Here is a 70939-nt window from a genome sequence, read left to right as displayed (position 1 = left end):
CCAAGAATTTCACACTTCCTTGTGAAGGACTAACATGATATGTACATCCAGAATCACAAAGTCAATCATTTGAAGTAAAGGGGCAGATAGGAGAAGCATTTATATACATTAAATCATGCACCATATAAACAGATTCATTATTAGCATCATATTTGGCCACATTGACAAGATTTTCAAGCTGAGTGTTATTATTGAGGGGTTTATTCTTTTTAAGCTTGGTGTAATCTTTCTTATAGTGCCCAACTTCCCCACAATTAAAACACTTTCTGTAAGATTTGAGATCCTTAAACACTTTCTGTAAGATTTGAGATCCTTACTTTTGGACCTAGACCTATACTTTTTCCTTGAATTTGAGCTTGAACCAGAACCCCATTAGATTCATTTCCCCCTCTAGACTTAGATCTACCTCTGACATTCAAGACCTTATTAAAAGCACTCTTGTCTGCAACCATTTCCCTTAATTCAAGTTCTTTAGATTTCAGGGAGCTTATGATTAAGTCCAGAGGAGCAAAGTCTCTACCATACTTAATGGCAGCTTTCACATCACTGCAAGAATTAGGTATGACATTCATTAGAGCAATACTGGTATACTCATCTATTGTTTTGTCACCAGATCTTTTTATATCTTGCACAAGCTTCTGAAACCTATCCACATTATCATCAATGTCTTTGGCAAGGTCAAGCTTAAATTTAAACAACTTTTCAAGCAGGTACATCCTAGAGGACATTGAAGTCTCAGTGAACAAAGTATCAAGTTGTTCCCACATTTCAAAAGCAAATTCAATATGATCAACTTTCTTAATCACAGAATCAGACAAATTTAACACAATAGTTGCACTAGCCAACTCATTCATCTCATCATTTTTTTTCTTGAGCAGTATCAGCAGGTAAAGAACCATCCACAACCTTAAACACTTTTTGCTGAATTAAAACACACTTCATTTTCTGTTTCCAAATAACAAAATCATTTTTGCCATTGAAAGGAATCAAACCAACAGGTTGGGCCATTTTTGCAATCAACTTAGCAAGAACACATGAAGCAAGACAGAAACAAAGAACCTTGCAAAACCCAAAGCACAGAGACATACACCGGAGACATGACACACTTTCACACAGCTTTCACACAAGTCAGACTTCAAAATTCATGACTGTCACGAGCACCCTGGCTAAGGATATCCCAGTTCGTAATCACTTACTTCTGGAGGGCGCAGGGGGTCACTTAGTAGCAATGCTTGGTAGTCAGGTAATCAGAAGCCAGAAACATAAAGAACCAAGTAGCAGCAGAAGCAAACAACAGAGAAAGCAAGAAAAAACCTAAGTCTTTGCCTAAGACTGTCTACCATTAGATAACAGCCCAAGCCAATAGGTAGCGCTAAAAAACAGAAAAAAGAAAACAGGGATACAGCCAATTTACCAGTGTAAATCCCCATTCGAATGAGGATTCCACTTGCCCACCTCCTTAAGCGACTTAGCGTGCCGAACTAGTCCCTCCGTGGCTCTGATACCACAGTAGGGATCAGACCAGTTCGGATTCACTATTTACTAAGACCTCTTTGTTCTTCATACAAGAGAGCTCAGCCAAACTCTCAACCATGCGGCTGATTTTAATTAAGATTACAAGAAATAGCTAATCAACTATTACAATTATAGTTAATAACACTAGCTAGCTCTTGATTAACCGTTGTCACTTCTTGAAGGTTCCTGCACACACACACTGAACCAGTTAGTAACAACAAACAAGATCCTCTCGGAACTAAAGCAATTACACAAGAAGATCACAAGTCAAGAAGAACACTATAATAGATCAAGGCGATGGCTCAACCACCCGCCTATAGAACAAATCTATTCTCCAGAAACCAGACCCAAGGGAGCACCGTTGAATCCACTAGTGATTAACCTCACACCGTAGATATCAACACCACACAACTCCTTCACACAGGATCTAGAACCACATAATACAACCTCGCACCAGATCTCTCTCACACAAAACCCTAGATCTCACAAACCCACCGGCAACTGAAGCAGTTGCCTTCACCAGCAAAACCACCGGTCAATCACTCAAAGAAACCGTGATAACCGAAGGGAAACCACCGGAAAATCCATCGGAGAAGTAGATAGAAGAGAAAGAATTCACTGAATTGAGTGAGTAGAGAGAGAGAATAGAGAATGGTGAATGGAAGTGGAAGGGATATCTCACACATAACAAACACACCATTCAATCTAACGGTCCCAAAGCACAATCCGGGTGAGAGGACAAGTGGCAACAATCAGACGGTAGAGGGAGAGACTCTGGCTCAGCCCAATTAATTCTGCATGGGCAAAAAATAATAGACAGCACAAATAAGACCCATCACAAATACTCAACAATTATCATACTTTGTTTTGCTTATTATAAGGCCATATTTATAAGTGACCTGGTAGATCCCATTAACAAGCAACCACTCTTTTAACTATCTTCCACGTCTTCAATATTTTACTAATCCACCCACACCTTTTTTTTAGTACAGTATAATTTAGTGATGCCACTCATGATCCAACCACACCCGTATATATATTTTATACTTATTTTTTTATATTAAAATAATTATTTGTATTAAATAGTACTACCTCCGTCTCTGAAAGTTTGTCCCATTTTTCCATTTCCGTCCGTCTCACAAAATTTATCTCATTTCACTTTTTACCATTTTTGGTAGTGGATCTCATATTCCACTAACTCATTTCTACTTACATTTTATTATAAAACTAATATATAAAAGTAGGACTTACATTCCATTAACTTTTTCAACTCACTTTTCATTATATTTCTTAAAACTCGTGTCGGGTCAAAGTAAGACAATATTTGGAGGACGGGGGTAATATTTCTTACTATAGCAAGTACTAGGAAATAAGAGATTATGCAAGAAAATAAACTAAAAACACATGTGGAGAGTATCTTGTAATAAGAGATTATGCAAAAAGAAAGATAGATTATATGTGGAGAAAAGTTGTGATTTTTGTTTGTAAGTGAAATATAGGAAACTGGATCTTTATTTATAAAAAATAAAAAAATTATGAGTTTTTATATAAATTTTATATGTTTGGTAGATTATACTATTAATGAATATTAAATAAAAATATTTAAGCACCAATAAAATTGTACCAAATGATAATAATTTTATTGTTGCATGCATGGAAGATAGAGGAAGACCAAGTGGTCTCTTTTCAACATTTGGTGACCATAGATCTTTCATCTTGAAGTGAGAGGGAGACCATCTTGTATTTTATAATTTTTTAAAGAAATTTATATTGATAACAGATAGACCAGGTCATTTATAATGGTGGCCTAATTTATTTATAACTAGGGTAATTACACTGATTATTAAGACATAATTGTCTCGAATGTAATAAAGTTAAATTAGTAATTTTATATTTTCTATTAATATTTCCAAGTTTTACACGCACAGATTTTATATATAACTTTCTTATTTTGTTTGCGTCCCATTATCGATTGCCCTTTTTTTGGTACATAAAGCTTGATTTTACAATTACTATGATTTTAATTAATCCAATAAAAGCATAGATATTTAAAATTTTAATCATGGTTAATTAGTATAGTAGGATTTATTTTTCTATAATCCTATGATATACTAGTAGTTTAAGCTTCATTTTTAATTACAAATAGTAATTTAGGCTAATAATAATAATAATTGGAAAAATATGAGATGTGAAAAAGGACATAGAATTTGAATCGGTTAAATTAGGAATTTATTGATTTCGATAATTTAGAAATTTATTGTTGTTATCAATTTATTTATCTATATCCAAAAATAGTTCTAGGCGCATTAATTAAAACATGAAATATAATTCTATAAAATAAATAAGTACTAGGCGCATTAATTAAAACATGTCACAAAAATACTACTCCCTCCGTCCCCGAATAAGAGTCGCTAATTTCCATTTTGGGTCGTCCCCCATTAAGAGTCACTCTTCATTTTTACCATAAATGGTAGTAGGCCCCACATTCCACTAACTCACTACACTCACATTTTATTATAAAACCAATATAAAAATGTGGGTCCCACATTCCACTAACTTTTTCAACCAACTTTTCACTACATTTCTTAAAACTCGTGCCCGGTCAAAGAACGACTCCTATTAGGGGACGGAGGGAGTAGTATTTTCCTATAACTAATACCTATAGGCTATAACCTACTCATAGAACATAGATTTCATCTTTTATTTGTTGAAGCGGAAGCTATAAGCTTGCTACATGTAAAATATCATAGTACTATCGTTTTTGCAAATAATTTTAGTTTAAAATTTATCAATTAATTGATTATTGTTAAAATAATAATAATAATTATTATTATTATTATTATTATAAAGTGCTTTGGACCCAACCCAATCCAATCCAATCCAATCCAGATTCTCGACCTCGAAATAAGTGAAAGACAACCAAAGCAATCAACTTTGCTACTTTATAGAGAGATTTCAAAATTTCCTATACAATAAATATTCCATATAGATATTTGTGTCTCCCCACTCCAAATTCATTTCTCCTTGAAAAATGAAATAAAATTAACACACTCCCCCAACCAACTCTAAACCCTCCATTAACAAGTTTAGCACAAATGTTAAATCTATCTTCTTAAACACAAAATCGACACTCTTAATAATGCAAAATAGCAAAAGTAATTAAATTTTAATCTTATAACGACATGTCTGATTGGAAACCATACGTGTGGCGAGGCGAATATCCAGATCGCACCCCGTGTACGACACCACGCGGAAATCGAAAACCACCCGCACTTTCCCCGCCATCCTGATAAACGTCTCCAACCGCACCTTGCCGGAGAACGCCTCCGCGTAGAAATCGGAGTCAAAAATCAGCCGATCCGTCATCAGCACCAGCGTCAGGTCCAGATTCCTCGTGTCGCGCGCGCCGATCTCGCCGGCGGGGATCGGAACCTCGCCGACGTCGCCGCCGCGGAAGCGGAGGACCGCGCGGCTGTCGGCGTACCGGAATCCGACGCGGTTAGGGTTCCGGACGGTGACGTTGGTGTCGAGGCTGAGGTTGAAGCGGACGCCGAGCCTCGCGACGTCGAACGAGAAATTGAGGTCGGAGACGGCGATTGAGTTGACGGTGATGACCGGATGCCTGGCCTTAAAGACGGTGAGGGCGAGGATGAGGATGAGCAGCGCTACGGCTAGGGCGGCGGCAATTACCGCCGTCAGCCATTTCAGTAGTCTTCTTCTCTTGTGGGGAAAAGCCATTTCCCCCTTCGGGTTTAAGTAGGGAACGTAAACACTTATATATGGCAGAAAACCGCCTGCGTTTAATTAATTTAATTGTTTGATTACTTGCTAATGATAGCGCTCTAGAATGAATTCCGGATATTGCATTTATTCGTAACTATTTATCTCCCTCTATATAGATTTGATGTTATGTGGTACTCCCTCCGTCCAGCATTAAAAGTCTCATTTCTCCATGGCACGGGTTTTAAGAAAGTTGTTAGAGTGTGTAATAAATGGTGTGTGATAGTGGAATTTGGGACCCACTTCAAGTTTGTTAATTTTTTGGCTCTCAAAATTTCGAAAATTGCTGCCTTCATATATGCATTAAATATGCTTCTTCAATTCAATTCATTTGCATTACTTATGCTTCCAAAATTCGATTTTTGCTCCCAAAGTCACAATTTAAAACTGAATTTAAATCAACGTAATAAAAAAACCCTTCAAACTGAATTTAAAATTTACACTCAACATAATAAAAAAACCCTTCAAATCATAATTCATCAAATTAGCTTGAAATATGTTCACCATACACAATTCAGTCACTGCTATTGATTCAAAGTACAAAGAGGGAAAGCTAAAAATCAAATTTCCCTCTACAAAAAAAATGAGGGAAATTTGAACTCCTAAAAGTACAACTTCAAAACTGCTATTAATACCTCACCTACACTCATTTACTCCACTTCTAACCACCTCAATCTGAAAAACTCCCAAAAAAAGCTCCCAACAGTTTTGTTGATGTAAATCCCTCAGAAAAAATTCATCATAGGGATGGATATTGGGCAGCGGCGTCCCTCACTGAAATCCTTAGGTGCAGGGGTGGAAATGGCTACAAAGTTCCACATATCAACAAAGATAGGCTACAAAGAACAGTGGGACTGCCCAATCAGCTTGAGGTGGAGGAGGAAGTTGTGAGAGAGGTGCTACAATGGCTACAAATGCCAGAGAACAATTATGGGTCAGTGTATGATATAGGCCACCTGTCAAGTGCAAGAGAATCAAGAGGATCTCCTTGAACCACTCCTTTTCCTCAACATGCCGCCGTAGCCTCTTCACCCGCGGTGTTTCAGGCACCACGGTGGAGTCATCAACACCATAACCCTGCGTATCAGGGACGATGAGCTCCGAATCGAGCCAAGCATCGGGCGTATCAGGGACGTATAGCTCCGAATCGAGCATGGTCTCCGGCGTATCAGTGACGACTAGCTCCGAATCGAGCTTACATTCCAGATCTGGGGTTTCAACGGACATAGATGGCTTAGAGTCGGTCGAATCGACCTTCGATTCCACCATCGGAGTTTCATCAACCACAGTGGACATCGAATCGAACGAATCCAACCCATTGATGGGGGATAGGGTTTCAGAGGGTACATAGTCCATTTAAGCTAGAGTGAAGAGGAGGAGGAGGCAGCGAGTGTGAGGAGGAGGAGGCGGCGAGTAGATCTAGGGTTTTGGAATAGAGAGAGGGTGAGAGACCGAGCGAGCGAGCGAGAGAGAGAGAGAGATAAAATGAGGTTGAATGAGAGTGAGAGTGAGAGTGAGAGTGAGGGAAAAGATTAGATTTTGGGTGGGTGTGTTAATTAATGGCATATAGTGTAATTTGTTGAGAAGGGTGAGAGTAATTAAATTGTCCAAATATGGTAAGTAAAACCGGGACTCCTATTGTCGGACGGACAAAAACGGAAAAACGGGACTTCTATTCGCGGACGGAGGGAGTAATTACTTAACATTTGTGATTAGCAATATCATTATTTTGTCTTTTAATAATATTGATCGTTTTTTATATGAATATTAGTGGTAATTGTTAGAAAGGAAAATATGTAAGTAAGGAAAATAGGTAAGCAAGGAAAAAAAATTAATTAGGGAATGAGTATTATGGCAAATCTTGCCAATTTTATGTAACCCTTGGCCTATTTAAAGGAGGCGTACCTATTGTAATTCTCTGAACAAGTTGAATGAATGATACTCATATCTTTCAACATGGTACCAGAGCAAAGGCTCATAACAAAATCAGCATAGCCTAATACCTTTCCCGACCAAGAAGGCGGTTATTTTCAACCTGCAACATTTCAGACTATGAAGAGAAACCAAATATGGAGGAGACACGATTAAAGATGAGTAAGAATGTTACTCTAGCCGTTAAACTCAAAGGGATGAATTATCCCCTATGAAAACGGCTGATGAGAGTAGCCATCGTGGGAAGACGAGCAAACAGGTATATCACCGGTACACCGCAGCCGCCGGAACCTGGAATGAAGGGGTACACAGAATGGGAGGAAGCCGATATGACAGTGTTCTCATGGATAATTGACAACGTCGAAACAGAAATTGTTGTCGACTTTGCACATCACCAAACTGCGCAAGCTCTGTGGGAGAGCCTACAAACTACATTCGAAAGTACTGCAGATCCATATCTGTTGTACGATCTAGAGGAAAAGGTAGGCCGAATCGTGCAAGGGGAACATGGGCTAGAAACATATTGGCGACATCTCCACGGAATCTGGGTCGAAATTGACCGATGCCAACATCAACCTGTGGATTGCTGCGACAAGGGGATTAGCCAACTTCGAACGTATGTAGCAACAAGACGGCTGTTCAAATTCCTAACAGGCTTGAATGCAAGATATGACGGGATCCGAAGGGATATTCTCAAGGAAACCCCGTTGCCCTCAGCCGAGACCGCATACGGTCTGGTAAAACGAGAAGCTACGCGGTTGAAAATCATGCCGGCAGCAGACATCGATCTCCAGACCGGCGCAATCAACGATGGATCATCATCGGGCCAAATCGGACACGGGTTCGCCGTCAGAAACCAGCCACCACCGCGACCAAAACAGCCACCACCACGAACCGCCGCGCAACAGCCCAATCGCCAAGGCGGTTTCAAACCCGACAAATCAAAATTTTCGTGCTCTCATTGCGGAAAACAAAGACATACTCGAGATACATGTTTCCTCCTCGTTGGATTTCCAGAATGGTGGGATGAAAATCAAAAGGCTAAAGCTCGATTAGCCATCGGAGTCGAAGATGGAGGCGGATTATTTCTGCAAGTAGCAGGGAATAGGGAGATGACTAACACCCGTGGGAGAGCAGGAGATACCGGTCCTCAACCGGGTGGAGGCGGCAGGCCCGGCGAGGCAGCCTTCGCGGAGAAGAAAAGAGGCGGGTCATATGGAGGTAACGGATTGGGGTTGAGAAACCCCAATCCCCAATTTGATTTTCAGAATAAACCCCAAAGCATGAGTAATTTAATTTCTGGTCCTTATAGTTCAGAATATATGCAATATGACCCGGGAAAATTACAGTTAGGACCCCAGAAAAACTATATTCCACGTTTGACCCCAAAACTGTCTGAAAGTTCCGTCTTAAGCCCAAATCGTTTTGCACCCTTGGAAAATATACCTATTGCATGCATTGCCCAAAGTAAAATTGACCCTAAGGAGAGTGAGTGGATTTTTCATTGTGGGGCAACTGATACTATGACCTACGATCTGAAAGATTTTTGTGAATTTAATGGGGCAACTAAAAGCCAAATTCAAACTGCCGATGGAGAGTTGACCGCTGTGGGTGGGAGTGGAACCATTGAAATATCCCCAACCCTGAAGCTTACAAATTGCCTCTATGTGCCCAAATTATCTCATAAACTTATGTCTATCAGCCACGTGACGAAAGAATTAAACTGTACGTTACTAATGCATCCAAATTTCTGTGTATTACAGGATATCAGGACGAGGAGGTTAATTGGGCGTGGCACTGAGCGTCAAGGTCTTTATTATGTGGATGAGATTACTCAACAAGGTGGCACCGCGATGCTTGCTCACGGATCTGCAAATCGGGAAGCTTGGTTGTGGCACCGCAGATTGGGGCATCCATCCTCGGGTTATTTAAAATTGTTTTTTCCAAAGTTTTCCCATTTTAAGGATATTACTTGCGAATCTTGTGTTTTGGCAAAAAACCACAGACAATCCTTTAGATCAAGTGATACTCGTGTTAAGACTATTTTTTCTCTAGTGCATGCCGATGTTTGGGGTCCAGCTCCTATTGTTGGTGATCATGGTTTTAAATATTTTCTCATTTTTGTGGATGACTGCACTAGATTGACTTGGGTATATTTTTTGAAGCATAAATCTTACGTTTTTGAAAAATTTACCCGTTTCTTTACAATGATCCAGACACAATTCCAAACCACGATCAAAATTCTTAGATCCGATAATGGTAGGGAATTTGTTAACAAAGACATGACTGATTTTTTTAAAGAAAATGGGTTAGTTCATCAAACTACTTGTCCTTACACTCCTGAACAAAATGGTGTAGCTGAACGAAAGAATAGGATAATCCTAGAGGTCACGAGAGCCCTATTTTTTGACTCAAATGTTCCTAAATTTTTATGGCCCGAAGCTGTTGCCACTGCTGTCTACCTGATTAATCGTTTGCCTACAAAAATTTTGGGTATGAAAACTCCTTTGCAGACTCTCGCATCCCTTACTGATATTCCCCCACCTCTCATACTTCCGCTCAAAATCTTTGGTTGTTCCGTTTATGTGCATGTACCGAAACACGAAAGAGGAAAATTTTCTGCATGTGCAATAAAATGTGTTTTTTTGGGGTATGGGGTAAATCAGAAGGGCTATCGATGCTATCACCCGGGGTCTAGGAAGGTTATAACAACCATGAATTGTAATTTTCTAGAAAGTGAATACTTCTATCACACCCAACCTCGGGGTCAGGGGGGAGTGCTGTTCAGGGGGAGTGTGATAAAATTGGACCCCTCAGTTTTCCGATGCCACATCCAAGTATCTCGAACGTGGAACCAACAGAACAAGCTAGTGTCACTGCCGAGTCAGTCACATCTGTTGTAGAGCCTCCTCAACCGCCTACGCCTGAATCGAGTCCTCCTCCAGTGATATCCGAGGTAATTTCTGAAACTAGCTCAGATAATACAGTTATTACTCCTGACACTTTTGGTGTAGACGAGAATGAGAATGCAGCAATTGATGGTGATGCCGGCCGCTATATACTCCCCAACAGAACTACTCGTGGGGTCCCGGCTAAGAGATACAGTCCTGAGAGGATTAGTAGAAGCCGATATTCTATGGCGAATCTGGCTAAAGCAAATCTAACAGAGATGGCTAGGGCGTTTGAAGCAGCACTTTACTAAGAAGAAGAAATCCCATATACGGCCGAGGAGGCTATGAAAATTGCTCACTGGCGAGAAGCAATGCTAGTAGAAATGCGGGCTCTGGTGAAGAACAATACATGGGAAGTATGTCTTAAACCTGATGGAGTTTGAACTGTGGGATGCAGATGGGTCTTCACTATCAAACGGAGGCCAGATGGGTCGATTGAAAGGTATAAGGCGAGACTTGTGGCCAAAGGATACACTCAGACTTATGGAGTTGATTATGCTGAAACATTCTCACCGGTAGCAAAAATGAGTATTATTCGAGTGCTCTTCTCAATAGCGGCAGTCAGGGAATGGCCACTACATCAGTTCGACGTGACAAACGCATTCTTACATGGGGAACTGAAGAAGCCCATTTACATGGAGCCACCACCTGGATTTGTTGGAGATTTCGAAGGAGGAAAGATTTGCAAACTAAAACGAACATTATATGGGCTAAAGCAGTCACCTAGAGCTTGGTTTGGGAGATTCTCTGAGGCAATGAAGAAGTATGGGTATGAACAAAACAACTCTGATCATACATTATTCTTGAAGAAAAGAGAAGGAAAGATTACATGCCTCATCATCTATGTAGATGACATGATTCTCACGGGAGATGATGAGGAGGAAATAAGCAAGCTAAGGAAGAATTTGTTTGCAGAGTTTGAAATGAAGGACTTGGGATTACTAAAGTACTTTCTGGGTATAGAAGTGCTAAGGTCAAAGAAGGGGATCTTCATCAGTCAGAGGAAATATGTACTTGACTTGTTAACCGAGACAGGACTACTGGACTGTAAGCCAGCAGATACTCCTATGGTTCAGAATCATGGTCTGCGGATAGTTGAAGGAGCTGAAGCCACTCACCGCACGAGATATCAACGTTTAGTTGGGAAATTGATATACCTATCCCACACTAGACCCGACATAGCTTATGCAGTTGGAGTAGTTAGTCAGTTTATGCATGCACCTCAAGTAGCTCACTGGGAAGCAACACTGAGGATTGTTCGATATCTGAAAGGGACAGCGAACCATGGGATTCTATTCGAGAATCATGGACATTTAGAGATTCATGGATTCACGGATGCTGATTGGGCAAGGAACCCAAATGACAGAAAATCAACTGTTGGATATTTTACCTTTGTGGGAGGGAATCTTGTCACGTGGAGAAGCAAAAAACATAAAGTGGTAGCCTTGTCAAGTGCAGAAGCTGAATTTCGAGGGATTAAGAGTGGGTTGACTGAGATTCTGTGGCTGAGGAAATTGATGACTGAGTTGAACTTAAACTCACAGAAGTCATGTAAGTTGTTCTGTGATAATAAGGCGGCAATCAGTATATCTGAAAATCCAGTTCAGCATGATCGGACAAAACATGTCGAGGTGGATCGACATTTCATCAAGGACAATATAGAGGCCAAGACGGTAGAACTTCCTTTTGTGAGATCTGAAGATCAGTTGGCGGATATACTCACGAAAGCTGTCGATGCAAGAAGCTTCCATGAGGTATTGGGCAAGTTAAGTATCGGTAATCCCATTACTTAACTTGAGGGGAAGTGTTAGAAAGGAAAATATGTAAGTAAGGAAAATAGGTAAGCAAGGAAAAAAAATTAATTAGGGAATGAGTATTATGGAAAATCTTGCTAATTTTATGTAACCCTTGGCCTATTTAAAGGAGGCGTACCTATTGTAATTCTCTGAACAAGTTGAATGAATAATATTCATATCTTTCAACAGTAATAAATATTTAATGAGCGTGTAGTTCGTATTATTATAAGGGTATTGTGTTTCATTGAAAATGTTATACTATAATTTACTTAATATTTAGTTGAATGTGGTCAAATTGAAAATCTCCTTATGATTTAACAAAACTTCAATAAAAATATCGTTTTTTATACAATTTTATCCGGAACTTGTCGAATAAATGTATCACCAACAAATATATATGTCGTCATAAATTATTCTTCTTTTCTTGCTTCACTATCAAACAACAAGAGAGATGGGATAATGATGATGTACTTCAAAAGGACAAATATTCGGAGACGATGATGAAAAAGAGATTACGATGGCAGCAAATGGTATGGGAGAAGGAACAATATTTCATTGTAATGATATGCTTATATGGTTAGAATAACCTTAAAATTAATGGAAGATTCAGGATATAATCTCGGAGGGGTGAACCAATAGTGAAAGTGAATAAACGATGAATATTTTGTCTATTGATTAACGTGTTTCATAAAATCTACATGGGTTTTGTAAAACTCCGAATTGAGGTTAAGAATATACTTCTAAGATTTACTTGCCATTACCTAATAAAAATTGAAGTTAACAACTAATCTTATGATTACTATTTTTTCGAAAGTTCTCAAACTTATAAGTAGTACAGTTTTGATTGAGTGTACTGGAGTATTTCATATCACTGAATTATATTCGAGGAGTAATAAGTACTATGACTTCATTTTCAATATTTGGTCAAATTAATTTACTAATGATGTACTAACAATAACGTTAGTGAAATGCATAAATAGATTTTAATAGTATTACAAACATACTCCTATTTAATAATAAGATATTTTAGCATACATAAAATATGGAGTCCGGTATAAAATATCAACAAATTTTATTTATTTAATAAATAAAAACATAAAGACTATATAAATAAAATAGTACTCCTACTCATCAAATATTTTAAATATTCATTTTGGTAGGGGTGCATTACATTGTTATCTCCCCCTTAAATTGCTAACTACAACATAAATCTCATAATATATCAATATAATACACTATATTGACAATTTGATTCAAAACTCTAATTTTGGTAATTTTCTTATTTTTAAAAATTTAAATAAAAATAAAATGAAATTACACATGGCAATATATACTATTAGATCTCTAAAAATCTTATGGTCTTAAATTAGTTGTAGTTAATAATTAAAGATAGAGTTAGCAATTGATTATACGTCCATTTTGGTATGCATAAATAATACTCCCTCCGTCCCATAATAATTGTCACTCTTATTGTGGGCGAGTTTTAAGAAATATAAAGAAAAGTTTGATTGAAAAAGTTAGTAGAATGTGAGACTCACTTTTTTATATTGGTTTTATAATAAAATGTGATTGAAGTTAGTTATTACAATGTGAAACCTCCTTACCATTTATGATAAAAATGAAGTGTGATAATTATTGTAGGACATAACGAAATGGAAAATAATGACAATTATTGTGGGACGGAGGGAGTTACCAAATTGATCATTGTATATAATTGCAATTACATACTATGCTTTATTTTGTTTCACAATGTTTTACTTTGAAGCTTAGAGCATCGTGGTCATCATATATAGGAAACTCTGTTACATATACATGTCCTAAACCAACCCATGAATTTTGTAACACGTGACAGTTGGATACTTGGATTCACCATTCCATTCCTATGAAAATCAGAAAAGCTGTGCAAAATAATGCATCCAACACCGTTATGCACAAAAGTAATGAATAAGTGTAGTACACACAAACATGCTCGAAACAATTTCCCATTAAGTTTGTCAGGGAAGTTACCCATTTTTTCCTGCTTCTGAGAATGGCCACGTCTGTATACAATGATCATCTGAAATACAACACCTCTATTCTAACAGCAAACAATTTAGAAAATACAACAGAATCTAGCACTAAGTAAGGTTGTGAGCAACCATTGCCTGCAAATTTACAACTCACCTAATATTGTTGCCATAATCTCCAATAAATTAGCACTTCACTCCTACAAGAAGTAATCGGGAGGTGGCTTTTTCGCAGGCGCTCCTCTTGATTCCTGAAATATCAGGAGGTTATAATCATGGCTACTCAATAATATATCATACTACTACAATAGAAAATATTTCCTGTAGATGCAACACCTATCAGTGCACATGTACAATCGAACGGTCAATCATATCTAAGTTGTACCTGTGGTGCAGCTTCAAAAACACGGAATTCACTTTCGAGATTTTCATTCAGCTCCAGGATTGCAGCCACATTTCCACATCTGTAGCGCAGGCACAATCCATAGATGGTTCAAGGAAAATCAGAAGACAAGGCCGAAATGAATTGCAGTTTACCTGTAACAGTAATTTGGGGCTGACCAGACCGTGACTATCTGGCTGTTAAACATCCATTTATAACCTTCCATTACCAACTGATGAGCACGGCATATGTAGTCAATATTATTGGTGTGATTGAACGAACTGACGACACTTCCACCAAATAGGAAACCTGCTCCACGAGGGCTCAAACCCCAACCATCAACAATATCTTCTGGATCTGACCATAAAAGATCACACATGGCCCCATCATGAGGAACTTCTTGCTTGCGGTCTATTACACGTATCTAAAATATCAATGATGTCAATGCCTATAAACGTTGTACAACAAATAGTGAAATTTTGGATTCAAAATAAAACTTAGACCTGGTCTAATGTGGAAATGGCAGGTGAAAGACCCCCATGAACACTAAATATTTTGTTCTCGATGAGTGCTGAAAGGCTGCAAAAGTTGGGCATGGAGGAAAAGATATCATATTATTGAAGCAGCCTTTCCAATTATAAACTATGCCAAGGACAACCGGAATGTTAAGATATGCTCATGAATACATAAGTGGAGGTTATATTACGCATGTCTATTTATGACCGTGTATCACTATCTAACTGAATTATTAATCCATCCAGCCTTCATTTCTATTTCTTTTGTTATATTTTAACAGCCCGTAAATATGCAATTCAAGAGTGCACCATTTTTTCACTTTCATTTCACAAAGACCTGATGAAACATCTAAAACCCTCAACCTTAGGTAATCAAAAATATCAGTGCAATATCTCCAAACATTGACAGAACCATATTTCCGTAGGCACTCATCATAGAAACCGTACACCTGGAAGAAGAGAGCAGTCATAAATATTTATGCGACACCATAGCTTAAACTTCACACAGAACAGAGACTAAACCTGTGTTATCTGCCGGCTCTCATGGTTCCCCCTTATAAGAGTTATCCTATCAGGATATCTTACCTGTCCATTGCCCATATACACTATCTTTTAGCAAACGTGAAGCATTGTACCATAATTGCCAAACATAGAATACTAGATAAACGTTCATTGCATATACTGAGAGTCTGAGACCACTCAATATATAAGTTAGAAAGCAGTTACCTTCAGTGCAAGCAGAAGCAAAAAGGTCTCGACTGAGTAAAATCCTCTATCAACAAAATCTCCAAGAAACAAGTAATTTGTCTTCGGACAATCACCACCTACTCTAAAAAGTTCTTTCAAGTCATAGAATTGCCCATGTATGTCACCACAGATCTATGTCAACCAATTTACAAAAAAGAGAAATATTTAGAATCAAACTAATTAGTAACAGAAAATAAATAGATGAAAGCAAATGCATGGTAGAACATCTTCAAATGTGGAAATACAGCATCTTTATCAGTAGCATCAGTGATTTAGCACAAAACTACAGTATATACTAGATAAACGCTTGGGTAAGAGGACAAATTTGGATTTTTGTTTTTCAAATCTTCTCTTTTTCTACACGTGTGCGCACACACACACACACATACTCACACACCCATATCACTCTCAGAGCTATTGGACTTAGTACACAGGCTACAAAATTACTTAAATGCATAATCAATTCAACTGTCACAGCAACTAGAGGGAAATCATGCCATTGTAAAAGAGTTATCCCAATATTGAAGCCCTAACCAGAATTGCCTAATTGTCTTTTAATGAAAATGTAAATACTCTCTGATTTGGATGCTTTAAACAAGTGAACCATTTTAATAAATAATAACACACTTTTCTGAGACTCATATTCCCCAGTTTAATTCATTAGCAACCTCAAAGACTCAATTAAACCTGGCTCGTTTAAAACATTAGATTATCCAATAGAAGCTTCGTAATGAACTGGAGCTTGTTATCCCCTTACTCAATTACGAAACAAGAACGTAAAACTGAATTGTTTAAGAATTTTGGCCCGATCTAGTCAAAGCTCAGGGCAGTTGACATGTGAGCATATAATATAGGAAAGAGGCATGTGACCATTAAGCATAAACAAATGTAGGGAAACATATCCAGCTGATGTGTAATACTAGTATTAAGCAGCTAAGCAGTAGTCAAGAGAAGTATACTTCATAGCAGTTATCCAAGGTAAAACTGTTGACAAAAGAATAAATATCAAGGGGGGCGTGCTGACATATTAAGTCTTTTAACTGCATACATGATCCCATTCAGAGTCCATGATTTTGGGCATTTCCAGTTGCACTGAACATCACAAACTTCAGGATTGAATGGTTCACTTATTCTACCTTGTGCTTTAAATGCTTCAAGCACATCACACAAACATAACAAGACCATATATAGGTGGTCTCTGGTTACAATGATTCAAACAATAAGCTCGGTTTTCCAGCAATTACCATTCACCCATAATCTTTACCTTTGATGTCAATTATTACATTCGGAGACAGTTTCACTATGTTATTCAACTTGAGGATTTCAGCTTTAAGTAGGGAAAACGAAACGCAAAAGGACAAACATGAATTCCCATTCACATATTCTAATACAAACTCAAAACTAGACATGACTGCAATATATCCAGGAAAAAAACAAAAATAAGATTCTATACTTGGTGGTTGTATACTTACAGTGACTGGTGCATCTACGCGCTGAACATTGCTCTCTTCAACGAGGATTTCCATTGCTTTGAGGCAAAGGGCCTTCACCTCAGTTTCCGTGAGCGGTTCGCATCTCTTTAGCTGCTCGATTTGCCGGTCTAGGTCAGACATCTCTTTCAACGAAGATTACCACTTCCCAACCCCTACTTATGCTCTTTCTGGCTACCAAATCAAATCCACTTCAAATTTCTAAAAATGTTACGCATCCAGATAGCGTTGACGACGCAATTTTGAACTGCTGCAAGCTTGCAGCTGGTATCAACTGAGGTTGAGCGGGGGCTGGCTTTTTCTCGCAGCTCTGAACAGAAATGGGTTTTCTCGATTCGAAATGATTATCGGAATTTAGAGTTCCACTCCCTCACTTCTGCTTAAGTAACATTTAAGTCCATATAGTTCTTCAAATGAAAATATCGGAAATCGCTAAAATTTGAAACGAGTTCAATTATATAGTGTATAGTTTGTACTCTTTTTTAATATGGAGTACAATTCACAATCATTGAAGCACACTAAGAGCATCCGCAATGGGCGGACGATGGCACGCCCGATGGCGCGCATCGTCCGCGCCATCCATCGTCCGCACCCATTGCGGGTGCGCGCCATAGGGCGCGGACGATAGTCGCGCCCTATACTTCGGTCGCGGAGGAAAGCGCGGACGATGACCATCGTCCGGGCCATCGTCCGCCCCATTGTGGAGGTCGCGGACGATCGACCGCAGACGATGACACGCGGTTTCGTTTTTTTATAAATACCGTTCATTTGTAACATTTCATTTTACGCGATTTCATTTTCGAAACTTACATTTACATAATTACTACAAAATGGATTCAAGCCCCAATAGTCCTACGTTTAGCGCAGGGGCGCATTGGCCGGGTACAGAACCCGGCGATTATCGTTCGTTCGACACCAACACCCATTACGATCTCGATTTCAATACGGAATCGTATGGGTTGTCTGACAAGGAGCCGTCTCCGCACCGCCCAACCGCAGCGGCCGATCCCGACCCCGCCGTGACCGCTTCCACCCCAGCCAGAAAGAAGCTGAACCGGCAGCGGGCGCAGAAGTTGCCGCCTCCCGGTGATTGCGATGAGTACGCCCCCGGCCGTACGAACTACAACGACGACGAAACTCTCACTTTGGCCCGGTGTTGGGTAGATATATCGGAAGATCCGATATTCACGAACAACCAGTGACAGATCGCGTACTGGGAACGCATCGCGAACCTCTACAATTCGGTCAAGCCGCCGACCGCGTACAAGCGCAAGCGTGAGCAACTCCGCAAGCACTGGGATCAAGTCAAGAATCAAGTGAACTTGTACGCGGCGGAGTTCGAGAAGTTCACGCGGTCACAGGTAAGCGGCGAGAGCGCGAGCGACGTGCGCACTAAAGCGATGTTGTCGTACCGGTCGATGTTCGGCGATTTCAAGCACGAGGCCATCTGGGAGCTCTTGAAGTAGAAGCAGAAGTTCCAAAGTGGAATTCTGCACACTGGTGCGCCGAAGAGGACGAAGGTCACTGAAGTTGGTGACTACACGAGCAGCGGCAGCGGCAGTCACCCGGTTGACCTCAACCGGACGTACGTGGATGAAAGGAGTTCCGGCACACCGGTGTCCTTCCGGCGTCCTCCCGGCGTCAAGGCTGCGAAGGCCAAGGGGAAGGCGACCGCGACCTCATCGTCGACCGCTTCAACCCAAGCTCCGGTCCCGGTAGAGCTCCCGACCCAGACGGCCACCGCGTTTGAGTCGTTAGCAACACCGTCGATGGTAAGGACGATGTTGCAGACGCACAGGGCGCTCAAGAAGTGTACCGACCCCGACGAAGCAGAATATCTTCGGGCGTTACTCGATGAGCTGCGTCGGAAGTTGGGAATTGGTCCGACTTAGTTTTTTTTTATATATATTAATTCAATGATGTAACTTTTTTTTATTAAAACTTCGTTGTTTGTTATTTAGACCGTTTTTTATTTACTCGTTACTTGTTATTTGAAAACAGTTAACTTAATTAAACAAAACAATAAAATGATGACGTGGCGCGCCATAGGGCGCACCTTAGGGCGCCCCACTACAGGTGGGGAGGTAGGAGGATAAAACTGCTGACGTGGCGCGCCATAGGGCGCCCCATTGCTAATGCTCTAATTATCGGCCTTAGAGCACCCACGGCCGTGCTCGTTGGCTTAGAGTACGGTTGTTGGTCCGGCGCCATTTTTTCTGCCTGCTTTTAGGCAAGAGCACAACACCCACAGCTGTGCTCTTCCGCAAGGACGAGCACAAAGGTCCCATCATTCCATTATTTAATTTAAATAAAAATATTTCCACAAAATTAAAATACATTACACATACCCGGAATAATATTACAAAATACATTAAAAATTAAAAATTACATAATTAAAATCCTAAAAATTAAAAATTTCATAATTAAACTCCTAAAAATAAAAAATTACATAATTAAATTCGTAAAATTAAAAAAACCCACTACTCGTTGCCGCATTTCGTCCACATGTGTTTGATTAGGTCTTCTTGTAGCTCAACGTGGGTTCGGGTATCGCGCATTGTGTGTCTTATTTCGATCCTCTCACCACCGTCGTATGCACACCTCGACGTGGGGGAGACCTCGCGCTTGAGCTTCCGGCTTCATCCTCGTCGTAGAAGTTAGCCGCCCTCGGTCCTTCATTGGCTATAATCATGTTGTGTAAGATAATACACGTGTACATGATGTCGGCGATATTATTCACGTACCACAGTCGAGCCGGGGCCTTCACAATGTTGGATCGGGCTTGAAGGACCCCAAAGGCTCTTTCGACGTCATTCCGGCGGACTCTTGACGCTGCGCAAAAAGAACCCGTCTCGGGTCTTGCGGGTTGCTGAGCGTCTTCACGAAAGCCGACCACCTTGGGTAGATACCATCGGCGAGATAGTAACCCATGTGGTATGTGTTTCCGTTGACGGTGAGGTCGATCGCCGGTGCTAAACCATTCAACACATCATTGAAGAGGGGTGAAGAATAGAGCACGTTCAAGTCGTTGTTGGATCCAGCAACGCCGAAATATGCATGCCAAATCCATAGGCGGTAGTCGGCGACCGCTTCAAGGATAAGTGTTGGGTCGCCGCCTTTGTGGCCGCTTAAGTGTTGCCCCCTCCAAGCAGTCGGACAATTCTTCCACCTCCAATGCATGCAGTCAATGCTTCCAAGCATTCCGGGAAAGCCATGGACTGATTCGTGAAGACGAAGCAACCGTTGGCAATCATCGGTGGTGGGTGCCCGAATGAATTCATCACTGAAAGTTGTGCGTACGCCCTCGCAAAACTTATCAGACAAAGGATTCCAGTGGACTCACCGACATGCAAATACTCGTCGAAGAGGTCGGCCGTTTGCCCAGTAGCGAGTTGTCGGATGGCACATGTACACTTCTGCGACGCCGAGATACTTTGCCGACCGGTTGCATCTGGACATGTTTGGAAGAATTCAACACGGGCGGACAATGTGTTGACTATACGCATAAACAAGAGCTTTGACATGCGAAAACGACGCCTAAAGTAATCTGCCTGAAACCGCGGCGGGTCGGCAAAATAGTCGGCAACGAGCCTTTCGTGGGCTCCCTCCCGGTCACTATGGATGTAGCGGCGAGTTGATCTAGTTGGTTGAGGAGGAGGGGCGGGGGTATTCGCTGCGACATATGCTTCATAAATAGCACGATGTTGTTTGTAGATAAGTTGTAAGAAAATAATTCTTGTTCTTCGCGCTCCGCTTCCACAATGAGATGGGTGAAATCCATTTGAAGTTTTGAGTGAGAGATGAAGGTGTAGATAAGTTGTAAGAAAAATATGAATGAGAGATGAATGAGAGATGATTTGATGTGAAAAATGGATGATGAATGTGTGTATTTATAGATGATTTTGAGGGGAAAAAATTAAAAAAAATAAAAAAAATACAGAAAAAACGGGTAAAAAAAGGGCATTTTTTGGGTTTGGGATTTTTTTTATTTTTTGGTATTATTTTCGATTTTAAAAAAAAAAATTCCAACGGAAATGCCGTTAGCCAATCACACGCTGCCACGTCACCTGCTCGCTGGCACGGACGTGCTCGATGCATCGAGCAGCGCCGTGCTAGCGGCGCTTGCGCAGCGGCAGACGACGTCTTCCGTGCCGCTGGCACGGACGAACGGGCGCCGTCCGTCCACCGTTGCAGATGCTCTTACACTCCTCAGTCTTAATCTATTTTTCTTCTTTTTGACTTTAGATAGTAACTTCCAAAGTTCTAATTAAAATAGTTTATCAAATACCAAAAATACATTAAAATTTTATATTAACTAAAATAAAAATAATGTCATTTTTGTTCATAGAATTTCATGATAGATGAATTATATACCCTACCAAACATGCATATTGAATTCATCCACGACTACTCATTCAGATAAATATAACGACTTGGAGAGTTGGAGTTATTGATGGTTTCGACTCAATAGTAGTATTTAAAATCCGAGATATATGTTGACATGTGTTCAACTTGTTAATAGGTGGTGAGACATACTTGAACAACCTTTTGTCGTGTGCTACTGACTTAACTGAGTTGTCCGACCAACTTAATCCCAGTACAAAAAGAACCTTAGATCAGACAAGTTGTAGCTCAAGCCAATAGCTAGAAATATGGTCCAACAAATATTCCAAAGAGCAAAGTCCAAATATAAGTCTTAGGCCCAAGCCTTAGCTCAACTATGGATAAATAACTTTCAATTGAAATAGTTGTGAATAAAAAATTATTACTATATTAGTCAATTCATCTACTGCTTTACAAATCAACACTTATGCCTATTATTATTACTTTTGTAAATTGTAATAATGAAATCCCTCATGATCAATCAATGCCCATTTATCAATGTGAGATAAGTATAAGCATTCATGCTTTTTAATAACAAAATTTCATATCCGGGTGATAAATTTCAAATCACTATTATTCACTGATTCAGAATCGGCTTAGACATGATTAATATAGATCAATCCTATATCGTTTAAAAACACAAAATTAAACATTATATCACTCATTCGAACCTATTAAACTACATTAACGATTGATAATTGACTTTAGCAGAACTTACCAAGATTAGGGTGACTTAAATGTCCAAACCATGGGGAAATGGCTTATCATTCGTCATGATTGAATAATTTGAATGTACGTCAATAATTATTGTGATATTAAATTTATTGACTTATATTTTTATTAAACAATGCTACTCCGTATTTCATAAACTACAAAATGTCATTCACTTGTCAATAAGTTGATCATAAAAATCATCACATTTTTAATGCAAATTTATGGAGTATAAGTATTTAAACATAGGGAAACATTAAGGTCCTAATGCCTCCTAAGTGTTAAACACAACACTAATTTAATCCATTGGATCTAGTAATCTAATGACAGTGGCGGATCCAGGATTTCTCATCTGGGGGTACGATAAATTATTATAGCTCTTCGAAGCTTCAAAACTAACCAATTCTTTTTATTTTCTTTAATTTGCTTCTCAATCAAAATTTATGATTTTATTTTTGTTATTTAAACAATGTGCACAAGAGAATTGGAAAGATATGTATTATGACCAAAGGATATAAATGGAATTAAAATACATTAGAATATTTTAATAAACCTAAAATGATGAACATATGGAAAAAAATTCTTTTAATGGTTTGAAAACTGAAAGAATAAATATATGTGCTAATTGTGTAGGTTTCAAATGTAATAAAACATTTTTAAAAAGCTATAATGATGAAGTTATAAAAAAATGCTTTAAAAGATTTGAAAAAATAGAAAAAATAAATACATACGTGAATTGTGTAGGTTTCAACTTTCAAATGCATTAAAATATTATAAAAAAACAAAAGAAATGCATAAGATTTAATAAAACAGAAAAATAAAGATATCTGCAAAGATGGGTTTCTATTTTGGAATCCATATTAGAATATTAAAGATGATAATTGAATAAACAAAAGAAAAAGAGCAAATGGCGAGCGAGTATGAAGGGAATTGAAGCAAATGGAATAAACAAAAAAAAACGAAACTAGGAGATGCGTTGGAGGGATTCGAACTTGGTCCCTTGCTGTGTTAGAAGTAGAAAATACCGCTGGACTAAGTCACCGAGTTATTGCTACGTATATCTAATTACGTTATGAAGACAAGTTTTGGGGGTACAGTGGTACCCCCTTGTTCCCATGTGGCTCCGCCACTGTCTAATGGTCATGATTTAAGCATGCGATGCTACATTATGTTAGCGTTTTCGTACATTAAAGGGTATTCTTGGTATGTTGACATTAGGCGGTTTATTCTTAAAAACTGCATCTACTAAAAATCAAGGATTTAATTCCGACAACGATTCATTTCATCTCCTACTCTATCTCTCTCACCATTACTTCCATTTTCTCTCCTTCCTCATCAATCAGTTTTTCTCCAAAAACCCTAATCGTCGCCCCACTCACTATCACTTCGTTCTTCTCTCATCTCGATGCGTTTTCACGGTGAAGTCGACGAATAATCGGACGATTTCTGAACAACAGCAAGTTTTCCTTTAGTTCATCTCGACGACGACGGTGAATTGCCCAATTACCGAAACCTCCGTATACCGTTTGATAGGTATGGACTGAAACCAAAACTTTTATTCAATTTCAATTCGATTCTAGACTTGAGGAACCGGTTTTCCTCTTGTTTTCGTATATTATTTCATTCCAATTTTTATGTATACTGTAATCAAATGTTCTTGAGGGTTTGTCGCTGACTCGGATGGGGATTCAGAGAATAATTGTAGTTGATTTGTTATTCAGATGTAGCGTCGTTTTAATTCTGTAAAGGTCGGAAGTTAACACCTTTTCTCTAGGGTTTAGTAGTCCATGGGGCTAGGGTGTAGTATCCACACATTCACATACTGTAAGTATATGAGATATTCAGATTTTATGCAATACCTGTTGGTACATCATGTTGGTTGAACTTTACATCATGTTTGAATACATTATTCATGCATTTATGTACATTAATTCAAACTAATTTGGTACACCAAAATGATGCTGTCTTGGCACACTGTTTTCTGTTTAAAATTTTGATGAGCAATTCTATGTTATGTTTTTTTCATTGTGATATAGTTGTTCAACAAGTTTGTAAGATGTGGTACATTATATATTCTCTGGTGTGCATTAGCCAATTTGATTTTTACATTACCTATAGTTGATTGTCTACATTATTAGTCGAAGTACTTTTTATGATGTTTCCTATAGTCTAATCCCCTCAATCCCAATGTTTTTGAATAGGTTCGAAGCGGCAAAGAAATCTTGTGGATGAGGACTTTGAGGAGGAGATGTCCACTGCATCAGGATAAAACTTGCGTACCCTACTCACTTTTACTCACAACACCAGGGCTGCAGTGAACCAGACCTATGCAACGTGGCATTGGAAAGGAAGGCCGTAAAAATTCAACTTCGAGAGGTGGTTCGAAGAATATGGTTTATGTAGCAGTATGTACTGTAGTCATGGATTTCATTAGTTTTTGTTGGATTATATTTTGCGACACAATGTGGTTGTCAGTACATTGCTTTTTATGTTTGTGTTGGATGAAAAATTGATGTTTTTGCGATAAGTTGTGTTGTTTGGTTATTAACCTGTTGTCGATGTACGTGAATCTGTACTTAATGTGCAATTGTTATCGATGTACGTGACCCTGAACTTAATGTACACATATTAATGATGTACGTAAACCTGTACTTAATGTACACATATTAATGATATACGTAAACTTGTACTTAATGTACACTTACTAACGATGTGCGTGAACCTGTACTTAATGTACAGTATTGATACTCCTATTATCGATATTATGAACCTGTACTTAATATACATTATCATATATGTATCGCACATTACTCACAGTATGTGAATGTGTGGATACTACACCCTAGCCTCATGGACTACTAAACCCTAGGGAAATGGTGTTACCTTCCAGCCTTTACAGAACTAAAACGACGCTACATTCTGGATAACAAATGCTACATTATGGTTTCATATACATTATAACACATGTATCGTACATTACTTACAATATGTGAATGTGTGGATACTACACCCTAGCCCCATGGACTACTAAACCCTAGGGAAAACTTGTTAACATCGGGCCTATACAGAACTAAAACGACGCTACTCTGTGGATAACTAATGCTACATTATGGTGTCATATACATTATAATACATGTATCGTACATTACTTACAATATGTGAATGTGTGGATACTACACCCTAGACCCATGGACTACTAAACCCTAAGGAAAAGATGTTAACTTCTGGCCTTTACAGAACTAAAACGACGCTACGTTCTGGATAACAAATGCAACATTATGGTGTCATATACATTATAACACATGTATCGTACATTACTTACAGTATGTGAATGTGTGGATACTACACCCTTGCCTCATGGACTACTAAACCCAAGGGAAAAGATGTTAACTTCCGGCCTTTACAGAACTGAAACGACGCTACATTCTGGATAACAAATACTCCCTCTGTCCCGCACTACTCGCACATTTCCTTTTGGGCACGGAGATTAAGGAATGAGTGATAGACAAAGTCAATAATTACGGCTGTAGGTATAAATTGTTACTAAAAATGGAAAGAGTGTAAATAACTTGGGACGCCCAGAAAGGAAATAAGTGCAAGTAGTGTGGGACGGAGTTAGTACTACATTATGGTGTCATATACATTATAACACATGTATCGTATATTACTTACAGTATGTGAATGTGTGGATACTACACCCTATGGACTACTAAACCCTAAGGAAAAGGTGTTAACTTCCGGCCTTTACAGAACTAAAACGACGTTATGTTCTGGATAACAAATGCTACTTTATGGTGTCATATACATTATAACAGATGTATCGTACAATATTTACAGTATGCGAATGTGTGGATACTACAACTTAGCTGACTGTATTGCTAAACCCAAAAGGTATGGTTTCAACTTTCTTGGATCAGTTGATATAAGAACTGTGAATTTAGGAGTTGATTATTAATTCAAAACAGTAAAACTTATATTACTACATAATGTTTATTACTATATTTGTACATTATTCACGGTTAAGCATGTACATTAAACGCAATTACTGGCACATTATTTCGTGAAACACGTACATTATTCACCATTCGGGTTGTACATTATTAAACATTATGCGTACATTATTTACCATTTGGACTGTGCATTATTACACATTACGCGTACATTATTTACCATTCGGACGGTACATTATTAAACATTATGCGTACATTATTTATCATTTGGACTGTGCATTATTACACATTAAGCGTACATTATTTACCATTCGGACGGTACATTATTTGCATTTACGCGTACATCATTGACAGGAAGCATCCCTAAAAAAAATTAATTACTTTCTTCCATCGTTGATAACACCGGAAGATATGACAGAATTAAAAACGACCTAATACTCAAACTGAAACCGGTGATGAAGAACTAATATTAGAAACACTTCAATATAAAAGTCGGCGCAGAGCTTCAGAATCACGGTGTCTATAGATTTACATTAATTACATTCTTCCATCATGGTGAACCGCGGAGTACTCCTCCATAATTACGGGCGACCTAATACTACAACTGATGAAAATTTCAATCCTAAAGTCGGCGCAGGGCTTCAGAATTGTATTTCTTGATTGTATGATATTGACGCACAAATAAATCTGCATGAATAAATTTTTGCGTGAATTATGGAAATTGAATAACTTTTGAATTTAGTTTCTACCTTTCTTACCCTTTTCTAATTATTTTAATGAATAAACTAATTACAATTGGAGTGCAAATAAACCGTTAGATTGGCAAAATGAATGGATGTGATTTGTTTTATGTTTAAGTAATATTTAGTGTAATGATATGAATATATAACATTAGAGTGTGTTTTTTTTATTTTACATGAAAGAATACTTTTCTTATAAGGATGATGCCATGAACCAAATTTGAATGAAAATAAATGTCATAAATGTATATTATTAAAATTGTATTTGTCATAAATAATTCTCAGCGCAATTCCTGTTTTTATAAAATTACCAAGTATACATATTTATTCTCCAAGAAAAAAATGTTAAGACATAAAAAGTACTATCACTTCATAATTTAACATTTTAAAGCTCAACATTCTACAAGTTGAGCTACGAAGCTGGACTAATTTAACACAGGCAATTATAGATGCAACTAAAATGTGCCAATTTTTTTTTTAAAAAAAAAGCTCCTCGACGTACTCATTTTTATCTTAAAAACTTTTTGTAAATAATTTTATCAGACACATATTTAAGTAAAAGTCTAAAACAACAATTAGAAAATAAAATTGTTAACGATCATGAGTGGCAGTCTAGTGACTGTGGCTGTGGGGCCGTGCTTATTTAAGACTTTGCCCACTCTTTCTGTATGTCAAACGTGTAGTTGATCTCCAAATAGCACTTCTTGTCATCATCTATGAACTGAATAAATACATCATTTCATTTTATAAATATTACCATCATACCGAAAAAATAATACTAATAGAATAAAAGTAAGTATTTTTACTAAAAGAATTATAATTAGACTAAAGATGATTACAAACATACCTCCTTCGTCTCACAATAATTGTTACTCCTATTATGGGCACGCGTTTTTAAAAATGTAAAAAAAAAGTTGGTTGGAAAAGTTAGTGGAATGTGAGACCCACATTTTTATATTGATTTTATAATATAATGTGAGTGAAATTAGTTGATAGATTATGAGACCTACTTACTATTTATGGTAAAATGGAAAAGAGTGATAATTATTGTGGGATAGAGGGAGTAACATTTTTGGTATTTCTTTATTAGAAAATCATCAATTAGGTCAATTTGCCTTGCATATATTCACCCAACCTAATTAGTAATTATATTATTTACATTTGTCCAATTGAACAATAAATTTTAAAAAAAGAGTACCTTAGAGCATCTCCAGTGGGCGGATGTCCCACTCGGACATCCACTAGGACATCCCAAAAACACCTCCTGCCACGTCACTAGGACTTCCCATCCCACTGTCACGTCACTAGGACATCTCCTGCACAATCCGTCCTTCCCATCGCCCTTCCCACTAGAGTTTTAAAAAAAAAAAATTACCGGACGTCCGACCCACTCCACAATGGCGGACGTCCGCCCGCCCGTCGCCCGCACGTCCGAGGACACCCGACGTCCTCACGGGACGTCCGTATCCGTATCATCAGGCTAATGATCTTCACATCTGGCTCTTGAGCCTCTAACAAATTTTAAATTCAAATTTTTTTTTTAATTTATATACGTATCATTATTTGTATGCATGACAAAGTTAAATAAATACCATCAATGGCGTTCACATCCACACCTCCTAGGAGTTGTTCCTTCCACTTCCTCAAGCTCTCATCATCCTAAAATAAAAGCAATCATACTATTTCTCGAGAAAAATTAATATAGTAGTACTATTTGTTTTTTAAAAAATTTATTAGAAACAAAAAAAAACCTTATCTTTCTCGAGATGTTCCTTGATTGTACATTTAGGACCGAGCTGGATTCGTCGTCCTCGGTGTAAATGGAGGCTTCACTCGGATTCCGACTAACTGGTTTTCCATCGGAATCGGATAACTCCTCTTTCAACGACGAACTACCCTCCGAAGTCATTGTTTCTCTCTTTCTGTCCGATCCCATATCAAATTATATGTATATAATTTACTAATGCAATGCATAAGATGAGTTTGTGGATAAAGAAAAAGAAAGAAAACACGCGTCCCTCGCAACAAAGGATGCCACATTATGAGAAAGAAAATATAATAATTAAAGACAAGAGAATGGAAAAATGATGGAACATACCAGAAAAGGGGTAAATTTATGGGAATGTTGTCTTAACTAACAGATTGCCAACAGCTTCATAACCATGAACGCCTTCTAGAAGAAGAAAAGGGAAAATGAGAAAAAAGAGAGCACCAAATATATGAAATGTGCAAAGGAGAAAACTTGTTTAGGTGGTGAAAAATGATGGGAGATGGTCATTGATCAAAAGGGGATTGCGACTTTATTTGTGGTGATCCGATATTATACAGGGAGATTTAAAAATATTCATGGAATTGATGTATTTATTTATTTATATTGAGGGAAATATTAATGTTAGTAGATGTCCAAGAAATGCGGCCCTTCTTCTACTCTTTCTTGACAAATCTGTGTTTTGTACCCCTCATATTTTTTGTCATAAATATGATAGACATTGGAAATGATTTACATATAACATTTATATAAATGGGTCTTAATCCCCTAAGACCATCGTCCACTAGGGTCATAATGTGATTTCCATATTACATTAGATCGTAAAATAGATCATCTCGATTTTCCAGACTTTTATATCAGTTTGTTGGTTTATGAGTGTCAATTGGTATAAAAATAAATTTTAAAAGATACAAACTACTACTATAATAGTATTCGACCCAACTTTCTTTTGTTCTGTTCCAAGAATTCGAAGAAGGTTTTGTACCAATCAGATATGTAAAAATACAAATTGTTATTATTAAGATATACTCATGTTTTGATATGCAAACTAATATATTTAACTTATAGATGTGGTTCTCATATAATAATAACTCTTAAGACTATTGTTATATTGTGTACAGTTGATATTTTGGTTGGTTAACAAAAATAATTCATATACTTACAAAATATTTTGGTCATCCAACAAAGGTGATCCAAGACTTGTATGTCGGTTTTTTTTTTTTTTTTTGGTTATTCTATTAGAATTTTGTCTGAATTGTCACTAATTAAGTCCCAACAAACCAGCGGAGAAAAAGTTTGATATTAGGTGGGTAAAAAATACTACTACTCCACTAACATTTTGCTGCATCCAAATTATAAAAGAAAATATAACAATATTACATAAAAGAGTTTTAAGACATTTTATTCAATTAAATTAATTACTTAGTACATTTTCGTTAGCAACAAATAAATAAATTTAAGTAAAATAGATGGACAGAATATAACTAATTTCTCCAAAGGGGCCAAAACGACAGTTCTATTATTCTTCCAGTTGAGTGAAACATTTCAGCCAAAAAAAGAGACCTGAATCAACGAGATGTTACACTTGATGATAGTAAAAAAACAAGTGTCGCTGATCACATCAGAATACCAGATCCCTTGTTACTTATAGTCATGCAGCGGCATTTCTGCAGTCTCCCTCACGGTCACTTCTCCTCATGTAAACATCATCAAATCTCCGCCATAAGGAATGTATAGTATAAACAGGCCTCTCCATCAGCCTAGTCAGACCATCTTTTGCTCGGCTGAGGTTCGTCGAAGCTGATTCCTCGAACGAAAGCAGAGGAAGCCTCATGTCCTCTTTGGTAATCGTCGTCTAGAGTGTAGTGAGAATTAGGCGAGGATAATGATGGTGATGGAGAAGAAGATGGAGAGAAGAGAAGGGAAGGGAAGAATAAGAAAGGAAGAACAAAGGGCAAAAATCTAAAAGATCCGTGTATCTTGATCTCATATTTTGAAAGAAGTGCGAATTCAAACCCCCAAAACTGAAACACGCGTATATCCATTTATGCGGAGGTAGAATCGCATAGTGTGACGTTACTGAACGTGCAATTTACGATAACTCTAAAGACCAAATTTAATATTTCATCCGTCCCTGAAAAATATGAGCATTTGATTCGCCACGAGTTTTAATACATAATTGGTAAAGTAAGATAAAGAGAAAAAAAAAGTAATTAAAGTATTGTTAGTAGATAATGAATCCTTACACGGGTCGGTGTTAGTGGCTACAGTCTGAAATAGAATTAACTTAATCATACAGATTTAATTTATGAAATGATGTAGGATACCAAACAATTACTCTCTCTGTCCCATAAAGTTTGTCTCATTTTAACATTTTCGTCCGTTCCACAAAGTTTGTCCCACTTGAAATCTTACCAAAAATAGACATTAAATACACTCATCAATCTCCTCAGTGTGGGACTCTTATTCCACTACATACTCCAATTTAATACAAAGTCAAATAATTTCTTAAAATCAGCGCCAGATCAAATTGGGACAAACTTTGTGGGACAGAGAGAATTACTAATTTCATCTTATTATTAAAAAAATATTTAAATTGTATCTTAGCAATATTACCATACTGACTCTAATTTACTATTACTGCTATATTTTATTTTTGACTCAACGAATTGCATTTTATTTATTGGGCTGAATTAGGAGAAAGCCTATCACTATATTTTTATTATTCCTTTACTAAATAAAAAATCGGGGCCCAGGCTATCAAATTGCAACGCGATTCGTTGCAAAAGATTTTATTATTAAATTTCAATCTCATCAAAGCCAAGACGGATCTAGCACTCCCCATCACCGGAAGATTTCGCCGGTCACCGTAATCAAGGTTTTCCCGACACCGATGTTGATTTTTACTTCTATATATGATGTCGAGGTTTCTTATCAATGCATCGATCCCGTTAAAATTTGAATTCCAGATCATCTCATTGTCGTATTTTCTTTTTTCAGAAAAGCTAAGATATCATATTGGTAAATTCCAGATTGGATTGATGATGAATCTGTTTATTGATATTAGTTAATTATATTCTCTCGGCAGGTAAAAGCGTTGATTATAACTGTATTTGGGAAAAGCATCGGAGATGGGGTTTTTGGTGACTACTCTGATCTTCGTAGTGGTTGGCATAATTGCATCATTGTTAACCAGAATCTGCTGCAACAAAGGGCCATCCACTAACCTGTATGTTGACATTTTAAGATTTTCTCCATTATGTTGCTTGAACTTTATTTTTTTTGGCATCTGGTTTCTGAAGTTAATTATTGCCATGATTTCTGCTGTAAGTTTTTATTTGTAATTTCTATTGAGCTATCTTGACTTTTTGGTTGCTCTAGAACAATGTTCTTAGCCTGCCTGTTGACCATAATCTTTGGTTATATGTTATTCATCTCCATGCTTTATTTAAGTGATTGTAATGGCGAACTTGTCTCGGAACTCACTTTAATTTGTATGTGTCCAGCTACTTTATATGTTTGGTAGCTGGATTTATCATCTGTTGATCTAGTTAAATAGCGAACTGTGTCTCGAAACTCACTTTAATCTGTGGAAAGAGTGTATGTTAAGAATGTTGTTAATGTAATTGTATTCTGCAATGCAGGTTACTTCTGACATTGATTATTACAACGACTGTTTGCTGTTGGATGATGTAAGTTAGTTCTCCTTGTTTACAAAAAAGTACTGATGCATGTTGTTGACCTTGGTAATAAGCATTCGTCGGTATATTTCTTTTTTGCATAACTTAAATCATCTATTCTTCCAATGGTGTAGCTGAGGTGAAGCTCTATGTACTAGTTTAGCTCCTTTGACTGGAATCTGTGTATGTGTGCAAAATGGGCCGGTGGCAGTGCTCTTCTTTTCAGCAAAACTGAAATTCCTGTCTCAAAATCCTTTAGAAAACAAATTCCCTTCTTAGAACAATCCTTGAGTTGATCTTATTGTTATCATTTTAACAAAGTTTTAAAAACATTTTAGGTACTATTGCCTTGTAGATGAACTTTGACATTTGATTATCTTTAATCCACATATTGAGGGAAGTGACCAACTACATAAAATTTGGTCATACATTAATTGACAACAATGTTGTTAACTATTAGGTGACCGGTGATGTCTAGACTTGTACAGAAGTTTGATGGGCATCAGTTGGGGTCTGGGTCCTTTAGGTCAGATCATAACAGCACATTTAAGAGCATACCATCTCTCTCTCTCTCATGTAAGCTTGAGTTGGGGAAGGGATGTTACCTGAAATTGTGAAAAACACATTTTACATTTCTCTCCAACTTGTATAAAGTACTGGTGGGTGGCATGCTTGGTCTAGAACTGAGAAGGATTTCAGGACTGCTAGAATCAGGATAATTGTTTTTGAGAAAAATGACCTGATGGATGTCACTTTATGTGTGGAAAATTGGATTATAACAATGCTGGACACTAAGGGGTAGTTTGGTAGGGAAGATAGATACAGAAAAACACGATAAGAACACACATTTTTGGTCATTTTGGGTAAGATAACTCCAAGATAAAGAGTGTAGAATGTACTTGTAGGCCAAAACTTGACATTTTTAACTGGATACTGGCGTTTCTCAAACCACATGTATCCTCTTATCTATATCAAAATAATCAAGTCACGCCTCTTGGTTCTGCTCATATAATAAATGGTGGAAAGAGATGTCTTCTTGATTTAGTGGGCTACTCTTTTTCATTTTTGTCATAGTTGTAAGATTGTATGTTGTGCATATGCAGGTGGGCGATAGTATATTTGGCACAGATGAACCCTCTGATTGTTCCCATTTTGAATGAAGCGGAATGAGATCTCCGAGTGCCCATGAACCCTGCATCGTTGAGTGTTACAGGGGTAAGCCAAAAGCAGTGAATTACATTGGAACCCTCTTATGTAATATTTATATTACATTTTTGTTAATGAAAACATATTGTACGCCATTTTGCCATTTGTAATCCTTTCCATGGAACTTATTCATTTGTTGAACGTTGCTATCTTGGTTTATGTACCTTGAGAGAAAATAAATATGGTTTGTGTTATTGTGCATCTGTTTTCTGCTTGAAAACTTCCATGTTTCCTTCTACACTGCACCAACAACATGATCATCTGTGTTGTGTTTAATCTTTGAATCAAATCAAAATCAACTTTAATCGAAACAAAAGAATCTAGTACTATATGTTTTCGTCTTCTATGTTTCCTTCTACACTGCACCAACAACATGATCATATGTGTTGTGTTTAATCTTTGAATCAAATCAAATTCAACTTTAATCGAAACAAAAGAATCTAGTACTATATGTTTTCGTCTTCTATGTTTCCTTCTACACTGCACCAACAACATGATCATCTGTGTTGTGTTTAATCTTTGAATTAAATAAATTCAACTTTAATCGAAACAAAAGAATCTAGTACTGTATACTCCCTCCGTCCTCAAAGAATATACACTTTGGGTTCGACACGGGTTTTAATGGAAAATTGGTAAAATAAGAGAGAAAAAGTAATTAAATTGTTAGTGGAGATTGGAGAATGGGTCCCACCTCATTAGAGAGAAAATAATTTTCAAAATTAGAAAGTGCATATTCTCGTGGGATGGAGAGAGTATAATTTTACATGACTAATCAAATTAATTTTGTGGTTTATCACTACAAACCTTCAATGGGTCGATCAAATTTATCCTTTGGAAAAATGAGAACATGTTATGAAGCGCGGGTGCATACAACTGGAATGGAGCAGTAAATATAGTAGTGGATAATCGTAGTTTATGAATTTACTTGAACTTCAGAACATACCATAATCTGTGCAGAGTTCTACAAAACATGGATAGCATATAATCTAACAATCTTTCCTAACTATGCGAATGAATCTACATTAGTATTTTGGAAATGTGATCTTCGTTCCCGAAGAACAGAACACTAACCAGGGAGAACATATCTGTAAAAAGACGACAGCAAACACTAACTCTCTTGTGTAGGCTTTGGGGGGGAGGAAAGATCACAAGAATAAGGACGCTTCGGGTAAAGGAACAAATGTTAACATGCTTTCACCAAAATATTCATACAGTGAGGGCAGCAATTGTGCGGCATCTGTATCCTCCTTCCACGCCTGCTCAAGAGCAGATGAAGTCTTGAATCCTTGACCACCACCTATCTCTCTTCTGTTGCTTGATCCAGCCACATTGTTGTTCCCTGAGGCCATTGATGAGTCTGCAGCTCCAGTATTTGTTGAATATCCACCACTAGCTCCTGCTATGTCTGCCGGCAGAGAGTTTGCACCCATAGAACTGTCTGTTGCCAGTTTCTTCAACGGTGGTTGGTGCATCATGTTATCTATGGTGGCTTTACGTTTATCTGAACACAATTTGGAGCAGATAAATGCATTAGACTCTTAGGATATAGCTAGCGAGACAGCAAACGATTTATTCATTTTCATGCTGGTCATATTTTGAGTTCAGAATACTACTTTAAAAGAACAAGTAGTTGAAACTGAAGCATATATACATTATTTCAAACAAGGTGCGTTCAAATGCTAACTTTTCTTAAATTGCTAACTTGCTAACACATCAACGTAGTATATTAAAAATGTTAACATGATCACATTAAAATGTCAACACATATTTGTGTTGACATTTTAATAAACTGTGTTGACATTTAAATATCAATGTCAACATAATGTATTAAAATATCAACTTAAGTTTATGTTGACATTTCAGTATCATCGTGTTGACATTTTTAATACATTGCATTAATGAGTTAGCAAGTTAGCAACGGATCACACCCAATTTCAAATATTAGTTACACAAGAGTACTATGACACCAAGAGCCACCCCAAACCCCAAATATTAGTTACACAAGAGTACTAAGACATCAAATGATGAACAGTTTCATTGAAGTAGTAAGTGAAGATGAAGAGAAACATACTTGAAGAAGTAGTCACGACTTTGCTATTGCTCCTACAGACAGTACGTGCTGGTGGGGATGGCAGAGAAGGTAGCATCTTCAGCCGATCATAGACGCACAAACCAGCTGCGCGCTAATAAGATAGTATCTCATCAGTTAGATTCAGCTGGGGCCAAATGTGCAATGACAATCCAGGTACAAGAAAGGACAGAGCTACCAGTAAATACAACCTTTGAGGGTACATACAGCTATTCCATTCCACAAGCATAGCAACAAATGAAATGTAGTTCAGATGTTGAAAATCAATAATTATAAATTCATTGGTCCTCCACTTGTTGTACTGACTGGAAGAATAGTAAGTGGCCTTTGTTTATGATAACGCATCTTGATCTACTTCAGGGCTTAGAGCACTCTACTAGTATTTCAGTATTAACAAGACCAGTGTTATACTAATTTGAATCCTCCCAAATCTTTTCGAGATAATAGAACCTTCCATGCTTAGAACACACCATAGATTATCACTAGCCCGAACTAACATAGTAGGAAACAACTCCCATGTGCCTCCAAAGAAGATAATTTATAATGCAAAAGTCCCCTAAGGAGAAACAGTAGGCTCGTTAATAGTTTGCACACATCATGCAGTTTTAACAGTTGCCAATTGCCATGCTTAACAAGCCACTCACCCTCAAATTATCTTCAGACAAAGAAACTGGAAGTATAAGTGCCAATTTACGGCATTTGCTATATTTCCAGTTAATGAAATTCTTGAAAGAGCATGAAAAAAATAGTAAGAGGATTAGAAGACATCTTTCAAATAAGGTTTTCAATACACTTCTACATATGGCAGCAGAAAAACAAAGTCAAAGTATCATCAAAGACAATAGGAATTTGAAAAAAAAAACAATCTCATATATATCTGGAAGAACCTTCTCATATAGCACCAGATGCACATTGCACAAGATACTTTTAGTAACCATTCTTTGTTACAGAAAAAGGGTCAATATATCTTACCAATAGAGCCCCATATACAAGCCAGGCTTCATGCCTCTTGATCTCATTCTTTTGCTTCTCTAGTTGCATTTCTGGCTCCAGAAGCCGCAAATAAGGATCAAGATTGGGAAGAATAAGTAATCGAACCTGGTTAGCATGTTTAACAGAGGTCATCTTAGGATAGATAAGGGACAGTATTAAACTACACAACATATAGTTCTGGCAGTGTGCACAAAGTCTCGTATTTTAACATTGTGCATTTTTTGCAAATAAAATATAAATTATCATGGATATTACAAAGATTACATACATAGTCACACACATCGAGAGGGGAAAAAAGGGGGAAATACCACATTAGCTCCGAGGGCTGCTATGCCCCGAACAGCACCATAATGTTGAGGGAGAGTTTTTGATGGATTGATGAAAGCCGTCAACATTGTCTTGGTTACACGTGGCTGGAGATTGTAATAAACCTGGCCAAATCTGCAGAGTAGTACCATAAAGAAGTTAACCTAAAAATTTATAGAGATGATAGATAGGAGGTTGATGCAAATTGCAAAGACATGTGATGCACCCAACTTTTACAGTGAAACAGAAGAGAGCCACATCATACATTATGTAATGGAAGGTATATATGACGATCTCTCACCTCTTGCATATTGAAGCAACTAGACTAGCAGTGAAATTTCTCAGTTCCCAGTGATTGTCAGAGAACTTATTTCCTAATCTTTTAGCAACCAGGCATGTCAGCACTGAGGGCATCAGTTGGTGCAGCTAATTAGAAGTTTGAAGTATCAGAATTCAACATTCATGGAGATTAATTCAAAAAAGAAAAAGTAATTGCTTGAGAAGCAAAAGATCATGCACCATAAGATACACAAATTGCAACCTCTAGTGTTTAAATGAGACCTAAGGAGCAAAGAAACTACTACACGCCAACGTATAACTAAATAAAGAACCCAAAGACTAATTTTATACTAAGATTAAAGTCACCTGGTACTAGGAGAACACTATGACACACACTATATAAATCATAAAGCAAGAAAATCTGAACTGGGCAAAATAAATGAAAAGGGAGTATATGCAAGAATAACTTACATATGGCTCGATATGTATATGAGGATTCCGAAGAAGGCTCCGGACAAGACGCATCAAAGCAAAAAGTAGAGAAAAGTTATTCAAATTCCGAGAAACCTGCCATTGTTACTGTTCAGCATTTATAATCTGGCATTGTTGTTAGTCTAGATGGAGATTACATTAGTTTTACCTCATCAGCAACAAAAAGTGTAAAATAAGGAACCAAGGGGTGAATCCCTGAGTCAGTTGCCAAGCTCACTAATGCAGCTTTAAATAAAGGGGACTCGGATCTCGTCACAGTCAACTCGGTAATTTTTTCAAAGTAAAGCTGCATCACAAGGCAAGAAAAACATGAGATGTATTATCTTCTCGACGGGCATATAAAAAAATAAAAAAAACCATCAGCAGCACCTGAAGTTCCTGTGAAACCACATGCTTTATAGGTAATTTAATGTCAACAGATGCTCCATCCTCTTTGACTTCAGTCTTTCTGTTATCTGCAGGAAGTGAAAGCACTTCCAAAAAAACAACTCATCATTTTACAAAAACTGAACTTTAAGAAACACGTGCATTGCCATATGGAGTAATTATTTGGTCCGGCAAGAACAGGAAGGTGGAAGAGGATAGAGGATTATCATAGAAGGAACATGCTGATCGACAGTATTTAACACATGTGCATACAAATGTAAGATACCGCGCTATGATATATACATACTTTGAAGAGCTTCGGGAGGGGGATTTTCAGGAATAGCGGGTTGAACTCCGTCAATAGCTAACCAATGAGCAACTACTGTGGTGTCCAGTGGGGCCTTAGGTAGAGGAGCTTCAATCACCTAAGTAAGGTAAAAACATACAATTGTGACTAATAATTTTACAACAATAGTCAAAGATTTTATTGAGCAGGCATTCATGATCACATACTTCCTTGAATTCCACATCCTTTTCTTCTATATAGAACAAATCCTTGTGCCCTGCTGCACGTTCGAATCGCAGTGGATCTCCAGAAGCAAATCCATATATTGGCTACACAATTGTCAAAAACCACAACCAACAGTCACAAACAATGACCAATAGTTGCACCAATAAGAACCATGAAATGCACAACAGAGTAGAGCAATATACTTCGAAGGCCACATCGAGAATTACATTATGCCATCAAATAATATCATGGTTGTATAAATGAAAATTCTATTTGAAATAAAAGCACCTCGACATTTCTTAAACCGAGGGCACTATCAACGTCGTCCGTAGTTAAAGTAGTTCTCTTCGAATGCCTCATGCATTTGATAGATTCCTGCAACAAATTCACAATTTAAAACCTTACATGCACCAACTGGATACATCAAAACGGCGCATAAAAAGCAAAATCAACAATCGCGAAAATATCAAAACGGAAATTATATTGACCTGCATTATTTCTCGAATACGGTACTCGACATCGGCAGCCAGAGCAGGTAACACATCGGGAGATAAATTGCTGATGCCAATGCTCTGGGCTATAACCTCAATTGTTTCTTTCGGTACGATGCTCATCGTCACGGAAACTTCAGCGCTTTCTGAGACTTCGAATTCTATCAGTACTATAATTAAAAGATGGAAATACAGCTGATTAACCTAAAATTGAAAAGGAGCATGAATTTCTTACATATTCGATGGTTGAAAAAAGAGGCAGTGAGGGCGGCAGCAGCTGTGCCGGCTGCTGGCGTACCGGCAAGAACGGAGAGAAATTCAGACTTGAAATCGCTTGTGTTTACGAAGAGGGATGTGAAAAATCAAAAAATGTGAACTGAAAAACAATGGAGGGAGACTAATGGTGCGGTTTTGCAATTTGGCAAAAACATAAAAAAGTAAATCTAATTTTAATCAATATCTAAAGTAAAAACAATGAAATGAAAAACTTTATCCACATCGTCATGGTATGGGACTCTTCTTTGTCTTAGGTTCAAGACATAAAGAAAATACTTAAAATACCAGAATATATAAAATATACCATTAAATGACATATTTGGTGGTCATTTAAAATTGACCAAATAAAGGCCTTAAAAACATGCAAAGTAATATTTAATATATCGCCTATTTTGATATACTTCTATTAACCAAACCTAGAGGTAGATATCAGGTATTGAATTTACCGGTACCGGACCCAATACTCGCAGGGATATTATTAGATACCCAATATCCAATTTTATATGACCGGTACATATTTGAGTAATAGAGTTTAAGAAATATCGGGTATTAGGTAACACTTTTGGGCATCGGATATATCCAAATACCCAATTAATACCCACTTTATTGTTTAATTCTTTTTTACTGTCTATATAATGTATAGTTCTCATTGAAGAAATCATTTAAACAAGAACTGCATATTTTTAAAGTGTGTCACACCCTATCTATTAATCACAATGATAGTATGATTTTTTTTATTTATTTAACTATTACTATGATTTATGAATTATATTATTTGATTGCTTATTTTAATTGGATGTTTATTAATTTTTACATTTTGCATAGTCAATTCTCATTAAGTTATTCATGAGTTTTAAATTAAATGTGACAACTACCTTTTTTGGTTTTATATAAAATAAGTGTAATATTAAAGATATTAATCAATTTGAATTTTCTATATATACACGTAATACTAGTTTGTCTTGAAAATAAAGTAAATAACGAAGTAGTTATATTTTTCATTATTGTATTGTATTATTTTCCAGCATCAAAAAACATGAATCGTATTATTAGCATAACAAATAAAAGAATTTCATTCAATTTTACTGAAACGGTGAATTTTAGCTTTATTTAACACGTATATATTTAATTTTATTATAGTTATTGACTTATTATTAAAATATAGACAAAATTCAAGTCCTAGTATATAGACAATGTTGGGTATTCGGGTAGCCAATTCATCGGGTTCGGATACCGGTGTCGTGTATCGAATACCCGAAACACACTTCAGGTTGGGTTTGGGCATACGTTCTTGACAATTTTTGGGTACGGGTACTCGATATTTTCGGGTTGGGTAGCCACACGTATCCGTATTCCCACCTCTATCCAAACCTGTAAGTGCGAGCAGAAATTTCCAAATGTGTATTAGCAAATACTCGATCTGATTTTCAGGTATCTGAACACGAAATCTGATTTTTTGCCTATGTAATACCCGATTTTGAAATATTTTCGGGTACCCGGCCCTGAAAAATAAGATACTCAAAAACTTGATTTAGGAAAAAAACAAGTTAAAAAAAGGGAACGCATCTTTCATAATCTAACGCCGAAACTGAGTAGTACTATTTTCATGATATCTTACTAATAAAAAAATATTTTGTGCAAGACATTATAGCACTTACACTCTGTGAACATGCACGCTGACATATTCTCTAAAATATGTCAAAATTCCAAGACAAGCAAAATTTAAGAGAATTAGAGTTGGAGATGACGATGTTAAATGTAGAGGTAGGGGGAAGGATCCCCTGCTGTGGTTTAAACGCAGGAATTATCAAATAAAACGCAGCATTTGGTTAAGAGAGATGAATGATGGGACGGCGGAATTTAAATGCATACAACTTCTATTTCTTTTGTTCACTTTTTTACCCATTCTTTATTAAATTAATTATGCGCTCTTTTGTTCACTCTATTTTACCCATTTCCGTATTTAATTATATGAGCTCGGCCAGGGTAACTTTTTGATGGAGTAGCTATTAAAATTATTAATGGAAAACTTTTTTAGTAATCTGTAAAATACTCCTCCAATACAAACACAAGTCTCAAAATATCCAACACAAACACAAGTTGCAGTTTTTGTTATTGATGCATCAACATTCAAAACACAACCCAAATGTTAATTTCGTTCAATCTCTAATATCAATTAATTGATCTAACAACAACTTAATTCGTTAGTTGTATAATCTAGCTATTTACCAAATATACACATAATAAATCAACTGTATATTTTCTAAAACAAATTATTAGCTTTGAACATGTACAGAATAAAAATTTAAATATAACCATTCCTCCATCCCTTAAAAATATAAAATACTTTCCTTATAAGTTTGTTCCTTAAAATTATGATTTTTTAATTTAGAGAATATTTTTCTCTAATGAGATGGAACTTTCTAATTTATTATATCATGATCTAAATTTGTAAATGTTTAAATTGATAAAGTTAATTGAATTTTACAGTACTATATTTTTATTTGAATAAAAAAATATTGGAAAATAAAAAAATTGGACACTGTTTTTTTATAATTTGTGAAAAATTAGTATGGGATTTAATAATTGCAGAAATGAGGTTTATGCAATTAACTTAATGTTATTACTTAATAATAAATATGTCTATTATTAATTAGTTTTTTAATAGGTAAGTGGCGTTGGTATCATGATTGTAAAACAAGATACTACATACTAAAAATTTCTTCCATAATATTTTTAATAGTTACTCAATGATAAAAGTTACCATGATAGACCACATAATTAATTTAATAAAGAATGGGTAAAAAAGTGAACAAAAGAAATAGAAGTTGTATGCATTTAAATTCTGCCGTCCCATCATTTATCTCTCTTTAACCAAATGATGTTTTTTATTTGATAATTCCTGCGTTTAAACCACAGCAGCCACTGCTATGTTTTTTAACACAGCAGAGGATCCCGATCCTTAGAGGTAGTGGTTGACGGACTCAGTAATGACGTAACACAGCAGGGGATCCCGATCCGTAGAGGTAGTGGTTGGCGGACTCAGTAATGACGATGTCAGAAAAGTCAAAGTGACTCCTAATGGAATATAATTGAGTTTGACTTGTCAAAATTGAATAATAAAGTAACATCCAATCAAGTAATGACAGCCAAACTCATTATTCGATTTTTTGGATATTGAGTACCTGATGTCCGACGATTTTTAGGTTGACTCGTATATATCCGATAACAGAAATGACAGCCAAGAATCCAAGATTGAAGATACCGTTATTCGTATTTACACCCTTAAAAAACAATAAAATGAATGGAAATAGAAAATAACGAAAATAGAGGTGACGTGTAGAACGTGAAATGAGGTGTTGTTGAGAAATGCAAAGCGAGTGGGATGCAATCGACAGCCTCGAAAATGGGCCTCCATAAACTAGCCTCTGTTTTTAGCGTGTTTTGTTTGCCTCTCAAATCTCTCTCTCTCCTCTTTGCCCTTCACCAAAGCAATTGAATTGCATTTCCACCTCAATTCCTGCAAGAGATGCTCATCGTCGCACAGTCAAAACCTTACAACGCCAATAAAAAGGGATCGACAAATCAAAATCCTGTTCCCCAAAAATCCCGGATTGTCTCGACAGGTATGCATGTAATCCTGAAAACTGCTCGCCAACGCGTTTCCTATTTCATTATCGTCTTTCTCTTACCATTTCGAGATCCTGCAACGTCTGCATTTTAAATAATTGATTGATTTTCAATCATTGCCGGATTGAATTTCATATATTCCGCTTGTGGGGAATTGAAGCGCATTGATTGATTGGAGATTTGCCAAATCTGTTTTTGCATGGTTGGTTTCCTGCTTATCCGCTTACGTTTTCTCGTCTGTTGGTGTTATTGGATTGGAGCAGGGATTAATCTGGGGATCGTCGACCGTTGGGGCTGCATTGCCCATTTCCAAAGTTTAGGGTGATCGGTGACAAATTTCCCCGCGATTTGGTTGAGCGCGGGGCGAGAAGAGGATGTCTAAATTTGCGGGAGTTGTAGTTTCTGATCAACTTCACAGCCAGTTCACGCAAGTCGAGCTTCAAGGCCTTAAATCCAAAGTAATCTTCCTAAATCGCTTGTTTTTTTAGTAATTCAATTAAAAGTTTCAATCTGGGTTCAGGTGATATGTTTCCGGACTTGAATTTTGTTTGATTTTGTATTTTTTGGGCATTGGCTCCTGCGTTTTGATTTGCAGAATTGAAGCAAGCCAGTCAAAGGGCATTTATGTTTGAATTGATCTATGATATATGGGGTTGGTGATTATGTTTTTGTTTTGGGCAGTTTGAGGCATTGAAAAATGAGAATGGTAAAGTTACGGTTGGAGATATACCCTCCTTAATCATGAAACTGAAGAGTTCAAATGATGTATTTAACGAGGAGGAGATTAGACAACGATTGGGAGAATCACATTCTGATATCAATGACGAGGTGGATTTTGAAGGCTTCCTCAGGGTAAGTTTTTTATTATCCTTTCTACTTTTAAGTTGGTGATATCCCTGGCAAGTGGAAGGGGCTACCTTTGAATTTGATTCCTAATGGTTGTAGTGCTGTGACCGCATCAAAGAAAATTTGCCGATAATTGTAGTAGATTGATAGACTTGGTTTTTTTCTGCTTGAGCCATAGTTGGATGAATGATTATTTACTTTTCTGTTGTTGCATTAAATAATCAGTCATATGAATATGAACGAAATAAAGTCAATGAAAAATCTGGGGGTGCAAAGACCCCTTCATCCTTCCTGAAGGCAACCACAACAACTCTTCTTCACACCATCGATGAAACTGAAAGGGCTTCATATGTTGCACATATAAATAGCTACCTCAGGGATGACCCATTTTTGAAGCAGTTCCTTCCAATGGATCCATCCACAAATGATTTATTTGATCTTGCAAAGGGTGGAGTCCTATTATGGTACTTCATACTTGAACTTAGCAGTCTCAGAGTTTCACACCTGATTGACTTCAGTGTTGGTAACTTTGGATGATTTAATTTTCTATTGGTTGTTTCAGCAAGCTTATCAATGTTGCGGTGCCTGGTACAATAGATGAGCGGGCTATCAACAAGAAAAAGGTACTCAACCCTTGGGAAAGAAATGAGAATCACACGCTCTGCCTCAACTCTGCAAAGGCTATTGGATGCACGGTAGTCAATATTGGCACTCAAGATCTTGTTGAAGGAAGAGTAAGTTGAGATCGCTTAGGCTTGTGTACAAGGTTCAATTATTTTAGATTACTTTTTTATCATGCAAGTTGTTTCATTCATGCAGCCTCATCTGGTACTTGGATTAATTTCTCAAATTATAAAGGTTGGTTTGTTTTTCTTCACAACATTGCTTAAGGTATCAGTTTCTTTTGTTTGAATAGTAGCTTGAAAGGGATTTCAAGAGGATTTGGTTACTACAATCCGTACTAACCAACAATCCGTACAGTAGAGCAAGTTTCGTTGGAATTGTGGAGTCTTTACTTATATATATTCTTTCCTTGCATTTGGTTGCATTTTCAGATCCAACTACTGGCAGATCTCAACCTCAGAATGACGCCCCAGCTTTTAGAAATTGTGGATGACAACTGTGTATAGGCTGCACTTCCTTTGACTCTATGACTCTACATTGATATTTTATTCATTCTATAATGTTAAATCAGAGCTGAGCTAAATCGTACACTTTGATCAGGTGTCCTTGATATATGCAGGATGTTGAGGAGCTTATGTCGCTTGCTCCTGAAAAACTTCTGCTGAAATGGATGAATTTCCATCTTAAGAAAGGCGGCTACAAAAAGACAGTGACAAACTTTTCTTCTGATCTGAAGGTTGCTTGTTTTCTTTGATAATTGTTGTAACTGTCCTACTTTATTTTATTTGAAGATTGGGTATACGGTGACATTAGTGTCGCCCGGTTCTAATATTTCTAATATTACACACTAAATGAGCTGCACTTTCCCTACCCTCGCCCCTTACCTTACTCTAATGCGGAGGTTTTCTTTGGGAAACCATGAAAATCAGCACACAAATCACCCCTGTTTTAGGCTTAGTGAATTGAGGATCAACTCTGGGTCTTGGTAATTTTTCTGTCATTGATGCAGTTCAAAACTGCTGTTGTCCACTTAACTATCTATTGCATTCGGGATTCTTTGCTCTCTTCTTATAGTTTCCGTGAGTCTATAGCTGTTGCATTTTACCATTTTCTGCAGGATGGAGAGGCTTATGCCTACCTGCTTAATGTACTTGCACCGGAGTTTTGCAACCCCACCACCTTAGATACAATGGACCCCTATGAACGGGCTGATTTGGTTCTCGAGCATGCAGAACAAATGAACTGCAAAAGATACCTTACTCCCAAGGACATTGCGGAGGGGTCCTCCAATTTGAATCTTGCTTTCGTTGCACAAATATTCCATGAAAGGTGCGGGAATAGAATGCTTTTCTTTGTTCATTGAATCTTTCAGCAAATGAATAACTAATTAGATTATTGAGCAATTTTATGCTTCATGAATTGTTATAAGTTTTTCTGATAAGGAAATGTGGTATTACATGATTACAAAAGAACGTTCTCTCGTATTTGCTTCCTACGTGCCTGATCTCTGGTTTTGGCGATATACTTGTTTATTTCGCCCTACTATACTTTGATAAAAAAAAGCTATAGCTGGTTGATGTAGTATCTCCACATTTCTTCTAATTATACATTATAGACTATTAGGTAGTTATCATGTCTCGTTCAAAAATGTAGGTTTAATGTTTAGTAAAACATATAATTCGTGCAGTTGCCTTTATTTTGTGTCTCAAATCTCTTGGACTTCTAAATTAAATGAATTTTTCCCCCCAGGAGTGGCTTGTCAACAGACAGCCATAAGTCATCTTTTGCAGAAATGATGACAGATGATGAGCAAATATCCAGAGAGGAGAGGTGCTTCCGCCTGTGGATCAATAGCTTAGGAATTTCCTTGTATGTGAACAACTTGTTTGAAGATGTCAGGAATGGGTTAGTATTCCAGCTTCATAAAGTCACCAACATTCTATGAATCCCATATCTTTTAAGAGGGTTATTCTGTTTTACTACACAAGAACTACATGTCTTGCGATGATTTAGGAACTGGAGTTGCACACTTGCACTTGCATTTCTCTTTATGGTTATTTTGTTAGCTTCTCCAGTATATATCTAAACTAAATAATGGTATATTTACAGGTGGGTTCTTCTAGAAGTGCTGGAAAAAGTTTCCCCAGGATCTGTCAACTGGAGGCATGCTTCAAAACCACCAATAAAAATGCCATTTCGAAAAGTAGAGAATGCAAACCAAGTTGTTGACATAGGGATGAATTTGAAACTATCCCTAGTCAATGTGGCTGGTAATGATATTGTGCAAGGGAATAAGAAGCTTATACTTGGTAAGAGGTTACTTTCTCTTGTCAATAAAACTCAAGATGGTAGTTCTTTGTTGTATGCATTATATGAATTCATTGAAGTGATTGAAGCCATGTGCAAGGTGGATCATCTCTATCAGAACATTCTATTTCACTTTCCACCAAACTGTTAGATTCTTTGCACATAAACCATTTACAAGTTCTTTGCGGAAAAGATGGTCCTTTCAAGTAGATTTTGATAAACCGGGCCAAAAAATCATTTTGTTTCCATTGTTTTTTAATTTTAATTATTATAATCTGAACAATTTAATTTTTTTTGGGTGAATAGGTCATTTACTAACATGCAATTGTTTTTTATACCAAATATTTCCACCATGCATTGCCTGGTGCTTTCGCCTAATTAAATATATAAGTCAGCTTTCAATTTGATGAATAGATGAGCAAAGAGCTAGTAGTTCATGAATTACTACTACAATGATTAAACTTCATATTCATATATTTAACTTGACATTAATACTCTTTATTGCTTTAAACTTGAGGACTCCTGAAATTTAGAAGACAAAACATGGCATAAAAGAAGAATGTTTGCAAGTGTATGGGTGCATAATTGTTCAATTTTGGCCATTCCAAGGTGTTTTAACTATTCGTCATTTCTTGTAAATTAATTTGACGATTCGGTGAAAATAGTGTTGCACTGCTGCATGCTTGATGCTCATGTTTCATTACCTTTGTTTTTCTTGCAGCTTTCCTTTGGCAGTTGATGAGGTATAATATGCTTCAACTTGTTAAAAAACTAAGAACCCGATTTCAAGGGAGGGAGATGAGTGATGCTGATATACTGAGCTGGGCCAATCGAAAAGTCAGGAGTCATGGCAGAAAATGTAAAATTGAGAGTTTCAAGGTGGGGGAAGGCTTTTGTTTTCCTTTCAGAATGTATTCTCTCTACGTGTAATATGTGCACATGATTTGTCCATTAGATGCTCTGGCATTCTTTTCCCATGTTGTTGATAGATTTGTTGAATTCTTATGTAGGACAAGAGCCTTTCAAATGGATTATTCTTTCTTCAGCTTCTCGGTGCAGTTGAGCCTCGAGTTGTTAACTGGAACCTCGTAACCAAGGGTGAGAGTGGTAAGTTCTCATCTCACTTTCGTAGAAATTAATAATCTTTGTTGGGTTAGGCTGCCTTTTTGAAGTGAAATTTCAGTTGCCTCTTGATTTTTAAATCTGTCAGTAAAATATCTGAGACTGTGAATTCAATTTATGTACATGCTTATAATATGTGGCCTGCAAAAAAGAAGTAATTCTATTTAAGTGGTAGGTTTCTACCAAATAAACATTTTTATCTCTTCCGTCTAGTCATTGGGGTTGTATGCGTGTGTATTATCCATCGTGGGCCTTGCTTCCTCACATGTATTCTCTACTTGACGTGAACTACTTTTGCTTATCCTTGTTTAGTTATCAGATGGCTTGTATCATTTATTTTCAGCTTTTGACTTTTTTGAATGGGAACTTGACATTTTGTTATTTTCTAATAGATGAGGAGAAGAAGCTAAACGCTACCTATATCATCAGTGTTGCAAGGAAGCTTGGATGTTCAATATTCTTATTGCCTGAGGATATCATAGAGGTGAGGGTCCAATTTATGCGCTGCTTCTTGAAAAACATTTCATTTGATTCTGGAAAATAGACCTCCACACATAAAAGTAAACCTATTACAGTTCCACTTCATTCTGGTAATGAATGAATAGGAACGATTTAAACAAGTTTTGTACAAAAGATCCTGGCCAGCATATTTGGGCTGATTTGAGTGCTTCTATCAGCCTCAGAAGGCCGCTTTACAGTGTATCCCTATATTTCCAAGTGTAAAACAATGACATTGTTCTTGCCGTTGTATTGGCAGGTGAACCAAAAAATGATCCTGACTCTTACTGCAAGTATTATGTACTGGAGCCTTCAGCAGCCTGTCTATGACTCGGACTCATCTTCCACAGCTTCGTTTAGTCGTGGGACATCACCAGAACCTCCAGAACCTGTAGCCAAGGAGGCTACATCCCCTGCATCTGTTTCTACTTCAGATGCAATAGCTACATCGGCTAATGGATGTCCATATCCAACGAATGGAAATTCATATCCTAGTGCTGCAGCTTCTCGCGATATGCCCCCGACCCCATCAGCTTCTGGGGATGATGATGTCTCAATTGTTTCTGAAATATCTCAACTGACGATGGACGACACAGCATCTGATACCGTCATATCTGCATCAGCTGATGATCAGGTATCAGATACTGCAACGTCTGCTCCGGCACCGGAAAGCGATGAGGCACAGTTGGCAAGGGAATAGCCATGTTTGGAAATTTTTTGTTTGGTTTGAAGGAAGAAGAAACAAAAACCACAGAAAAATATACCCTTTAGGTCAGTCACTGGGAGTAATAAGTCCTATATTGCACACGGAGGTATATATATGCCCATAATTTAAAATGGAAAAATGCTATATTTTATTTGTTGTTTTTTTTAGTTCACACAAAATTTATTCTTCAATTTTTTCTGTATTTGATTTTATGGAGCAAGCCCCCTTGCAATTTATATTTGTATCTGAGGTGGGGAACTGAAATACAGGAAATATATTGTAATGATCCTTGATAATTAATAAATTTTTGTAACACGATCGAGCAAATGAGGGATGGATTACAGTTGGGTTTTACTGTATATGCTAATGTTTGCATCATAAATTATACTTTGCGCTATTTAGAGAGTTAATTAAATTAGATTGATAATTAATTATGGACTGAATATGTAGTACTTGTAGATGCTTTTGTGAAAGATGGGTATTATGTTATGCATGGACCATAGTTAAATTGGAAACATTGCTAGGTTCGGAATTGGATCGACGCCTTTACGTGCTCAATCAAACTGACTTATTAGTTCTATTGATTTAATTCCAAATCCAATATTTTCAAATTAAAATCCGGCAGGTAACCAATTTTCAAGTACTCCATCTGCTCCGGTTAATTGTCTTACTTCATCGTGGGTTCGAATCATTTGCTAACTAATTAGTAATACCAAATTAAGACCAAATCTTAACCATTAGATTAGAAATATATTTAAAATTAAAAAAATTATTAAATAAACTTAAAGGGTATATAGATCCATTCTTAAAGCACCTCCAATCAGAAGAGGTAAATGAAAGATGTATACTAGCTATTTACCTTCTCATAAGGTGAAATATACCATTCCAAAAAATAATATACATTCCAAAGGAAAAAAGTATATAGAAAGGTAAATCATTTTTAAATAATAAAATAATAGTTCAAAATGCATTAAAAAATATAACGTGTAATACCTTATCAAATACATTCTCCCTCGGAAAATGTATTTTCATGAAAAGAAGGCAAATATGGTAGTTATGAAATTTTACATATCCATTAATGGAGAAGTAAAGATACACCTCATCAAAATGAGAAAAGGTATGATACCTACTCAAATACATCTCCCCTATGAGGATGGATGATTTTTCAAAGAGAAAAGATAAATATGGTAGTTATATACCTCTCCATTTACTTCTCCCCTCGGAGATGCTCTTATATATAATAGTTAAAACTAACCACTTTCTCTCTTCTCAAAACTATCTCAAAACTTAAAATTTACGTAATTCTCTTGATTTTAATTATTTTTTCGTAAAAAATATATCAAAGTAAAAGTAATTTCATAAGGATTCTAACGAGATCTCAATTGCATATGTTCCGGCGATGAACGAGTGATGAAATTTTATAATTTTTATTTCAATTTTCGTATATGTTGATAAATAGGTTTTATATCAATAAATATATCAAAAAATCTCAATATAATGTATGTACAATATGGATAAAACTATGTTGATAATTTTAGATACTTGTGTTAAAATTTTTATGTCACTATATTGATATTTGTATTACACTACGTTTATATTAAAAAACAGTAAAAATTGTAGTATGTTATAATAGATTGACTATTTTACCCTTTTGTTGATATTTTTATTAAAATTCGTTAGCTTTAATCTCATTCACTCATTTTAAGATCTAATAAGATTTAATAATGTAGGATCTTAGTTTTGGATTAGATATTATATGCATTTGAACATGACTTTTTCGTCGGATACTTATTAATTGTCCTATTTTTTTATATAAATGACTTTGATATCTCATAATTATTATAAAATTATTATTTTTTAACCAAGTCAAATAATTTTCTAAAAACTATACCAATAAAAAAATGGCACAATTAAAAAAAGGTCAAGGAGTAATTGATATTTGTAGACTGCAGAATTACAAATTAGGTTCTTTCTCTGATACCATATATGTTCATATAATTATTCCATTAGATTTCTGCAAAAACCCTTATCGATTACAAGGGCGAACGCTTTCCGCCTCATCCAACAGCGCAAAAATCTCGGGGAAAATCGGGTTTTCTATTTTCCAGTTGACTGTGGTACATCTGAAATGATATCCGTGCTGTTCGTCGCAGTTGCTGTGCTATAACATAACAGGTATTCGAAGTCGAGTTTATTGGGAATCATGCATATTTAGCGTTACTTTGATCTTTTTTTTTAATTAACTGAAATTGAGGGTTCTCTATATATGGGAAATTAAGGGTTCTGAAAACCTTTTTTATTTTCATTGCTTCGTTTATTTGTTATTTATATATTAAAGTGAAATCAACATATGAGGTCAAATAGAGAATGATGCGTTAGTGTAAGATGTTTTAGATTTTCATGGATTTACGATTATGATTCAAGGCTCTGGGTCGCTTTTTGGTTCATATAAACTTTACTTGCTCAAGATTATGGGATTCTAGTATTTCTCACTTGTGGATTTCTATGGTTCTGAACAAGTGTGATTCGATTGAAGAGAAGTTGGAGACAAAAATATGGCATCTTCTGATGATGAAGGCGACGTAGTAACAACCACTGTGTCTGATTATGAATTTACCGGTGGTGTTGATGAGGAATCGATTTCATTTGCTAAGTTACCTGTGGAGTGGAGTGAAGGCAACACTGGTGATGGAAAGCAACTACAGATATACTTGCGCGGAAAAACAGATAACGGGCTTCGCACAATTTATGTCCAGGTTACCGCTTGGAAGTTTAATCTCCTAAAGGGGAAGCCCGAGATCTCAGTGTTGCAAGCGCAGGGTAGTTGGATCAAGCTTCTGAAGCCATGGAAACCTTATTACGACATAATCAGAACGGCTCTGGTCACAGTATATGCTTTACACTTTGCTAAGTGGAATCCTCAGCGGTCACAAAAAGCTTTGTGGGATAATCTTAAAGATACTTTAAGGTTAATATAGGTGTTTCTGCTGGAAGTTTTTGCTACCTTCTCATCCTCTGCCCTAACCTGTATATCTTGTGGACATGTGTCCTGTTATGGCAGTGGATTTGGGGTAGCAAAATTCCCCGGTTTCTGTGTGTTTGATATCTTGCTTGAAAACATCATTGCGTGTTGAATCCCTCTAATTTTCTGCTATTCCGCAGCATGTTTGAGAGAATGCCCTGTGTGGATGATCTGGCAGATCATGTACCATTAATTACAGAATCCATTAAGTGGGATACAGAATTGGAAAATTCCAAGGTTAGTAGTGTTTTGTTTTCTGGACTGAATAAAGGCGATCAAGTTTTATAACTTTTTAGGCCACAGGCTATTTTCCATGATTTATCTTCTTTTTTAACTTTATTGGGAAATTCTGATATCTTGTAGGTGCTTCCATCTCAAATTTTAATACTTTACCTTTTTAAATACCGTAACTGTTTGATCTTGAACACTTAAAGTTGTAAACTAAAATTATATGATCTGTTGTTCATTTTGCGTGCTTGCACTTGGGAAATCTTTTTGGTTTTAACAGCTGTTTCCTTTACCCAGCTTTTGAGTGCATTCCTTGCGGAAAAACCTTGGGAGAAGAAAACTTCCATTGAGGTTGCTGTCTCTCTTCTTTCACTCTGACACACATGTGCACTCAGCATACAAAATATGCTTATGCCGATCCTTACTGAGAACTGTGAAGTTAGTATGATAGTGTAAGTTGCTGCTTTGCAGAATGTAAGGCATTCCTTCATAGTTGATGATATCAATTGGAAGGAGGATCAAGGGGACTCTGAAGAGGCTGATAAAAGTGAAGATAGTGAGCCTGAGGAGGGGGACAAGGCTGATGAAAATGATGATAGTGACTCCAATGAGAGTGACTGTTTTGATTCTGTGTGTGCATTCTGCGATAACGGCGGTGATTTATTAATGTATGCTTTTCTCGACTCTCATGTCACATATAAGTATTCTACCTACTAAGTTCCATCTAATTGGGTTGCAGTAAAGCGCATTATGCTTTATTAGCTTTATACAACTTTCATGCTCATGCTTGCTTTATGATTTGTTTGCGTCGTCTCTATAGCAAACATAAATAGTAGATTTAGATTTCACTAAGGAGACCCAGAGTGTATACAGGACTAAAGATTAGAGGACATTCTCTGTGAATACGAATGAATGGAACTTGCGGGGTTGGAATGGAGTATACAAACAGTGAATCCAACACCTGAAACATTAGCCAGTTGACACGTGCGATGGAAGTGGAAATTATATGATTGATAATGAACGAATGTTGGCAATAATTGTCAGAAAGTATTGGGTGAATTGACGATAGAATGGATGACAAGTGGATCGTCGATGGAACGTAGGCGACTTCTCAAACTCACATTCTATGGTTACGCTGTTCTGGGAGTTTATTAGGTAGAATGATGCCACATTTGAATGCGAGAATTCGAATGGTAAGTCGATAAACTATAATGAAATCGAGCATGATGCCACAAGAATTCTAAATAGGAATTCAAGAGATTAAACTCAAGAACAAAATCAAAACTATAGTATTAAATCAAAGGCTCTTATAAAATCTGAAGGTTCATAGACTTTTGTAGGAAAATTCAATCAAAATCTATCATAATCCTTAAGAAGTTAGCACTAAATGGAACTCTTATCTTTTTGCATAAACAAATAAATAAAATAATACAAAGATAACTCTCAAGATATTGAAGTATATTTCTTGGCCTTTCATTGCTAACCGTTGAGTTCTGCTCAAACTCAACTTCCTCAATCTGGGCCGAGCTTAATTGGCTGGATGCACCCATTGTATGATTGCTATAGTTTTTTTGTATTTTGGGATAGTCCTAGTGGTGCACTGGTAACTTCAACGGGTAATTATTTTGTTTGATTGTGGATGCACTCATGCACATATTTGGAGGGTCTCAACTTTTCATAGTTCTTATGTGGTAGATGTTGATGACACAATATCATCTTTCTTTTGGGGGAACTGTAATAATTTCTTGCCAATAGACCTACTAGTTATGATGGAACACAAATGTTTGACTCATCTGGGCTGCTATTTATTCTTTACAAAAGACTACATTGTTTCTTGATTCCCTTATGTCAGCCAAATTTGCTCATGCTTGATTAACCTACCCAGCCTATTCCTCCCTCCACATACAAATTTATCAAGCAAAAGATAAATGGCCTCATTTATAATCACCTGTTACTAAGTTTCTTACTAAATCTCTGGTTGTGCTGCAAATGCATAATGCATCTCTTATTCGGCGTTTTGAAATTATGTTGGTTTCAGTTGTGATGGCAAGTGCATGAGGTCATTCCATGCAACAGTTAAAGATGGTGAGGAGTCCCAATGTTTATCTCTGGGGTTTACTAAGGCAGAACTAAAAGTAAGTATCCTAATTCTACCCCCCCCCCTCCCCCCACGATCTTTATCTTTTCATTATGCATGTAATCATGTGCTCTTTACTCAGGAGTAAGCTCTGATGTTTCTGATTTTATTGCCAGGCGATAAAAAATGTTCCTTTTATTTGTGATCATTGCAAGTATAAGAAACACCAATGCTTTGCATGTGGAAAATTGGGATCTTCTGATGAATTATCCAATCCTGAGGTATGTAATCCTTTAAATCGCCGGTCATCATCTTGTAAGCTGCACATTTTCTTTCTAAAGTACCATGGTGAAGATAAAGGTCAAGCTGCTAACAATAGATTATAATTATTTATTATTTTTCTACTGCCTTTACATGGTCATTTTTAAATTTTAGACAGTTATGTGTATGTTTAAATCTTGTAATGAACATCAAACACACTTCGTTACACCTTTTCTATTAATGTTTTAGGAAAGAATTATATGGTATCTTCTCTATTAGTATTGCTATTCTCTAGTGAGAATGACATCTTATAAGAGTTGTGGCTATTATAAGATACTCCCTCCGTCCGTGAATAGGAGTCCCGTTTTTCCATTTTAGTCCGTCCGCGAATAGGAGACCCGGTTTACTTTTACCTTAAATGGCAATAGGGTAATTCCACTCACATTTCATCAATGTTATCAAATAGCGGATATGGCGGCGCCATGGCGCTATGGCATGGCGTTCTGTGGTGGAAATGCCATAGCAACATGGCGCTGCCATATCACCGCCATATCCGCCATTTGACAACATTGCATGTGTACTGCATTTAGGAATGAGGCATTATGCAAGAAACATGGATGTTAGAGCTGTATTTTATGCTTTATTAATTGTTTTAAGAGTTTTAGATGTTATATTTTTGTTATTTTTCAATTTTTGAATTATGTATAAATAATAAGTAGTATTATTTTATTTATTTAATTATTGACCGCCATATCCGCCATACTAATACGCCATATCCCTGTGGCGGTTTTTAGGCGAACCGCCATAAGCCGCCATACGAGATTGATAACACTGCATATCCCCTATTCCACTAACTCTTTTCCACTCACTCTTCTTAACATTTCTTAAAACCCGTGTCGTCATGAAATGGGACTCCTAATGGCGGACGGAGGGAGTATATTTGATGTCTTAATCTTGGTGTTTTATTCTTTTCCTGTCAAGATTTCCATTAATCGTAGCTGCTATCCATGGCTGATTATCTGCAGGTATTTTGTTGTGTTAATGGAGCTTGTGGGTACTTCTATCATCCGCATTGTGTAGCTACTCTTCTCCATCCCGGGGATGATGCTGCAACTGAAGAACTAGAGAAAAGAATTGCAAATGGGGAACCATTTGCATGTCCTATTCACAAATGCCATGTTTGTAAGGAATTAGAATTGAGGTCGACCCACGAAATGCAGTTTGCTGTGTGCCGTCGCTGTCCAAAGGCATATCATAGAAAATGTTTACCAAGGTGTGCCGTAAGTTTCTTCTGAAAATCTTTTGGACGCAAATCTCCATCTCTTACTTGAGTAAGTGTTTTCAACATTTTAACAGTGATATTAGATCTGAAGATGATTCTGAGAATGAGATTGTCCAAAGAGCGTGGGAGGGTCTGATACCTAAGCGCCTATTGATTTACTGCTTGTAAGACTCCTTCAAGTTTTTAGTTTGGTATTTCAGTTTTGTCCTAATATCTGTTCTCAGCTGATATTATACTTTCTCGTCAGAGCTCATGATATCGACAAAGCTATTATGACACCTCTTAGAGACCATATAGTATTCCCTGGCTCTCGACAAGAGAAAAAGAAAATGCTCGAGTTGGAATCCAGTCAATTTAAGCGTCTACCAAAGGGAAAAGGTTTAGCTTTCAAAGACAATGCAGGGAATAGAATTTCTGAAAAACAACAAAAAGGGAATGGGGCAAAAGGTGTTGGTCTATCTAGAAAAAGATTGAAGGAGCTTCCTACCCCATCTTCTAAAAAGCAGAAATTAGCCAATACAAGAACTTATCAGCGACAGTTTAAGCGATCTTTAAATGATGAAGGAAGAATACCTTCAGTTGACAGGTCATATGCCACCTTTTCAGATACAGAATCTGAGCCTCTGAATCCACGCAGTGTGGCTACTGGACATGCCGAGAATACTAAGGAGGTCAAGCCAAATGGGAAAACAACAGATAATACTTTCACTCTGGATGCTGATGCTAAAAGAAGGTAATGCAGTTTTTTAGCATATCTTGTTCTCTTCATCCTGAATGTGAATAAAATGCCTCTATATAAGGGAATGGTCACTATGAAATGTAAACGTCTTTCATAGGACTGAACACTTAATTCACCCTGAAAATCACTAAAATATTTTATTTGCTCTATCTTTCTATTCTGTGTTGCATTGATGCAGAGTATTGACTTTGATGAAAGCTGCATCATCTTCAGTGAAACTTGTAGACGTTAAAAGAAGGCATAAACCACCATCACAAGCCCTGTATTCAAGATTTTCTACGGATAATGTAACAATGGGGAAGGTGGAAGGCTCTGTTCAGGTGCGTGCAAGGTTTCGGTGATGTTATTGTTTTATCATATTAAGAGTTAGTAATTTACATAGTAACTGTAGGCTGTGCATGCTGCACTCAAGAAATTGGATGAAGGCAATGTCCGAGATGCTAAAGCAGTTTGTGGGGAGGAGCTTCTTCAGCAGGTGTTAAAATGGAAGGTATGTTCCTCGTGTTTGAAATATACTGGAATGCTAAATTTTGTTTCTTCCTTGTAGATTTATCAAATCAATGTTTCCTCACTCTATGGTATTCATTGCTAGTAAAATATATAGCTGTGCTAGCTCTCTTTATTTCTAGCAGCTTTGGGCTTAGAAATTATCTTCTATAATGGGTGGAGAAGGATAACTGGTGCATTTAAAGGGATAATGTAAAATGTGGCACACGTTGGTGTTCCTAGAAGAGTGTGGGAGTTAATGTTTTAGAAAAGAAACATACTATGCTGTGCCACTTGTATGGACACAAATTGTTTAAGTTTACCTACATGCCATCATAGAGAGAAATAGACACTCAATTTGCCTACAGTGGACAATGTTACAAGAAGCACTTTGCTAAAGGGAAACCACTCCCGCTCATATCGTAATATGGACTTGAGATTTGGTGTTTTTAGCCTGTGGAGTTTAGATGCTAGCAGTTGCATTGATATCTTACAACTTGAGTGAATATCTGAAAGGAACTGGCCTTAACATTAGAATGTCTTTCAAGTCTGAATTGGCAAGTAGCTGACATTCCTTTTACTTTCTACTCCCTTTAGATATTTCCTTGCAAACGGGACTTGGTGTAAAATTGTAAGTTATGCCCTGAACAGGGGCAAACTCTGCTAAAGCCAACCATATTCTTTGGCCTAAACTTGTTCCATGCTTTGGAATTACTTTTAGTTCTTCTATAAGAATATTTTATGGTCAAGGAACTGATTCTGTTACTGTTCTTTAAGTGCAAATTATCTCACGGACAATATTGATCAAGTGCGTGCATCACCTTGAAATTATTTGCAAGAAGGTGGTAGCTACTTGTATGAGATCAAAGTTGTCTAGGTGGAGAGGCAAGGATTTATCCTCTATTTCTTACTGTAGATTTGGATGGCTGGCGTAACTACATCTGAGATGGCCATAATTATGATGACGTGTCTACTCTACTGTTTTCCTTGCCTTGAGATGCATGTACATCCCTATATTTAGCTTAACTTATGGGTAACATTCAAGTTACAACTAACATATCTGTTGGGTTTCTTGGGTATCATGTTTTCCTTATTCGTGTTATATGATTGGAGTGATTGAGAGCAGCGACTGGAATAATATTATTGTTTGGTTTTCTAATACTCCACGCCTTCTGAGATGGCATTAGTTTCAAATTGTTTTGATACCCGTGTTCATATAATGATCTATGCTTGCTTTTGCAGGAAAAGCTGAAAATTTATCTTGCTCCATTCCTACATGGCATGCGCTATACATCCTTTGGTCGCCATTTCACCAAAATAGATAAACTGAAGGATGTAATGTTTTGTTGACCCTTTTCAATGAGATATTTTTAATCTGCAGTTGAAAGAATGCTTGTTGAATATTTTGTTAGATTTTGGGAAATGGTGGTTATAAGTAATGTTTGAAAACTAAAACTGTCAGGATGGTAATGGCCTAACTGGATATGTTCTTAGTCTGGTAGGTGTAGTTTCTCTTTTGCTCACCTATGCGAATTTGTATCGTTCACTGGAATATATGCAAATTTGACTAAAAACACTTTCTGCCACTTTCTTGAACAGATTATCCCCACAAACTTGCTAAGGAGTAAACCTGTTGGCATAGGTTAGAAACTTAAATTAAAATACTGCTGCCGTCCTTCATGGTATGTAGTTAGTGATAAAAATGAAACCATATCTGCATTTTTTGAAGCCTTTTCGAATACTTATGAATTGTCCTCATAATATCATGTAAAACTTGGTGTGCTGCATGCTTGATTCGTTCCTGATATTTTAGGTATTTAATTTCTGATTGTCTTATGATGTTTTAAATTTAACTTGTGTGTTGCCTAACTGGATTCTTCGTCGTCTGTGTTGGTGGTGGTATCACTGTACAGATAGCTGATATACTCCGTTGGTATGTTCAAGATGGTGATATGGTAATAAAAATTATTTTCCTTCCCTAGCTGTCTACAATTCAAATCATTTTATTTTGTTAAATCTCTAATTATTACACTGAACAGACATGGTGCCTGAATAACAATTTAAGTTGCTGTTCATTATTCCAAGAATTTAGATAAATAATACTTTGAAGATACTGTGAAGTTAGACATGCCCTGTCTTCGGTAGTGAATATGATTTAGCTTGCACAGGGGCTACCTGCCGAGGTGGGTCACGTATGGGCCATGGGGTTTAGCTTGGAACTGAGCTCATTGACTTTTTGTTTAAACTAAATTGGTTATGTGTCAGAGTTCCCAAAGATTTGTGCAATTTGGATTTGGATTTGGATTCCTAAAAAGTGGCATTGTGAATAAATCTCATTATAAGCTCTAGGTTCTGCTGAATATTCGTTTAGTTTATTTGGTGAATCACCTGTGTTTCAGTTTCCTATTGATTATTTCTGTATGCTGTTGTCTTGTGTATGTTAAATTATTCTAGATTGATGGAAATAGGGTTTGTTTAGCTCTTAAGTATACTTCTAATTTATTGTCCTCTCACTCTTTAACTCCAGACTTTGTCTATTCTCTTTTCAGCTAGTTGATTTTTGCTGTGGTTCAAATGACTTCAGCTGCCTTATCAAAGAGAAGCTTGATGAGATGGGGAGGGTATGCTCATTCAAAAACTATGACATCCTACAAGCTAAGGTTAACACTTAGAACCATTTTCATTTTTCTTGGTTGTTTCTGTGGATCCTATATCTGAATAAATGAATCACAATAACCTTGAATGCCTTCATGCAGAATCATCTTGCCTCTTGGGTGTTTTACTATACCTTTTTGTATAGAATGGGGAATGGTAAAACACTCATCCAACTAATTCTGATAAGTTGGGCATGGCTTAAAATATGAGTATCTCTACATTCCCTATAGACCAAGGACCTTTTCCAACTGGAAATCAGGCTGATTAAGTGCTGTTTCTTATTCATGGATTTGTAATGGGTCAGTCGTCAGTAATACACTAATTTTAACTTGTGACTTGTCACTTGGCAGATTGTGAATTGCTTATATTACCTCATTTCTCAATTAGTGTGTTAGACTGGTAATAAGTGGCTTGTGGTGAAGGTATTATATGATATTTGAATAGTAATGTATCCTTTTGATGGAAACCACTAATATACTGATGTATGATGATATATTCACAAATATTAACTTTGACTTAGTGGTCACTCGAACATGCATATATCCCTACAGTGATTTATTCACTATGTGATATCACAGTTGCTTACAAAAGTGAACTGTTTGATAATCTATTTTTAGAATCATTAGATCTTTAAGGATATCGGCCAGCTCTGCTTGCTTAACATTTTGGGTTTTGTCTGCAGAATGATTATAATTTTGAGCGAAGAGATTGGATGGGCGTTAAAAAAGAAGAGCTGCCAGATGGGTCGAAGTTGGTGAGACTATTGTTTTTACTGTGCTTGAATGCCTGCAATTCATTTATTTGCAACTGATACGGTATGTTTGGGTAGATCATGGGGCTGAACCCACCATTTGGAGTGAATGCTGCACTTGCTAACAAATTTATTAGTAAGGCTCTTGAATTCAACCCAAAACTATTAATTCTGATCGTTCCTCGAGAGACACAACGGTAATTTCTCTCTCTTTAAACATTCTCCTTCAATCGAAAATCAAAATCAGAAGGTTGGTTTTAGAAGGCTAGTTTTACATTTGCTTTTCATTATCAGGTTAGATGAAAAAGTACCTCCATATGATCTGATTTGGGAAGATGATCAGATGCTTGCTGGCAAAGTAAGTTATCAGTCTTTTCTAGTAAACATTGTACTCCCTCCGTCCCACTTAAAATGAAACATTTGGGAATTGGCACCGGATTTTGTGTAGTGTTGTTTTGTGAGTTAATGAAGAGAGAGTAAAGTAAAAGAGATGAAAAAGTAGAGATAGAGTTGTTTCCATTTTAGGAAACGTTTCATTTTTTATGTGACAATCCAAAAAGGAAAACGTTTCATTTTTAATGGGACAGGGAGTATTTCTTATGGTCGTGTCTGTCAATGTATTTCATGAGTGAACTGTGTTTGTTTCAGTCATTTTATCTACCCGGGTCTGTTGATGTAAATAACAAACAAATTGAGGATTGGAACATTAGCGCACCAGTGCTTTATCTCTGGAGTAGTCGTGCCTGGACCAACAAACACAAGGCTATTGCTGAAAGTCACAGCCACCATTCTGGTGCTTTGAAGAACTGTAGATTGGATACGAATCACAATGAGCCGCACACCACTAACTCAGGACAGGTATTTCATGGTAAATCTTCTTCTGCAAGAGGCGAAGATAAACCTGCAGATACACCTAAAACCCTGGGGCAGAATACTGAGGAGATTGCTCTATGCCATGGGGAAGTCTTGGACAACGAAACTGTAAGCCACTCGGAAGGTTTGCCTGGTGATATCAACAGCACATTTAAAGAACTGGAACAGAAGGAGGAGAATATCAGCCACAGGGATGATTTGCCACACGATATCAACAGCTCATTTAGAAACCTGGAGCAGAAGGAGAAGGCAACTATAAGCCACAGCAATAGTTTTTCACGCAATTTCAACAGCTCATCTACAAACCTGGATAAGAAGGAGAGGAAGACTATCAGCCACAAGGATGATTTGCCACACAGCAGGGGAGTGGGTAAACGTCACGCTGCAGTGAAGAATCATTCCGAGACAAGTCGCAATAGTGTTGGGGGGAGAGAAGACAAGAAAAGATCACCAAGTAACATGTTTCCGAAGGACAGGTCATCTGGCAAGCTTAAAGTGCCTCGCCATCTGTCACCAGATGTGAGTACTCGTTTGCGACCTTATCCAACTGAGAGTCGTGAAACTACACCACAGGTTCTTTCTGAAAGAGGTGAGCGTCATCAAGTTGCACGGGTTCCTCTTGAACGGGGTGACCGTTGGCAGAGTAGACAAGTAGCTGGAAGGGATGACCATCGTCAGCAGCAGTTGAGTCAGGGCAAGTTCCCAACACCCCAGTCTTACTCTCAAGTAAAAGATAGTGTGGAAGTGAGTGATTTGTTGAAGAAGTACGGTGCTGAGGAACTTCAGCATGGTATGCGTGTTGAACAGGCTTACGACGCACATCGCCTTCCTCAAGGGCAGGCATACAACCCACATCACCCTCCCCAACATGATATTAGTGGCGGACAGGCATACACTCATCGCCTTCCTCAACATGGTATGAGTGGCGGACAGATACATGATGCGCATCAACCTCATCAACGTGTATATGATTGGAGAAGCAGCCAGGGTTATGCTTCTCCAGCCGCATCTGTTCAATCCATGGGTTCTCCTGCTCCTCCTTTCACATCTTACTCTGGGGATGTTCGATCCATAGGCTCTCCGGCTCTCCCTTATACATCTTACCCGGGAGAAATGAATGTCCGGAGTCAAGAAAGTGCAGTTCCTCCTTACCAGCATCAGTACGGACTAGCAGGTGCCTCCTCATCAAGTTATGGGGAGATGAGAGCGCCCGCAGCGCAGCGATATGCAGCTCGGTTACATGAGCCCCATCATGCAAGGATGGACCCGACGCCTCCTCCGAATCAAGGCCCTTTAGGTTTTGCTCAAGGTCCGTACTATCCTCACAACACTAACTCGGGCTGGCTTCGTGACTAACTCATTACTGGATAACCTTTTAAATAGTGTCAAACTTTTTTACTTACGTTTTTTAATTAATTAATGTTGTCGATAAAACATGCGTTGTGGAGCTTGCAGTTTGACTGCTCAACTTTTGGGTTGTGATTTGAGATAATGATTTCAACTTTGCATTGTGGTTTTCCATGCTTTCTCAATATCCTAATCCTTCCATCCCTCACAAAGTGAGGCATTTATTTTTGATACGGGATTTAAGAAAATGAGATTTTATTAGTTGAGTGGAAGAGAATAAAGTAAGAGATTGAATAAAATGGAGAGGAAAAAGTAAAAGAAAATGCCAAAAAATGTAAATGACTCATTTATTTTGGGGCATCATAAAAATTCATTTAGTGATTCTAATTTATAGTTAGTAGTATTATACTGTGTATTGAAAGTGCGTTTGGTAAGATGTATTAAGGGACTAAAATTAATTTAGTCTAATTTAAGTGCGTAGGATAGATTAGAAAAAAGGAGAACATGTAATTCCTCCATTTTCACTCTTTTCTTCCTCACCCCCTCTCACGCTTCACTTAAGGAATGTACTTCCTCCTTCCCACATTAAGAATTACATTTTGTCATTTTAATTCGTCCCATAATAAGAGTCACATTTTACTTTTACCATAAATGGTAAATAAGTCTGACATTCCACTTCACTCATATTTGTTATAAAATCAAATATAGAAAAATGGACCTCATATTCCACTTACTTTTTCAACCTACTACTACTTTTTTACTTTTCTTAAAACTCGTACCCATATTAAATATGACTTCTATTGTGAGTAACAATATTTTCAGCTCATTAAATGAATTTGTTGAGCCCATTGTGCCAAACACTAAATAAAATAATTTAGCTTTAGGGGCCATTTACCCCAAATCATTAATTAAATATTTCTTCATTGTCTTCTCTTTGTGCACATGAGAAGTTGTGGGCTTCGAGCTGGTGACTGAAGGGTGAAGAACTTGAGCATGGCAAAAAATGTCGAGCATAAAGATCTTCATTGAAGATGGGTTAATATTTCAGGACATTGATGTTATTGAAATTCTTGTTAGCAACAACTTTGATAAAGTCGTGACGCCCATTGTTCATATTTATCAATCATTGGGCAATCTGCACCATTAGACTTCTCAAATAAGTATGTATTGAGTATTAAAGCTTCGATGTTCCATCGATAAAATCGTTTGAGACACTCATACCTCATTGACTCAACGACAATGTGATTGGTTTGCAGGTGGCACGCCCACGTGCGGTTTGGACTTTGGACCTTTCACCTCTAACCGCAATATACACTCCAACTCCTCCCTCAACTCTATGCAATGCCCTCCAATGCACATGTCCTAATAAATCAATTTTTCGGATTATAGAGTGATACATTTGGTTGAAAAATTATAGCTCATGATTAAATATGTACTCCCTCTGTCCCATTAAAAATAAAACTTTTCCTTTTTAAGTTGTTCCATAAAAAATGAAACATTCCTAAAATGGAAGCAACACCATCTCTACTTTTTCATCTCTCTTACTCTCTTTTCATTAACACACAAAACAACACTGTATAAAATCTTGCACCGAAAACTAAATGTTCCATATTTATTGAAATGGAAGGAGTATTATGTTTGGTTGATGTGATTGAACACAATTTAATCATAAATAGATAATTAGTCATAACAATCCTCCTTCAATTAAAATAATCTCACAACTATTATATGATAATTAATTATGTCAATCAAATAGCGTACTATAAAAATACAATTTTGTTGCACATGTTCTTACACTTTCAGAGTAATATATTCCTGGTGGACCAATTCGTTAAAGAACAAATTTAGGTTTCGAATCAGCTACCACCAAAGAACAGATTAAGTAGTAGTCCCTCCACTCCGAGATAATAAAATTTGTATTTATATTTTAAAAATATCAAAATAATAGAATAATTAAGGTTTTTCTTTTCAAACTTAAACATAATAAACATTTATTATTTTATTCTCACTATTAACAAATTGAACATTCATTTTTAATCTGTACCAAAAAAAAGGAATGAGTAATAAAGGAAGATGAGAATCTGGTGAAATTGAGAGCTCAGAATCCATAAAAACTACAACATAGATTTTCAATTAAAAAAAAACAAAATATCTTAAAAGAACTTGTATCGAATTCATGATAAAACCAAACAAAACATGGACATTTCTAAGCACCAACAAGCTCAGTTGGCTCAGCAACTGGCTCCTCTGCAGGCCTATCCAACTTTGATCCAATATCTTCTGTGTAATCGCCATGAACCTATACGACAAAACATTCATGAATAATTCAGGTGGCATTGGCTTTTATTGAACCAACAAAGATATTTCTTCAACCAACCACATAAGGTATCCTAGAAGCAAGGTCTAAGTACTTAGTTCAGGGATTTTCAAGATTTAGAACATTTATGATGGGAAAAACATAGCTTACCTCCATCAACTTCCCAAGGTCAAACTTAGGTGCTTTCAAGATCTTCACTTTTCTGATGTACACATTCTGCAGGGGATAGATGCTTGAAGTTGCCTTTTCAATCTCTTTCCCAATTGACTCTGGAATGAACTTTAGAACCAATTCCTTCAGACTGCAGGACTGTGCTTGGTTAGCCATGATCTCACGCATTTTCCTCCGAATCTGAGAAAAATACAAGATAAAATTATTCTGAGTACAGTTGCTTGATAACCTATTGATGATATATCATATGAGTTATGGATAGCATAAAGTTTAGTACAAATGAAATGACAACTGTATAAGCAACTTTTTAAAGAAAATTTACCTGGCGGACTTGGCTAGCCTTAGCATAGCATGTAACTTTCTGCTGGTTTACACGCTTCTTAGTGAAGGCAATGCAGAACATCCTTAGTGTGTATGCATCAGTAGTCTTCACATCAATATGGGCCTCAATAAGCGATTGCCTTTTCCTGACAAGTGATCTCAACTTGTCTGTGGTGAAGTCCATACCCTACAAGTGAATACCATAGGTTTAAGATTACAAATGTAATCATGTGAAAAACCCAAGTAAGAATTTTTTATAATTATGCGTACCCAGAAGTTAGTGAGAACATTCTTTCCCTGAACATCTTCAACTCTCAAGCGGATCTTCCTGTAAGCGTGATCCTCATCACCTTGAAGATCAGCCAAGGACGCCTCAATCACACGGTGCTTGAGACCTTCAGATGCGATCTGATGAGATGCAATAATGCCATTAACAAACAAACAAGACTACAGGGGAAAGACCATAGCCCAGTGAGGGTATCCCACAGTATTCAACTGATCAAAGCTTTTCTATGTTTAGTAATGACATAAAAGTGTCTAATCACTAGTTCTCATATGTAATGCACTGATAAAGATCAAGAGTAAATTATAGAATGCTCAAAACACATACATTTTCATGTCTACAAAGTTATACATTCAAATGAAAAAATCAGGTATAAATGCGAAAAATCAAAGGAATAAAATGTGTACCTTTGTGCCCTGGGTGCGGGTAATTAGGGTTTTCCCAACGTTCTTGTTGCTGAAAACTGATGGAGCCTTGATATCATACCATTCTTTCTTTGCGAATGGATCAACACTAAACCAACAGGATATTTTTTTTAGTACGGGAAATCAGGATACTGAAAACTTCAATACATAATAAACAATAGTAATTCACACAATCGAAATTAATCAAAGGTAGCAACTCACGCCTTCTTCTTGCCTCCCTTCTTTCCCTTTGAAATCCTCTTGTTCTTTCTGCATTAGATCAAACAAAAATTCAGCAAATCGAATATAATAGATTAAAGAGTGGTCGGTGTGGTTTTATGGTGATAAGAAAAATATACCCGACGGCCATGGTGGAATCGCAGCCTAGCTTGAGATAGCAAGCTGATGAAGATCTGCGCTCAGCACATAAACCCTAATTGCAATTGCGGCTTTTTATTTGAGGTTTTGATAAGAAGCTATTGGGCTTTTCAAATGATGTTGGGCTGAGTAATATTTTCTATTTGTTAGTGCTAATGGGCTTAAAAATATCGAAAAAATGATATATCGCTCGTATCGTATTGAAAAATATCAAAAAATTATCGGATTTTCGATATATCGTAATTTTCGATACGAAACGATACCGTATCGTAAGTTTTCGATACGATAACGATATGAATTTCCTTATATCGCGATATATCGTTTTATATCGAATATACGATATATATCGATATTTTCGATATATCGTTTTATATTGAATATACGATATATATCAATATTTTCGATATATCGAATTTCGGTACGATATATCGAATTTCGGTACGATATATCGTTTATATCGAATATACGATACATATCGATATTTTCGATATATCGAATTTCGGTACGATATATCGAAATATCGATACGATAACGATATAGATATCCTCCATATCGAAAGTTCGATATATCGAAACTTTCGATACGATAACGATATGAAATTCTTTCATATCGATATTTTCGATACGATATACGATACGACGTTTTCGATACGATATATTGTATCGACCCACCCCTACCCACGCCACAATGGCGGACGTCCGCCCGCCCGTCGCACCGACGTCCGAGGACACCCAACGTCCTCACGGGACGTCCGTATCCGACCTCCCCTGCCATAATGGCGGACGTCCCGGTCGCCCGTCGCGCACGTCCGACCGGACGTCCGCCATTGGAGATGCTCTAAGTAAGAAAGGGAAAGGGAAAATACAATGGAAGTGGTGCTAGTGTATTGTAGGATCCACATTTAGTATGATGTGTATGATTAGTATTGATTTGAAACTTCCCATTTTTACAGTACTTAGTTTAATTTTGATGGACGATCCAAAATGATTAAACTTATCCATTTTTTTGGACGGAGGGAGTACTATTAATTTAATTATCACCTCCAATAAGTATATCTATAGCTTTTATAAATTACTCTAGAGAGCTGCTGATATTCAAATTATCTAGAACAATAAACATTGCATAAATACTTTAAAAAGCGTCTAATATTGACTTCCTCGTTCTCAAATAGGTGTTCTATTTCAGATTTTAAATATAAATTATTAGGTTTAAATTTTATCCTTATCCATTTCCATACTACAATTTTTTTACTATATTGATTTTATGCAATAATTAGAGTTCGTCATGCTTTCGTTACATTGATGGGATGCAATGGGCAAATTCCATATTTGATCGCTTAAGAATAGTTTGGGAATTGACCAATGACTTTCCAGTCCTTATTCTTGATGGACAATCCATGTTGGAATTCTAAATATATGGTTCACTATTGGTAGTATTATTAATCATCTATGCATTCACCCGTTTTAGGTGATTAATTGATTGAGGATAAATAGAAGAATCGATATTATTTGTCTAATAGGAATTATGATGTTTAGTCTAGAGTCAGTATTCAATTATTTTATACTATATACAAAGTGACTTAGAAAATGGGGAACAATAAGACGAAGATATATTAATTATAGTATGTGTTATTTGGTTGTTTGGTAGATATATAAGGTCCATGTTAGGCTATCAAAGTTCATCTTGGTCCGTTGATGTCCGGAGTGAATTAGTCAAAATGGTGGATTATTTAATTGCCCAAAAGAGTGAGATAGTATATCTGTAGGGCTGGCAAATCGTGCGGATTGGATCGTTATCAAGTCAACCTGATAATGACCCAACCCAATAAGGCCTAACCAAACATGCCTACCAAACATGCAGTTATGCGTTGTGGACTACTTATTTGTGGTTGGAATTTAACACTACTGTATTCTATTTCAGCTGTGCATAATGTATATTGAATATATTCTCATTTTTGCACGGCAACATATGGGAAGTTATTAAATGATTTTTTTGGGGGGGAGTACTATATTTTTTTTGGTAATATTCTTAAATGCTTTTGGCTAAAAACCAAAAAATGTAAAGACAACCGTAGTTCGTCTCATAAAAATACGAATGTTTTCTTTTTCGCCTATCTCATAAAAATATCTTATTTCTATTTATGAAAAGTTCTTCGAAACTCATTATTCACATATATTAACTTATTTACAACTTATATCATTATAGCCTACCACTAAACATAAATAATAATATTATATCTTATTATCCACTAATATTATTTTAACTATCTTTCCCCATTATCTTTCCCCTGTGTCTCTTAATAGACCAATTATCCAATAATCACCATGCTCTATCAAATGCCCTTTTTTTTGGAAGGGAGTATGCTTTTGAAGTTTCTACATATGTGGTGAAATTCGTTTCGCTTTGTCATTATTTTACCGTAAAAATACAACTATTCACTGAAATCTAAATTCAAATTGGTAAATTAGAAGACTCAAAATTAATGATATTTCAGTTATTTAGGAAGATGAGCATATGTTGAAATCGAGTGCGCTACAACACAGATTTTCAATGAAAATCCGGGGAAAAAAACAAAACAAAGTTATGTTAAAAGATCTCCAGCAAGAAATATTGTATCGGATTCAAGATAAAACCAAACAAAACATGGATAGATGGTATTGGCTTATTGAACCAACAAAACATTTCAACCAAACATGAAGATCCTGGAAGCAAGGTCTAGGTTCTGGGATTGTGAAAATTCATGATAGGAAAAACATAGCATACCTCCAGTGATGAATCGGCGAATTTTTGATGTTGATGAATGCAGGAAAATGCAGATCACGACACAATGAATTTACGTGGTTCGATTTACTGAGGTAAATCTACGTCCACGGGAAGAAAAGAGGGCAGAGTTGTATTGCTTGATCTGTTTTCTACAGCTTACAATACAGACTTGCTATTTTGTATTTGATCTCTAGAAAGCGAGACAGTCTAACCCTATCTATCTGATCTAGGTTCTATTTATACATTGAACCAAGATCGTGGCATGCAGCCATTTACTAGGTAGTGGATGTCGTGGAGATCGTGGCGATCTTGCATGGGTCCACTATCCTGCATGAGTTAATGACTGCTTGACACCACTAAATAGATCGTGGGTGTAGTGGAGGTGGAAATCCTGCATGAGTCCACTATCTCCTAGTTCGGTCGAATACTGAGACCGAACTGCTGAATTATTGCCGAGCAGCTTTTGCCGATCTGAGAGTAGAGCTTGATGCCGACCTGAGAGCAGAGTTTGATTGGTTGGCTTTTACCGAGCTGTAGGCTGGGGCCGAACTCTTTGGTTGTGCCGAACTGAACTCTTTAGTCATGCCGGACTGATACTCTTTAGTCATGCCGAACTGATACTCTTTCTTGGGCTTTAGGCTGATGGGCTTTACTGCTGTTGGGCTTGTTTAGTACGTACTCCATCACTACCCCCCCCGGAAAGCGAAGTGAATCACTTCGGCATTCTGGATAAAGGTACGGGGTAAGTTGATGTTTGTCCTCGGTCTTATGAAGTGAACTCTTCTTTGATCGGACTCGTCTTTGGTCTGATGAAATAAACATCTTTGACCGGACTAAGCTTGTGTCCTAATTTGGCGAGTTTTATCGCTCGGATCGGACTTTCCGTTGTCCTAATTTGGGGATCGGATTTTCCCTTGTCCTAATTCGGCGAGTTTTATCGCGTGGATCGGACTTTCCCTTGTCCTAATTCAGGCAAGTTTTATCGCGAGAATCGGACTTTCGTTGCAGTTCGTTTCAGACGAAGTGCTTGATTCTTAAGCTGAATTGTGGTCTTGTATCCTCTTTAGAAGCTTTGACTCACAATCGTTGGCTTGTTGCAGCTCGTTTCAGACGAACTGCTTGTTTAAGCTGAATTGTGGTCTTGTATCCTCTTTAGAAGCTTTGACTCACAATCGTTGGCTTGTATATGTTCTAAGAAGGGGATCAGCCTTCGAAGAACAAGATACCTCAGTAACATTTGTAAGAGACGACACGCACATAGACAGACAACGCATATAGACAAATAAAAAGCACATAGAGACAAACAAAGACCAAGTAAACCAAATAAAGCACATTGACCGAACAGGACTCAAGACTGACTGACCGGACTGTCTCTTAAAAATGGAACTTTTTGAGGTTGGAAATGTGCCATGTTCGGGGTACCTGTTCTCCTGACATGTGAGCCAATTTGTAAGACCCTTTGTCGAGGACTTCTGACACCCGATATGGACCTT

General features: G+C 37.0%; 6 protein-coding genes and 1 long non-coding RNA gene across 10 annotated transcripts; 2 read left to right on the top strand and 5 right to left on the bottom strand.

Annotated features, from left to right (window-relative positions):
• Positions 1-4674: 4674 nt before the first annotated feature.
• Positions 4675-5253, bottom strand: LOC121757443. Its single transcript, XM_042152991.1, has one exon. The coding sequence runs from the start codon at positions 5251-5253 to the stop codon at positions 4675-4677; it is 579 nt and encodes a 192-aa protein (XP_042008925.1).
• An 8687-nt stretch (positions 5254-13940) lies between these two features.
• LOC121756896 (serine/threonine-protein phosphatase PP-X isozyme 2) lies at positions 13941-17517 on the bottom strand. The gene is made up of 8 exons (XM_042152321.1): positions 17097-17517; positions 15604-15756; positions 15400-15462; positions 15241-15326; positions 14866-14941; positions 14518-14786; positions 14366-14444; positions 13941-14231 (listed from the first exon to the last, which is right to left on the bottom strand). Exons 1-8 carry the CDS (start codon positions 17235-17237, stop codon positions 14181-14183), a joined length of 918 nt encoding a protein of 305 aa, XP_042008255.1. The 5' UTR covers positions 17238-17517; the 3' UTR covers positions 13941-14180.
• A 10806-nt stretch (positions 17518-28323) lies between these two features.
• LOC121758621 lies at positions 28324-29109 on the bottom strand. The gene is made up of 4 exons (XR_006041531.1): positions 28997-29109; positions 28650-28820; positions 28491-28557; positions 28324-28409 (listed from the first exon to the last, which is right to left on the bottom strand). It is a non-coding gene; the product is annotated as an uncharacterized LOC121758621 (long non-coding RNA).
• Positions 29110-34431: 5322 nt separating this feature from the next.
• On the bottom strand, positions 34432-39496 carry LOC121757297 (transcription initiation factor TFIID subunit 6-like). 2 transcript variants are annotated; one of them, XM_042152836.1, is made up of 13 exons: positions 39315-39496; positions 39077-39240; positions 38877-38963; positions 38591-38692; positions 38385-38502; positions 38081-38184; positions 37860-37997; positions 37691-37786; positions 37242-37366; positions 36943-37075; positions 36614-36739; positions 35624-35735; positions 34432-35053 (listed from the first exon to the last, which is right to left on the bottom strand). In XM_042152836.1, exons 2-13 carry the CDS (start codon positions 39200-39202, stop codon positions 34698-34700), a joined length of 1623 nt encoding a protein of 540 aa, XP_042008770.1. In that variant the 5' UTR covers positions 39203-39240; positions 39315-39496; the 3' UTR covers positions 34432-34697. The 2 variants fall into 2 exon arrangements, with proteins under 2 accessions (XP_042008770.1, XP_042008769.1); XM_042152835.1 differs by having other exon boundaries at positions 39077-39225.
• A 3289-nt stretch (positions 39497-42785) lies between these two features.
• Positions 42786-49401, top strand: LOC121758960 (fimbrin-1-like). Of its 3 annotated transcripts, XM_042154426.1 has the most exons (16): positions 42786-42981; positions 43249-43443; positions 43667-43837; positions 44057-44295; positions 44394-44565; positions 44651-44689; positions 44887-44955; positions 45075-45191; positions 45573-45784; positions 46205-46360; positions 46565-46764; positions 47484-47641; positions 47773-47869; positions 48277-48368; positions 48642-48882; positions 48913-49401. In XM_042154426.1, the coding sequence occupies exons 2-16, from the start codon at positions 43360-43362 to the stop codon at positions 49080-49082; spliced, it is 2217 nt and encodes a 738-aa protein (XP_042010360.1). In that variant the 5' UTR covers positions 42786-42981; positions 43249-43359; the 3' UTR covers positions 49083-49401. The 3 variants fall into 3 exon arrangements, with proteins under 3 accessions (XP_042010360.1, XP_042010359.1, XP_042010361.1); XM_042154425.1 differs by having other exon boundaries at positions 42787-42981; positions 48642-49401; XM_042154427.1 differs by lacking the exons at positions 42786-42981; positions 43249-43443; positions 44057-44295 and having other exon boundaries at positions 43705-43837; positions 48642-49401.
• A 1643-nt stretch (positions 49402-51044) lies between these two features.
• LOC121759388 (protein ENHANCED DOWNY MILDEW 2-like) lies at positions 51045-62981 on the top strand. Its single transcript, XM_042154948.1, has 19 exons — positions 51045-51263; positions 51609-52056; positions 52251-52347; positions 52636-52689; positions 52810-53006; positions 54377-54473; positions 54592-54696; positions 55702-55949; positions 56033-56122; positions 56206-56691; positions 56876-57017; positions 57089-57187; positions 58426-58518; positions 59097-59138; positions 59733-59843; positions 60521-60592; positions 60668-60786; positions 60884-60947; positions 61238-62981. The coding sequence occupies exons 2-19, from the start codon at positions 51644-51646 to the stop codon at positions 62816-62818; spliced, it is 4110 nt and encodes a 1369-aa protein (XP_042010882.1). The 5' UTR covers positions 51045-51263; positions 51609-51643; the 3' UTR covers positions 62819-62981.
• Positions 62982-64870: 1889 nt separating this feature from the next.
• On the bottom strand, positions 64871-66795 carry LOC121759602 (40S ribosomal protein S3a-like). The gene is made up of 7 exons (XM_042155253.1): positions 66665-66795; positions 66528-66575; positions 66309-66414; positions 65889-66026; positions 65620-65805; positions 65277-65477; positions 64871-65108 (listed from the first exon to the last, which is right to left on the bottom strand). The coding sequence occupies exons 1-7, from the start codon at positions 66673-66675 to the stop codon at positions 65016-65018; spliced, it is 783 nt and encodes a 260-aa protein (XP_042011187.1). The 5' UTR covers positions 66676-66795; the 3' UTR covers positions 64871-65015.
• Between the last annotated feature and the right edge of the window lie 4144 nt (positions 66796-70939).

This window comes from Salvia splendens, chromosome 12, assembly GCF_004379255.2.
Source record: "Salvia splendens isolate huo1 chromosome 12, SspV2, whole genome shotgun sequence".
NCBI classification, from domain to species: Eukaryota; Viridiplantae; Streptophyta; class Magnoliopsida; order Lamiales; family Lamiaceae; genus Salvia; species Salvia splendens.
This window is presented reverse-complemented; position numbering and strand designations above follow the sequence as displayed.

What these genes read in the sequence shown, in the direction of transcription:
- LOC121757443 (XM_042152991.1), bottom strand. Translation starts at nt 5,253, where the DNA reads ATGGCTTTTCCCCACAAGAGAAGAAGACTACTGAAATGGCTGACGGCG.
- LOC121756896 (XM_042152321.1), bottom strand. Translation starts at nt 17,237, where the DNA reads ATGTCTGACCTAGACCGGCAAATCGAGCAGCTAAAGAGATGCGAACCG. An exon ending in GCGTAGATGCACCAGTCACT is followed by an intron (nt 15,757 to 17,096) that starts GTAAGTATACAA and finishes TGGTTGACATAG; the next exon opens with ATCTGTGGTGACATACATGG. An exon ending in TTTTTGAAGCTGCACCACAG is followed by an intron (nt 14,232 to 14,365) that starts GTACAACTTAGA and finishes CTGATATTTCAG; the next exon opens with GAATCAAGAGGAGCGCCTGC.
- LOC121757297 (XM_042152836.1), bottom strand. Translation starts at nt 39,202, where the DNA reads ATGAGCATCGTACCGAAAGAAACAATTGAGGTTATAGCCCAGAGCATT. An exon ending in CAGCCCTCGGAGCTAATGTG is followed by an intron (nt 36,740 to 36,942) that starts GTATTTCCCCCT and finishes CATGCTAACCAG; the next exon opens with GTTCGATTACTTATTCTTCC. An exon ending in AGTCGTGACTACTTCTTCAA is followed by an intron (nt 35,054 to 35,623) that starts GTATGTTTCTCT and finishes AATTGTGTTCAG; the next exon opens with ATAAACGTAAAGCCACCATA.
- LOC121758960 (XM_042154425.1), top strand. Translation starts at nt 43,360, where the DNA reads ATGTCTAAATTTGCGGGAGTTGTAGTTTCTGATCAACTTCACAGCCAG. An exon ending in AAATTGTGGATGACAACTGT is followed by an intron (nt 44,956 to 45,074) that starts GTATAGGCTGCA and finishes TGATATATGCAG; the next exon opens with GATGTTGAGGAGCTTATGTC. An exon ending in TTTGAAGATGTCAGGAATGG is followed by an intron (nt 46,361 to 46,564) that starts GTTAGTATTCCA and finishes GTATATTTACAG; the next exon opens with GTGGGTTCTTCTAGAAGTGC.
- LOC121759388 (XM_042154948.1), top strand. Translation starts at nt 51,644, where the DNA reads ATGGCATCTTCTGATGATGAAGGCGACGTAGTAACAACCACTGTGTCT. An exon ending in CATAGAAAATGTTTACCAAG is followed by an intron (nt 55,950 to 56,032) that starts GTGTGCCGTAAG and finishes ACATTTTAACAG; the next exon opens with TGATATTAGATCTGAAGATG. An exon ending in GTTCCTCGAGAGACACAACG is followed by an intron (nt 60,787 to 60,883) that starts GTAATTTCTCTC and finishes TTTCATTATCAG; the next exon opens with GTTAGATGAAAAAGTACCTC.
- LOC121759602 (XM_042155253.1), bottom strand. An exon ending in AAGGGAGGCAAGAAGAAGGC is followed by an intron (nt 66,415 to 66,527) that starts GTGAGTTGCTAC and finishes CTGTTGGTTTAG; the next exon opens with TGTTGATCCATTCGCAAAGA. An exon ending in ATGTTCTCACTAACTTCTGG is followed by an intron (nt 65,806 to 65,888) that starts GTACGCATAATT and finishes ATTCACTTGTAG; the next exon opens with GGTATGGACTTCACCACAGA.